The 72089-nt window shown below is 43.8% G+C and overlaps 1 protein-coding gene across 3 annotated transcripts; it reads left to right on the forward strand.

Moving 5' to 3' along the window:
• Positions 1 to 4515: 4515 nt before the first annotated feature.
• On the forward strand, positions 4516 to 58372 carry CD38 (CD38 molecule). 3 transcript variants are annotated; one of them, XM_055589154.1, is made up of 8 exons: positions 4516 to 4829; positions 37127 to 37253; positions 39772 to 39904; positions 47968 to 48053; positions 50462 to 50541; positions 52605 to 52691; positions 53369 to 53455; positions 56920 to 58372. In XM_055589154.1, the coding sequence occupies exons 1-8, from the start codon at positions 4618 to 4620 to the stop codon at positions 56948 to 56950; spliced, it is 843 nt and encodes a 280-aa protein (XP_055445129.1). In that variant the 5' UTR covers positions 4516 to 4617; the 3' UTR covers positions 56951 to 58372. The 3 variants fall into 3 exon arrangements, with proteins under 3 accessions (XP_055445129.1, XP_055445130.1, XP_055445131.1); XM_055589155.1 differs by having other exon boundaries at positions 37130 to 37253; XM_055589156.1 differs by lacking the exons at positions 47968 to 48053; positions 50462 to 50541; positions 52605 to 52691; positions 53369 to 53455; positions 56920 to 58372 and adding an exon at positions 44955 to 47069.
• The last annotated feature ends 13717 nt before the right edge of the window (positions 58373 to 72089 follow it).

Below are 72089 nucleotides of genomic sequence, written 5' to 3' on the forward strand. Positions count from 1 at the left end.
TTATATCCCGTCAGTTACTTGGTGTCTCCTCTTGCAGTCTAATAGGCATCTCAAACTCAACACCCCTAAAACCAAATTGTTGTTTCATGCCTTTCCCCCCAAACCAAATCTATTTCACCCCCCGTTTTCCTTTTGCTGTACATGGCAATTGTGTCTTTTCTCTGGTCAGTTGCTCAGACCAAAATTCCTGAAGTCATCTTAGACTTCCCTCTTTCTGGAAAACCCTACCTCCAACTCATAAGTAAATTCCCTTGCTTCTGTTTTTAAACTACATCAGGAATGCAACTTCCTTTTTTCTTTGCTGCTTCTGTTGCTACTCTCCTGGTTACAGTCACCATAACTGGTGTTCATCTTTCTGTTTTTACTTTTCTACAATTTATTCTCAATACAGAAGCCAGATGGAGCCTTTAAAGTGTCATATCTGATCAAGTCACTGAGTGACATTCAATAGGTTAAAAATAAAATCCACAGCCCCAAAAGTCCTTTTGTGCTGCAAGGCCATAGGTGACCTGCCTTCCTCCTACCCTCTGAACTTCTCTCCTGGTCTGCCTCCCTCAGCCCTGCATTCCAGTTCCAATGGCCTCCTTGCTACTCCCAGAACAGACCAAGAGCTTTTCCTGTTGTTTAGTCGCTAACTTTTGTCTCACTCTTTGCAACCCTATGGACTGCAGCACACCAGGCTCCTCTGTCCTCCACTATCTTCTGGAGATTTTTTGCCTCAGGGTATTGGCACCTGCTCTCCGCTCTGTATGGGAATTTTTTGCCCCAGGAAGTCACTTTCCTTAAGTCTCTGCTAAAATGTCAGAGATGCTCCTAGTGTAGGACCTTGAGAGAGGCAGTGCAGTGGGTGCTGGGAAAAGCCATTGGATTAGTTGTTGAATCACTACTTTGAGTACTTACTGCATGCCAGACACATGCCGACATGTTCCAAGCAACACCTCATGGGTTCTAGAACTGTATCCTGTCGACAGCCTCAGGGAGTAGGTAGGAATTGCTAACATGTATCATGTTAGTGCTTATCATGTGCCTCGCTTAACACTTGATAAGTGAAGAAGTAAAGTGAAAGTTGCTCAGTCATGTCTTTGCGACCCCATGGACCATATAGCCCACCAGGCTCCTCTTTGGCAGGTTCCCCTGTCCATGAAATTCTCCAAGCAAGAATATTGGAGTAGGTAGCCATTCCCTACTCCCGGGATCCCAACCCAGGGATTGAACCCAGGTTGCCCACATTGCAGGCAGATTCTTTACCATCTGAGCCACCAGGGAAGCCCTTGGTAATTATGAGCTCACTCAATCCTCATAACAACCCCGTAAAGTAAGTATGACTATGGTGCCCACTTTACATCTGAAGCACAGAGAGGTCAAGTAACTTACCCCACATTACCCAGCCAGAACTTACACTGATGCCGCTGGAGAGAAGGCTTAAGCAGAACCTTTACAGGAGGCTGAGCAGGTGTTTCTCAAAGTGCTAAGCAGAGGTGGGCATTGCCCGTACACAGGTAGGGAGGCACACAGTAACTTTGATAATCTCCAGGAAGCAGGTGTGGGTTACGTGTAAAGTGCAGCTTGGGAAAGGGAGCCAACCAAGGTGTATAAAGTTATACTGTCTGTTCTTTGAGTGTCTGCCAAGTAAGGTCAAGGGCTTCCCAGGTGGCTCAGTGGTAAACAATCCACCTGCCAATGCAGAAGATGCCGGTTTGATCCTTGGGTGGATAAGATTCTCCAGAAAAAGGAAATGGCAACCCACTCCAGTATTCTTGCCTGGAAAAATCCATGGACAGCAGAGCCTGGTGGGCTGCAGTCCACGGGATCTCAAAGAGTTGCGACTGAGCGACTGAACAACAAGTAAAAACAAAGTGGTGGCTTCTCCCTAGGGATGAGGAGTCTGGCTCCCTCTGCTCAAGAAGTGGACAGTTCAGTTCAGTCGTGTCCGATTCTTTGAGACCTCATGGACTGCAACAGCCACGCTTCCCTGTCCATCACCAGCTCCCAGAGCTTACTCAAACTCATGTCCACTGAGACAGTGATGCCATCCAACCATCTCATCATCTGTCATCCCCTTCTGCTGCCTTCAATCTTTCCCAGCATCAGGGTCTTTTCAAATGAGTCAGTTCTTTACATCAAGTGGCCAAAGTATTGGCCATTCATTCCTTCCAATGAATATTTAGCACCACAGTTCAAAAGCATCAATTCTTCTGCGCTCAGCTTCCTTTACAGTTCAACTCTCACATCCATACATGACCACTGGAAAAACCATAGCCTTGACTAGACGGACCTTTGTTGGCAAAGTAATGTCTCTGTTTTTTAATATGCTGTCTAGGTTGGTCATGGAGAAGGCGATGGCACCCCCACCATCGCCACCATTTCCATTTTGCCTGGAAAATCCCATGGATGGAGGAGCCTGGTAGGCTGCAGTCCATGGGGTCACAAAGAGTCGGACACGACTGAGCGACTTCACTTTCACTTTTCACTTTCATGCATTGGAGAAGGAAATGGCAACCCATTCCAGTGTTCTTGCCTGGAGAATCCCATGGATGGGGGAGCCGGGTGAGCTGCCATCTATGGGGTCGCACAGAGTCGGACACGACTGAAGTGACTTAGTAGCAGCAGCAGCAGCAGCAGGTTGGTCATAACTTTTTTTTCCAAAGAGCAAGCATCTTGTAATTTCATGGCTGCAATCACCATCTGGATTTTGGAACCCCTCAGAATAAAATCTGTCACTGTTTCCACTGTTTCCCCATCTATCTGCCACGAAGTGATGGGACCAGATGCCATGATCTTAGTTTTCTGAATGTTGAGCTTTAGGCCAACTTTTTCACTCTCCTCTTTCACTTTCATCAAGAGGCTCTTTAGTTCTTCTTCACTTTCTGCCATAGAGTGGTGTCATCTGCATATCTGAGGTTATTGATATTTCTCCTGGCAATCTTGATTCCAGCTTGTGCTTCTTCCAGCCCAGCATTTCTCATGATATACTCTGCATATAAGCTAAATAAGCAGGGTGACAATATACAGCCTTGACACACTCCTCCCGATTTGGAACCTATCTGTTGCACCACGTCCAGTTCTGACTGTTGCTTCTTGACCTGCGTACAGAATTCTCAGGAGTCAGGTCAGGTGGTCTGGTGTTCCCATCTTTCAGAATTTTCCACAGTTTATTGTGATCCACACAGTCAAAGGCTTTGGCATAGTCAATAAAGCAGAAATAGATGTTTTTCTGGAACTCTCTTGTTTTTTCCATGGCCCAGCACATGTTGGCAGTTTGATCTCTGGTTCCTCTGCCTTTTCTAAATCCAGCTTGAACATCTGGAAGTTCACAGTTCAGGTACTTTTGAAGCCTGGCTTGGAGAATTTTGAGCATTACTTTGCTAGTGTGTGAGATGAGTGCAATTGTGCAGCAGTTTGAACATTCTTTGGCATTGCCTTTCTTTGGGATTGGAATGAAAACTGACCTTTTCCAGTCCTGTGGCCACTGCTGAGTTTTCCAAATTTGCTGGCATATTGAGTGCAGCACTTTCACAGCATCATCTTCCAGGATTTGAAATAGCTCAACTGGAATTCCATCACCTCCGCTAGCTTTGTTCATACTGATGCTTCCTTAGGCCCACTTGAATTCACATTCCAGGATGTCTGGCTCTAGGTCAGTGACCACACCATCATGGTTATCTGGGTCATGAAGATCTTTTTTGCATAGTTCTTCTGTGTATTCTTGCCACCTCGTCTTAATATCTTCCGCTTCTGTTAGATCCATACCATTTCTGTCCTTTAATGTGGCCATCTTTGCACGAAATGTTCCCTTGCGATCTCAAATTTTCTTGAAGAGATCTCTAGTCTTTCCCATTCTATTGTTTTCCTCTATTTCTTTGCATTGATCACCGAGGAAGGCTTTCTTATCTCTCCTTGCTATTGTTTGGAACTCTGCATTCCAATGGGTATATCTTTCCTTTTCTCCTTTGCCTTTTACTTCTTTTCACAGGTATGTGTAAGGCCTCCTCAGATAACCATTTTGCCTTTTTACATTTCTTTTTCTTGGGGATGGTCTTGATCACTGCCTCCTGTACAATGTCCTGAACCTCAGTTCATAGTTCTTCAGGCACTCTGCCTATCAGATCTCATCCTTGAATCTATTTGTCACTTTCACTGTATAATTGTAGGGGTCTTGATTTAGGTCATACCTGAATGGTCTAGTGGTTTTCCCTACTTTTTTCAAGTTAAGTCTGAATTTTGAAATAAGGAGTTCATTATATGAGCCACAGTCAGCTCCAGGTCTTGTTTTTGCTGACTGTATAGAGCTTCTCCAGCTTTGGCTGCAAAGAATATAATCCATCAGATCCAGTCCATTTTAGTTCGTTGATTCCTAAAATGTCAATATTCACTCTTGTCATCTAGGAAGTGAACGGCTCTAGGCTTTTTAAGACCTTGAGATCCTTACTGGTCTAGCGATCGCCACTGAGGGACTTCGAAGGAGGGGGGAGGAGTAGAAAAGGAAGCGAGAGAAAAGGCGAGCGAGCGCTAAAGGGGAAGTGCAGTTTGAGAAACCGGCTAGCGCTCTCCTCCCCGGCCGCTCAGACTCCAGCGGCCGCTTCTACAAATTGGTCCGGGAGACCCTCATCGGGCCCCATGGCCGACTGCTGCACCCCGAGAAAGAAGCTTTGCTGCTGCGTTCTTCTGTTCTTCCTGGTGGCGGGGATCACCGGGGGGGCGATCGGAATCTACAAGTGGCACTACTCCGGGCTCAACAGGTGGCACGGGACAGGCAGCACCGCCAATTTTCAGAAACTCATCCAGGAGCGATGCGACACCTACACCCAGCCGATCTGGCAGGGTTCCAGGTGAGTGGGAGTCTTAGGCGCCCTACGGGGCCCCACGCGCGGTGGGGACGGCACTCGGCGGGGCGCGCTGGGCACAGCTGGGCATAGCTGGACGCCGCGCGCCGCACAGCAGCCGTCTGGATTTGCTGGCAACAGGGCACCTACTGTCCTGAGTCAGCTGAGAGCCCGCCGGGCGGTGCCGAGTAAGCAGTGCAGGCGCGCGTTTGCGCGCGCCACTCGCAAGAGGTGCGGGCGGCCAGTGGTTTCAGGGAGCCCGCCGAGAGCGCGCGGCTACTGCGGCGTCCGCTCGGCGGGTGGAAGTTGTCCGAGACGCCCTGGGCTTCTATTTGGGGCCGCAGCTCCCCTGGGCACCCATCGCCCGGCGACTGGTTCGGAAAGTCAACGGGAGGCCGGTGAGTTGCGCGGGGTTTCTGTTCGCCATCTCTTGCCTCCTAAGTCCCCGGAATGTTGCAGATGACACTGGATTAAATGGTTTGCGGAGCCTGCGGTCGGGGGAGGACAGTGTCTGGGGGGCCGGATCACCGACATTCATTTCATTCATTAATATACCAGCCTCGAGATTGTTGTGCGCCCTGAAATACATGTGACCAGAGCTCCCAGTAACGACAGAAAACAAAGTAACAGCAAGGTTAAAAATTAAGATTCTAACAGCCGCAAAAGTGCATCTGCTTTATGAATCTGTAGGGACCCTGGCAACACCCAGTCTATGGAAAATTTTGTGAAGGTTTCTCCGTCCCTATCCCAGCTAGCCACTAATCTCTCCCCAAAGTGAACACATTTCCTGACTTCCATTACCAGGGCTTAGTTTCACCCGGAAAACTCAGTTTTGAAATTGTACATGAAGTAGAACATGATGGGAAGTAAAGAGGTGCTGGCTGGCTGGCTGCCTTTTCCAGGCTGCCAAAGGCAGGCAGGCTAGCCGCGATGTCCACCTGTGTGATTCAGATCAGTTCTACCTCCAAACACACTTGACCCCGGGCTGGGGAGAGAGGAAGTGGGCAGAGAGACCCCCCCCTCTTCCTGCCCCCCAGCCTCCCTGCGGGTGCCCAAAAGTTCAGGTTCTAGCGCAGCAACTGAAGTTTCTTACTTGCAAATTGTTCTAGTCCAAAGATTGCCATGGTCTCAAATGTTTTGCTTACAATTAATTGAGAGAAAATGTAGAAGTTGAGCCATTCCTTTAGATTTCAATTAATGTATCAATTAAATCAAGTGATGTGCTGTGCTTAGTCGCTCATTCATGTCCGACCTTTTGCAACCCCATGGACTGTAGCCCACCAGGCTCCCCTGTCCATGGGGATTCTCCAAATAAGAATACTGGAGTGGGTTGCCATGCCCTCCTTCAGAGGATCTTCCCAACCCAGGGATTGAACCCAGGTCTCCCACGTTGCAGGCAGATTCTTTACCATCTGAGCCATCAGGAAAGCCCATGAATACAGGAGTGGGTAGCCTATCCCTTCTCCGGGGGATCTTTCCCACCCAAGAATCAAACCAGGGTCTCCTGCATTGCAGGCAGATTCTTTACCAGCTAAGCTACTGTGGAAGCTCAAATCAAGTGATATGCAATCTGAAATGGTAATGATAAAAGCGATCATTTTATTTTCACTTAATTTAATAGTCTTTAAATTGCTGTTGTTTGATCATCTTTGGAACGTTCATATCCATATAGCAAGCAAGATGCCATAGAGACCAGGTGGCTTTTTAGTGCTTGTCAGGATGCCTACTCAATGTTAAATACACATTCAGTATTCAAAACACACAATATCAAAAAGATACATCCATTGGCGAATGTATATGTGTGTGTGTATATATATATATTTAAAATATTAATGGGGATATCTCCTGTTACTATTTTTTGAACATCTTTGGAGATATCTCACAATACACATACACACACACTTTGTATAAACAGGTTAATAATTAATCTGGTACTTCCTGTGTGCCAGGCACTTAAAAAATGGCAAACCATTTAGCCCTTTCACAGCAATCTGAGGCATTACTAGTGCTATCTCCATGTTACGTATAAGCAAACTGAACGGGAGAGTTTGAGCAAACTGCCCCAAATTTGGCTCCAGAAACTGAACTCTTAACACTCTGCTACCTATGTAGGTTCTGTAGGTAGAGGGACCATAATGCACTGACTGTGTCTGGAACTTTTTGGAAAGAAAGGGGATACTATTAATAATTATGCTGGGCTTAAACAGAACATACGGTCACTTTATCCTTGGGTAGTTTAAGAGCAGGAACTCTGCACACTGGGTTCAAATCCCAGCTCTGTCACAGCGTAACTCTGGGCAGATTACTTTCTTTGAGCTTCAATGTTCTCAGCTGTGAAATGGAATGCCAGTACTTACCACATGGGGGGAATGATGAGAATAAGGAGGAAAGATCCTGATGTATTCTAAACATTCAACATGCTATTTTTGAGGGAAGTGCAACATTACAGACATCTTTCAGTGATAATAAACATGGACCAAGGCCAACATCAAAACAGGTGTTCCTTTGCCGTAATCAGCCTAATGCTATACTATGCTAAGTCATAAAGGTGACCTCTAAAAACCATTTGCTGTTGGTGCAGGACTAGCAGAGCTCATGGTCAGATCAACCCATACATGAGTTCTCCTGGCCACACTGAGATGATCTTCACTGAAAAAGAACAGATTATTCCTAAATCAGAAGAGGAGGTTGCACAAAAGAAAAAGATATCCCAGAAGAAACTGAAGAAACAAAAACTTATGGCCTGGGAATAAATGCCGCAAAAAAAAAAAAAAAAAAAAAATCCAAATAAAAGTAAAAGCAAAAAACAAAAAAAGCAGGTGCCTAAGATTAGATTTATTTAAATCACAATCCACTAAATCAATCCTCCAATGATGAAAAAACTTTTCTACTGTAATTATCATTATTATTATTTTTTAATTTATAATTGGTCCTGGAGATCTTTCAGTGTCATTCACTACACATAGGTTGTGCAGGTTAAGTCGCTTCAGTCATATCTGACTCTTTTGAGACCCCGTGGACTGTAGCCTGCCTGGCTCCTTCGTTCATGGGATTCTTCAGGCAAGAATACTGGAGTGGATTGCCATGCCCTCCTCTAGGGGCTCTTAAGGACACAGGGATCAAACCCCCATCTCTTATGTCTCCTGCATTGGAAGGCAGGTTCTTTACTACTAGCACCATCTAACAGCTAACAGTATTCTGTAGGGTGGATGTAAATGTTTCCTGTGTGTGTGTGTGTGTGTTAGTCACTCAGTTGTGTCTGATTTTGTGACCCCATGGACTATAGCCTGCCGGCTCCACTGTCCATGGGATTTTTCAGGGAAGAATACTGGAGTGGGTTGCCATTTCCTTCTCCAGGGGATCTTCCCAATCAAGGAATCAAACCTAGGTCTCCTGCATTGCAGGCAGATTCTTTACTCTCTGAGCCACTGGGGAAACCACCATTCTGTAGGATGGATGTGGATATTTCCTACTGATAGAAAATTAGTTTCCAGTGTTCAGTCCCATTCACTCATTCAATAAATATTTGTTGAGCATCTTCTATGTTTCAGAAAGTGATCTAGTTCTGACAATACAGGATTGAAGGATAAAGTGCCCACTTTCATGAAGCTACCATGCTGGTTGGGGAGAAACATGCTGCAATGAATATTTTTGTCAAATACATAATTTTTGTTATATATATATATATATATATATATATAGTTGTTATATGTATATGTAGCTACCCAGGTGTCTCAGTGGTAAAGAATCTATCTGCAATGCAGGAGACACAGGAGACAAAGTTTCGATCCCTGGGTCAGAAAGATCTCTGCGAGGAGAAAATGGCAACCCAATATCTACCTGGAGCATCCCAAGAACAGAGGAGCCTGGGACCCTACAGTCCATAGGGTTGTAAAGAGTTGGACACAACTTAGAGACTAAACAACAACATATATTTGTGTACGTATGGGAGTGTTTCTATAGGATAGATTTCTACTGGGCCAAAGGGAGAATTAGGCATATTTTAAAATTTGATAAATATTTCTGAATTCTCTCCAAAGTAACTGTATACCCCCATCACCATCCATCAGAGGTCATACTTCCCCACAATCTTGTCATTGCTAACTAGAACAACAATAGCAACTAGAAAAACAATGGCAACTAATTGTTCCCTGACTGTTGATGATTCTCAGTATATTGTGTATGGTTATTGGTCGTTTATATTTTTTCCTGTGAGTTTCCTATTCAGATCCTTGTTAATTTCTACTGAGTTGCTTGTTTCTTTCTTTCTATGAGAATTCTTCATATATTGTAGATTATATATGTGATGTTTTCTTTCTCTCTTCCTGTTGTTCTTATAGCTCTTCTACTTTCTGTTCCCCCAGAGACTTTAACTTCAAGGTCATGGTTCTTTGATTAATAACTTCCTCCTTCTATGTTGTCGAAAGTCTAGCAGGCTATTTCCCTTGTAGTCATACCCTCTTTTCCCTGATGAAAGCTGAGACCATTTCTGCGATCCTCCTTTGCATCCATCTCTTGCCTAGACTACTCTCTCCTGCCTTGGTCATTTATAGTGGGCCAAAGCAGCGATTTACGCCAACTGTTCACCTTGGGATTTCTACTCTGATCTAGCTCTTCTTACCCCTGCAGTACTTTATTCAAACTATGTCTAACATACAAAAATGTGATAAGTAATATCATGCAAAACAAAACCATGATAAAAATTATGAGTATAATAATTGCAGCTATGTAAAATTGAGTGTCCAGGAAGAAAGAATGTGGCAGTGCTAGGTAAAGGGACTTGTTAGCCACTGGTAATTATTACTCCACCACCATCAGTAGGTTTATGGTAGGTCTCTTCACTTACTACTCTTCAGTTTCAAATGATCTGTAATTGGTATCTTGCTTATCTATTACCATGTAACAAACCACCCCCAAACTTCGTGTCTTAAAACATAAGCCATTTTACTATTTTGCATGACTCTGAGGATTGATGGGGCTTAGCTAGGTGGTTCTTCTGTTCCTTGTGATGTCGGCTACAGCTGAAGTCACTGGGGGGCTTAGCTAAGCTGGAGCACCCCAAACAGCTCAGACATCACTTCCATAAATGGCACAGCGGTGGGGTCAGCTGAAAGGCTGGTGTCTCCTGGGATGCTGGAAATGCTGAGTTTCTTCTTCTCCATGATGTCTCAGAGCCTTCCAGTCACACCTCTGACGTCTTGACCCTGTGAAGGTGTTTTATTGGCAGCACCCTGCGTGTGATCATTGCCTTGAGGCCATTTCTTGCTTTGAAATTCTTTTACTAGGAAAAACTGGGAATGAAAAGCAGTTTTATTTCAAACCTAACAAATCTTGACTTGGAAATGCTTGCTCTTGTATCTGCTTAGAAATGAACAGTTCTCTTTTGGTTTATTTCTTTCTCCCTGAATCTTTCTCACAGACAGCTAGAAGAAATGAGTTGGAACTTCCAACATTCTGCCTGGAAATCTCCTTAGCCAAAACCCGAAGTTCACTAGGTCTGTTTCTATTAGCTCCATTATGGCAGGTGACAGGTCTTCAGAGCACAGATTTCATTTCCCCAGCCTCCAATAACAATTTCTGTCCTGTCTGTTCAGCCTTCACAAATAGTCTTCTTGAGGCCTTTCTATTAATAACTGTAGCTTGTCACCCAGTGCTAAATGCTAAAGCTATGTTGTAATCAGGAAGAGAGAGAGACAGAGATAGAGAGATAGTGACAGAGGGAGAGAAAGAGAGAGAAAGTGCTCATTTAACCTATTATTGACTGGAGACGTGGCAATGTGCTTTTAAGAGTGATACAATTTACATCACCGTGCAAAGTTGTTAGAGCTAAAAATTGACCCAGGGTTCATCATACACCCTGTGGTTGTTATCATTCACATTTTGCTCCATTAGGCCTTTGTTCCAACCTTATGTATATCATAAGCAAGTGTATTACCATAAAATTTTTAAAAAAGACACATCATGAAATTTTAAGCGAAGAGGCATTTTTTTGGTGAATTTTATGCAGATACTTTCTCTGACTGTCCAAGCAACATAAATACTAGGATCTCAGAAGATGATAGTTCTTCAGAATATACTTCTGATTCAGACGATGTGACTATTAGGCCAACAAAAAGAATAAAATCCCTCGTGATTCAGTATTCACTTACATAACAAATTGCTGGCCATAGGCATTAGTTTCTGCAAAAATCCTCCAGTCAATAATGTTTGAGGAATTGGCTCAAGTGATTTGGTGTCTGACAAGGCAACATCTTCAGGGTGGGCAGGCAGGCTAGAGATCCAGGGAAGAGCTGATGCTGCAGCTCTAATCTGAAGACCTCTGCTGGCAGAATTCCCTTTTCCCTGGGGGAAGTCAGTCTTTTTCTTAAGGCTTTCAGCTCACTGAATGAGGCCCACCTAGACCGTGGATGGTCACCTGCTTTACTCAGAGTGCATCCATTTAAATGCAACATGCATCCAGATGCATCTGACTCAATCTCTGGGTACCATGGGCTAGCCAAGCTGACACAGAACAGGAACCATCGTACACATGTTGGACTACAAGGAGGTCCAACCAGTCCGTCCTAAGGGAAATCAGTCCCGAATATTCATTGGAAGGACTGATGTTGAAGCTGAAACTCCAATACTTTGGCCACCTCATGCGAAGAGCTGACTCATTTGAAAAGATCCTGATGTTGGGAAAGATTGAAGGTTGAAGGGGATGACAGAGGGTGAGGTGGTTAGATGGCATTACTGACTCAATGGACATGGGTTTGGGTGGACTCTGGGAGTTGGTGATGGACAGGGAGGCCTGTAGTGCTGCAGTTCATGGGGTCACAAAGAGTCGGACACGAGTGAGCGACTGAACTGAACTGAACTGAACGTGTGTTCTAGGTTTCCGTTAGGCCATACCTTGCTTCCAGGTGTGCTTTCTGTTTTGGTTATCTTTTGCTGCATCAAAAATTACTCTAACACATACGGGCTTAAAGCCTCAGCCATTTGTTATCTTTCCCAATTGAGTGGCTTGTCTGGGATCAGCTGGATGGCCTGCTTCACACGGTGCCAGCTAGGGCTGTAGTCATGAGCGACTGACTTGGCCAGAACGTCCAAAACGTGGCGCTTACAAGATGACACCATGGCACATGGTGTCAGCTGGGGTGGTGGCCTCGCTTTCTCTCTCTATTCTTCTCAGGGCCCCTCTTCACCTCGTGGTGTTACCATACGATCTTTTTGTGGTGTGGCTGGAGTTCTTCCAAGTTCCCAAACTTTCAGAAGAGCCCTTCCTAAAGCTTTAGACCTGTAACCAGCACAGCATCACTTCTACATTGGTTAAGTTGCCCCTTCAACCCAGATCCGGGAGGCAGAGAAACAATACTGCCCACTCCATGCAAGGAATGACAGAGATATTGTGGGCAGCTTCACCCTTTGTGTATCTTTATGTTAGCTTTTAAATGTTCTTTATCATCTTTTTTGTTCTTCTGTTACATCTCTTTCTACTTGCTTTTTTAAAAAAAAAACTAGATTTTAAAATGTTAAAAGTCTAGCAGATGCTTCATGAAATATACGGTCATTTAGTCTAGAGACGTTCTGTTGAGGGATATATCTCGAGGATCTAAAAGAGTGCCTGGGATATAATAAGCAAAAATATTTAGCTGGATTAAATGAGTGATGTACAAGATATCAGGGGCTACTCAGGTGGCTCAGTGGCGAAAAATCCACCTGGAATGCAGAAGACGAGGGTTGGGTCCTGGTCCGGGAAGATTCCCCTGGGGAAGAAAATAGCAACACTTTCCAGTATTCCGGCCTGGGAAATCCCATGGACAGAGGAGCCTGGTGGGCTACAGTCCATGGGGTTGCAAAAGAGTCAGACATGACTTAGTGACTAAATAACAACAATATACAAGCCAGTATATTACAAATAATAGAAATGAACAAAATTGTAATAAATGACTTTTTTTGTCCCTGTCCCGAGACAAGTTAGGGTCCTGGCTGGAGGCTTGTTTGCGTGCTCATGCTGTCATGTCCAACTTTTTGCAACCCTGTGGACTGTAGCCCACCAGGCTTCTCTGTCCATGGGATTTTTCAGGCAAGAATACTGGAGTGGGTTGCCATTCCCCTTTGATGGAGCTGTTACTGTTATGTCGTTTCAGTCGTGTCCGACTCTGTGCGACCCCATAGATGGCAGCCCACAGGGCTCCCCCGTTCCTGGGATTCTCCAGGCAAGAACACTGGAGTGGGTTGCCATTTCCTTCTCCAATGCATGAAAGTGAAAAGTGAAAGAGAAGTCGCTCAGTCGTGTCCGACTCTTAGCGACCCCATGGACTGCAGCCCACCAGGCTCCTCTGCCCATGGGATTTTCCAGGCAAGGGTACTGGAGTGGGGTGCCATTCCCCTTGGATGGAGAGGGGCTGTTTAATTCATCTCTGCATTCCCTGTGGTCCAGCACCTTTCATCACTTTGTAGAGTCTTAATCCGTGCTTGCTGAATTGAACCTGCTTAAGTCCACAACGTGCTTGTCGATACATAAGCAATGAGAGCCTTAATCAGAGAAGATTCTTCTTTGATCTTTTCCCAACTGCTAATGATCCCTTCTGTGACCGCATCCACTTTCTTTTCTGATGCCTTTATCTCTAGTTCATCATTTGTTTTGGCTTCTCTTTCCTTTTCAAAATTTCCAAAAAGATTTCTCAGGGCCAGCACTTCATTTTTACTTCCCCATGCCTCCCATTTTAATGACTTTAGCATTTCTTTAACTTCCACTTCCCATAAAATGTATGAGCAAAAAATTGTACCCAATAGCAGATTCATACAAACTCTTAGTCAAGGCTTTCGTGTATGTGTGTGTGTAGCTGGGGCGAGACGTGGAGGATTCAAGGAGGAAGAAAACATGGGTCCTGCTCTCTGGATCCTACGAGGCGGGTTTAGGACGACTGGCCTGGAAACAGTAACGCGGGACAGTGCGATGTACAGCAGCTAAGAGGATTGTACCCAGACGAGAGGGGACCTGAGCAGGGAGGGGCCGCTTCTCTGCTATTAGCCATTTGCTGGATTCCCCAGGGCCATGTGGGATGTACTCAGGTACCCATCAAACGAGAAAATATCAGTACATGAATTGCCATGTACCAAGGGTCACAGCAGCACCCCGACATTCAGCAAACTGAACCCACCTGGAGCGGCTGAATCGGGAAGGGCTTGATGAAAGAGGTCATGCATGAAGTCTTCCTTTAGTGGTAGGGTTTCCACAAAAGGCTGTTCCCAAGAGTGTGTATCAACCCTGTTGAACAAAGTCTGGGAGAAAGATAAGATGCTACTGTTGCAGCAGATTGGCCAATCCGTGGACCAAAACTCTGACGGCTGTGGGCCCTCGGGAGGATCTTGCTGGTTAGAGGGTCATGTTGGCCCGTGTACAACCTGAACTTTCTCAGCACACGAGACAGTGAGAGGGTGACCGTCCTTGCACGGGCCAGAATGGCAATGTGGTTTCCCTTTGCGGTGATAGAATGGCCACCTGCTCATCGTCCCTCTTCCCTCTTCAGGTCCAGGTGGACCCTGAACTTCATCAGCGCACCCCAGGGCCTTGGGTTCACCCATGCGCTCTCTGTGATTATCAGGTTTCCTTCAAGCCTGTCTTTCCTTCTGGGCTTCTGAGGCCGGGACCAGTGGCCAGAGAGTCTCAGGTGAACCCTACTGAATGTGGAAAGTGAAACAAGAATCCCAGCTGCTACTATGGTTACGAGGAGGGAAGTCAGACCCTGCAGCGGAGTTCTCTGTGGAAGGAAGGGTGGAGTGGAGTACATATGCAAATAAGCTGAGTGTGGGGCCTGTGGGGCTTGGGGTGCTCCCAGGATATCTGGGGAAAGGTAGCTGGGGGTGGGTAGAATCTTCTAGAAGGAGGGGTTAATTGGATGCTCTGGGAGCCCATTAGACGGCTGAGTGAGAGAGGACAGAAACAGAGGAGAGAGAGAAGGAGAGAGGTCACTTCCAGGCTCTTTGGCCTCAGGCTTTGCTTCTGTTGTTCTTAGAAAGGTTGGTGCTGTTTGCAGCTGCCTGCCGCCCAAGCTCCCGCCCTGGTATTGTTATTAATAACCCAAGGAAGTGGCCTTGAAAAAGGAAACCTTTATAAAATACCACAGTGAGCACTCACAGCCTCTCTGCTTCCTCCTTTCCTCTTTGGAGGGAAAAACCCTTGGAAAACAGCTGCCAAAAGCCTGTTTAGAAATTTAGAGGGGATAAAGGTTGGGAATCCATGTGTGTGGGTTGTCTGCAGTGCACTAGGGGCTTTATCTCGGGGTTTCTTTCTCAACTTATCAGCATCCTGTCGGGGAAGTCTCAGGACACATGTTGTAGGGATGGAGCCGAGACAGTTATTATAAACGATCAAGTGATTTCCGACAGTTAGAGCTTGCAAGGTAACTTGTGGGGTCCTCGTACAAATAAAGATGACTTGCTCGTTGTTCCAAAAGCAGGAGGAAGATTTCCTTTTATTCTGTGGTCTTGAGCTTCCTAGGTGGCACTAGTGGTAAGAACTTCCTGTCGATGCAGGAGACATAAGAGACCTGGATTCCATCCTGGGTGGGGAAGATCCCCTGGAGGAGGGCACGGCGACCCACTCCAGTATTCTTGCCTGGAGAATTCCATGGACAGAGGAGCCTGGCAGGGTGCGGTCCATGGAGTCGCACAGAGTCAGACATGGTGGTTTATCATTATTATTTTATGTGATTTTTCTGGCTGCGCTGGAAAGTGTAGCTTGGTTGCTACACTTGGGCTTTCTCTAGCTGCGGCCAGAGGAGGCTCCTCTCTAGCTGTGGTGCCAGGGCTTCTCGTTGCAGTGGCTTCTCCTGTCAGGGACCATGAGCTCCAGAGTGCTGGCTCAGGAGTTGTGGAAAATGGGTTTAGTTGCCCCCAGCGTGTCGGATCTTCCCAGACCAAGGATGGAAGTCATTTCTTCTGCATTGGCAGGCGGATTCTTAACCACTAGACCACCAGGGAAGCCCTGCCAGGTGGTCTTTGCCTGCTCTTGGAAGTCGGGTTATTACCGAGTCCAAGCTCACCGTGATGAATCCAAGATGAGGCCCTGCAATCAGGACTTTATCTGGGAGGCAGCTGACCGAGAAGATGGCAGGCTAGCGCCTCAAAAGAACCATATTGTGGGGACTGGAAGCCAGGTTCTTTAATGGATCAGAGATGCAGGGAGGTGAGGAAACTAAATAAAAAGACTATTCAGTCCTTACAAATGTCCCCCACAATGGCAAGTCTCAGGCAGGGAGATGTGTTAGTTTCACTTCCTTGCAGACCTTCACAGGTGGGTGGCTCAGCTCATCTCCCTGAGGCCGGCCATTGTGCATGCATATAATAACAAAATGGGCAAGATGCAGGTTCCAGTCACAGAAACAGATCCAGCAGAAATTCAAAATTAACCTTTCCTGGTTGCAGGGTCCCCTTGAGCATAGGGGTTACTGGCAGGGAGAGTTCAGACCCTCACAGGTGCTGGACTTCTTCCCACAACTTGGTACACAGGGAAGGGGTGCCTGACTCCACTGGACCCTCCTGCTGGTGGGCAGAGCGAGGAAGGGTCGTCACAGGCAAGATCCTGCCCCAGGGAGGTGGAGAAGCAGCGGATGGGGAACAATATGTGAGCCAAGGCTTCAAGGCCCTGGCGCCCCTTCCAGTGTTCTATTGGGCTTCTCTTGTAGAAACACAAAAGCAAAGGTAAAGTTTTTAAAAGTTTCCAGACAGTAACTTCAGAGCATTAAACTCTAAGTGAAGTCTTTCTGAGCCCCGGGCTCTCTGTGACTGTATCAGTGCATGAAGACAATCTTAAAGTTAGTCCACGGCAGAGTGGGGACCGAAACTCATCTCTTTCTACCCTTGGAATCATCAGGCCCATTCAAACGAGGAGGAAACAGAGACAGGGAGTGCTTTTCCCATGGTCAGAGCTGGCTAAATGGTAGAACTGGCTTTTGAACTGACTGCGTTCCCATTCAATGGTTTCCAAAAGAGGCTGTTCTAAGCAAGTCTGAGGCCAGAGGCAACCCGTTCCCAGTGTGTTAGCATTTCTGCTGTCTCTAGACTGAGGTGTTCTCCTCCGTCATCTCAAAGGTGAGTCATTAAGCTGCTGGGTGAGGTTACAGGTCTCCATTTAGTGAGGCAAGGTCATAATGTTTGTGCTTTGGAACATACTGCAAATTTCTGCAGGAAAGGCAGCAGAGTGCCATGCCTGCGCTAGTTATCAGCCATAGGCTTTGTGGTTTATTTCACGTCTTGAACCATCACCTCTTGGAACTGGGTCAAGAAGGATGTGGTTCACACCAAACACACTAATCCTGGGTCCCTGGAAGCCACTGCCGACTGATCACAGCACGTTAGGGTGAGTCTGGGTTCAACCTCAGCCTGCCCTATAGATAGATAGCAGTTGGTTAGAATAGTCCTGAGAGATGACATCTATTTGTGATTCTGCAGCAGAATCACATTGCTTATCGGTAGATAAGTATAAAATATTATTTATTTCACCTGGGGATATTCTTCCCCTTCACTTTGCAATATGGACTTTCAGATATGGATGCTTAAGTGCACTAGTGAGTAACAAATGAGAGCCGTCCTGGAGTAGGGGCAGTTGGAGGGGACATAGGATAAAGGGCCTAAAGTTGTGCGGTTAAGACAAATCTGATGGGAGGGACCGTAGGTGACCAGATGTCCTCTACCAGTTGGAAAAGAGTCTTGTTGTGAGTGGACCAGATGTGTGTTGTATAGCTCAGCAAGGCAGAATCAGAGCCTCAAGAGGCAAAAAATATAAGCCAAGAATATCTGCCAAGATGTGCACAGCTCATCACAACCTTTTTGTTGAGCTTTTTTGGTTGTTATTGTTATTGTAGTTGCTGCTACCACATGGCATGAGGGGTCTTAGTTCCCCAAGCAGGAATTGAACCTGTGCCCCCTGTAGTAGAAGCCCACGAGTCTTAACCACCGGACCACCTTGGAAGTCCCACAACTTATTTGAACTGAATAATTTATTTGAATTCATTTGTCAAAGCAGGAGTTTCAAAATGCTTAGAGTATGACTTTTATAATGTACAGAATCAACACATGTCAAAGATTTATTTATTCACTTATAAGGGAATCTGCAAAATGATGAAGTCCACTCAGAGAACATTGGGAAGCACTGGATCACTTATAAGTATTTTAAAGGGAATATTAGAATAGATTGGTAGGTTAGATTTAAAACTGGTCAATGTTCTGCAAGGCAATAAGAAGCCATAACCTTTGGGAATATCTTTTCTATCAGACAGAAGTTATTTGCAACTCTAACAGATGAGATCTATAAGTTACCATCAAACTTCATAAGATTTGAGAGTCAGTAGAAGGGACAAAGACACAACCTGCTAGATAATTAATTCATTCTGGAGTAAACTTGTCAAGAAAGAGGAAAGTGAGAAAGCTGGTTCAAAACTCAACATTTATAAATTAAGATCATGGCATCTGGTCCCATCACTTCATGGCAAATAAAAGGGAAAAAAGTAAAAGCAGTGGCAGATTTTATTTTCTTGGGCTCCAAAATCACTGCAGATGGTGACTGCAGCCATGAAATTAAAAGACGCTTGCTCTTTGGAAGGAAAGCTATGACAAACCTAGACAGCTTATTAAAAAGCAGAGACATTACTTTGCCAACAAAGGTCCGTATAGTCAAAGCTATGGTTTTTCCAGTAGTCATGTATGAATGTGAGATTTGGTCCATTAAGAAGGCTGAGTACTGAAGAACTGATGCTTTCAAATTGTGATGCCAAAGAAGACTCTTCAGAGTCTCTTGGACTGCAAGAGATCAAACCAGTCAATCTTAAAGGATATCAACCCTGAATATTCATTGGAAGGACTGATGCTGAAGCTCCAACACTTTGGCCACCTGATGCAAAAAAGCCAATTCATTGGAAAAGACCCTGATGCTGGGAAGGATTGAGGGCAGGGGGAGAAGGGAGAGGCAGAGGATGAGATGGTCAGATAGCATCACCAACTTAATGAATGTGAATTTGAGCAATCTCTGGGAGATGGTGGAAGACAGATGAGCCTGGCTCCAGAGGGTTGCAAAAAGTTGGACACAACTTAGCAATTGAATAACAACAAGCTTGTTGAACAGTGACCCCAAAGGACAATGAAAGGATGTGTGCCCATCTTTTGGCTTTATTTCCAAATTGTGTCTACTTTTTATAACACAGTTATTCAGTAAGTTTTTATTGAGATTCTGTTATGTCTCATAAACTCTGCTAGATCCTGGGGATATAGCAGTGAACAAAACAGACTACATCCTCGCTCAGATGCAACAGATGTTCTAGTGGGAGGTGGGGCACAGACTAGAAAGCAAAAAATATGTCGTGGGATGGATGGTGACAAGTGCTGGAAGGAATGCTTAGAGTTTTAAGTACGATAATAAAATAAGGAAGGCTTTGGTGAAAGACGACAGGTTGGTAAAGACCTGAAGAAAGAGGGACAGCAAAAACTAGAAATGTCTGCAGAAGAGCATTCTAGGCAAAAGAAAAGACATGTGCAAAGGCACTGAGGCAGCAAGGACACGCATAGGATCAGAACTTTTTGTTACAGAAATCTTTAAACATTTATAAAACTAGAGAAAATAATAATCAACCCCCTTTTGACCATTCAGTTCAGTTCAGTTCAGTCACTCAGTCGTGTCTGACTCTTTGTGGCCCCATGAATTGCAGCACGCCAGGCCTTCCTGTCCATCACCATCTCCTGGAGTTCACTCAAACTCATGTCCATTGAGTCGGTGATGCCATCCAGCCATCTCATCCTCTGTCGTCCCCTTCTCCTCCTGCCCCCAATCCCTCCCAGCATCAGGATCTTTTCCAATGAGTCAACTCTTCGCATGAGGTGGCCAAAGTATTGGAGTTTCAGCTTCAGCATCAGTCCTTCCAATGAACACCCAGGACTGATCTTCTTCAGAATGGACTGGTTGGATCTCCTTGCAGTCCAAGGGACTCTCAAGAGTCTTCTCCAACACCACAGTTCAAAAGCATCAATTCTTCGGTGCTCAGCTTTCTTCACAGTCCAACTTTCACATCCATACATAACCATAGGAAAAACCATAGCCTTGACTAGATGGACCTTTGTTGGCAAAGTAATGTCTCTGCTTTTGAATATGCTATCTAGGTTGGTCATAACTTTCCTTCCAAGGAGTAAGCGTCTTTTAATTTCATGGCTGCAACCACCCATTACTCAACCTCAAAAATTATTAACATCCTGCTATTCTTCTTTAATCTGTCTTCTCACATTTTTTTCCCCCTAAAGCAGAGGTCCTCAACCTCTGGGATCTAATGCCTGATAATCTGAAGTGGAGCTGATGTAATAATAAATAAATAAATAATAAATAAATAAATAAAAGTGCACAATAAATGTAATTCACTCAAATCATCCTGAAACCACCCCACTCCCACCTGTCCATGGAAAAATTGTCATCCATGAAACCCATCCCGAGTGCCAAAAAGTTTGGGGACCGCAGCCCTAAAACACTTTCTTTAAAGCAAATTCCAGACTTCACATTACTTTGTCTGTAAATACTTCAGTCTGAATCTTGAATGAAAAATAACATTAAAAAAATTCAAGCCAATGTAATACCATACTCTCATGTAACAAAATAAAGAGCATTTTTTCAGTGTTATCCAATATCCAATTTGCACTCAGTTTTCTATGATTTTCTTTAAAATCATGTAGTTTATAATTGATTTGTTCAAGTAAAAATTCACTCATTACATTCAGCTATCTGAAGTATCCTCTAAGTATCTTCAAGGATGGATTATTAGTATCCTTTAATTCATAATCATTTTTAAGAGCCTGTTACTCTGTTGAAGAGATTCGGTGATTTGTCTTGTAGAATTTCCTACCTGCTGGATTTGGCTCCTGGTTTCATTTTATGTTTTCCTCTAGTCCCTGTGGGCTTCCCTGGTGGCTCAGATGGTAAAGCATCTGCCTGAAATGCAAGAGACCCTGATTCGATCCCTGGGTCAGGAAGATCCCCTGGAGAAGGAAATGGCACCCACTCCATTATTCTTGCCCGGAAAATTTCATGGACTGAAAAGCCTGGTAGGCTACAGTCCATGAAGTCACAAAGCGTTGGACACGACTGAGCAACTTCACTTTTCACTAGTCCCTGTGGTGAGTGGGCTCAGTCACTCAGCTGTTTTCAGCTCTTTGTGACCCCATGGACTGTAATCAGGCTCCTCCACCCATGGGATTTTCCAGGCAAGAATACTGGAGTGGGTTGCCATGCCCTCCTCTAGGGGATCTTCTGGACTCAGGGATTGAACCCATGCCTCTTACATCTCCTGTCCCTGTATGACCTGCAGACAGAGAGCTAGGTTAGAGTCAGATTAGATTTGGGAGAGGTCAGGAATGCTTCATAGAGGGAGCTGTAGAATTCCTTGGGCATCACCTCAGGAGACACATAATGTCACGTTGTCTCTCATTTAGGGGTGTTAACAAAATTGGCCATTAACCACCTAATTCATTCATTATAAAGTTCCACAACAACTTTTCATTGAATTAGTTTAACAGCATTTGATGAGTGTTGCCAAGATTGATTATTTCCATAGGAGCTATAAAATGGATGTTTCCTTTCTTTTCTGTCAAAATGCTTTTACTTAGATCCATAGAAAATGTCCTATTTACTGTTTATCAATTTCTCAACCTTAAAAAACTTAGCAAGTGCAAACTAAACAGAAGAGTCTACAATGATGAATGTAACTTGAACAACAAAAACTAGAAATGGACAGAAAAGAAGATGAAAATTATAAATTTGAAAATACAATGTAATTTTTTGAAATTAAAAAATCTTAGGCCAGATATTATGTATACAATCACCAAGTAGCATTAAAAAATAAAAACATGTGCATTTAATAGTGATGAGTAAAATGTATATTATCTAATTGTAAAATTTCTTTTGCACTTCTTATTCTGATTCTTACAAACAGAAGGCTATCTTTCACCAACCATTTGGTTGTCCTGAAATAGAGTCCATGAAAGAAAAACAGGATAGATGCTTGTTTCTTTACCTTTTTTAAAAAATCAATTTATGGAATAACAAATTGGTTAATGCTCTATCAACTTCTAGAGGTGACCTATGAGTTTTTTAAAGTATCATTTTGAACTCATGATTTCTTATATGTTTAATGAGTATCATAACAGAAAGTGAAGAAGAACTAAAGAGCCTCATGATGAAAGTGAAAGAGGAGAGTGAAAAAGTTGGCTTAAAGCTCAACATTCAGAAAACTAAGATCGTGGCATCTGGTCCCATCACTTCATGGCAAAGAGATGGGGAAACAGTGGAAACAGTGGCTGACTACTTTTCTGGGCTCCAAAATCACTGCAGATGGTGATTGCAGCCATGAAATTAAAAGATGCTTACTCCTTGGAAGGAAAGTTATGACCAACCTAGACAGCATATTAAAAAGCAGAGACATTACTTTGCCAATAAAGGTCCGTCTAGTCAAGGCTATGGTTTTTCCAGTGGTCGTGTATGGATGTGAGAGTTGGACTGTAAGGAAAGCTGAGTGCCAAAGAATTGATGCTTTTGAACTGTGGTGTTGGAGAAGACTCTTGAGAGTCCCTTGGACTGCAAGGAGATCCAACCAGTCCATCCTAAAGGAGATCAGCCCTGGGTGTTCATTGGAAGGACTGATGTTGAAGCTGAAACTCCCAATACTTTGGCCACCTCCTGCAAAGAGCTGAGTCATTGGAAAAGACCCTGATGCGGGGAAAGATTGAAGGTGGGAGGAGAAGGGGACAACAGAGGATGAGATTGTTGGATGGCATCACCAACTCAATGGACATGGGTTTGGGTGGACTCTGGGAGTTGGTGATGGACAGGGAGGCCTGGTGTGCTGTGGTTCATAGGGTGGCAAAGAGTTGGACACGACTGAGCGACTGAAATGAACTGAATTGAATGAGTATCAGTTCCTTAGATCACTATTCAGACTACATCAGAGTGCTAATTGCCACTGGATAATCATTAACTATTTGGCCTTTTTAGTAGATGATGCTAGAAAATATATCTTTTTCAAGAAAGAGAAGTTAAGAGCTCATACTGATTATTCCAATGTAAAGGATGCAAGGTTTTTAATCTAATATTTTTAAATTTATGTTTGTATCTTTCTTTGATACTAAAAATCTTGGTTCCTAATAGCATTAACATAATCATGTATTTTCTTTCATATGTATATATGAAATAATTAAATAATTATATGTGTATTATTATTGTTATTAGCAAAATGTGTAAATATCTTTATGATTCTTTTGGTCCTTAGGATATAGGATGCATCCCACTAGTGATGAATAGTGATGTATAGAATGATGAATAGTGGTGTACAAGTGTCTGACACAGTACTAAAGGGATCCCTCTGGTTGCTGGGTTGAGAATAAATGGTAGGAAGAGTCATGGAAGCCATGGAGAAGTTCATGTGGTTGTTGAGGTGAGAAGTGATTGCGGATTTGGTCTTCATGAATGGGGGTAAGAAGGGGATATATTCTGAAAACAGATTTCGTGTGATTTGCTATGGACTTGAATATAGGATATTAGAAAAAAAGAATAAAAAAAATAAAACTCTGAGGTTTGTGGGCTGAGTTACCAGAAAAATGCATTTCCCTATATTAACAAGGGAAAGACTCAGGTGAAGCAAGTTGGGCCAGGAACCACCAGTTTGGTTCTGTACGTATTAGCTTTGCATTGTCCGTTGTCACTGAAGTGCAGACATTGAATAGGATGCTGGTTGCTATGAGTGAGGGTACTGGGGAGAGGTCTGGGCTGAAGATATGAATGTGAAAGTCAACTGTGCATAGACGTTCAAGCTGATGTTTCATGTGGAGGAAGTGTCACTGGTCTTCTTCAAGTAATTCTGACTGGCTAAACAAGATGAAAACTGAAAATTGACCAATGGATCAATGACTTGACAAGATGGGTTTTAGAGGAGTGGTCATGGTGAAAGCCTGTCATAGTGGACTGAAGAAGAAGAAGGGAAAAGAGGAACTGGAAATTGTAACTAGACAGCTCTCCCTAGGAGTCTTGCCGGAAAGGAGAGCAGAAATGACATGGTGCTTGGATGGATAAGGGGGGGGAATCCAAGATGGGAGAAATTGGGGCTAGTTTGAGAGACAGCTTCTTTGAAGTGGACTGAGAAATTGTCTAGGTAAAGAATGCATCTAAATTTCTACAGTTTTCTAAGGTCTTTGACAACTGACCTACTGATATCAAACTCAGCAACATTTTTAAAGTGACTCATCTTGGTCATTTTTACCCAAAACTTCAACTTAGTTTTCACAGGAAAAAAGTTTTTCTTTTTTCATGCATCCAATTTATTTGCGAACAATTTAATGAAAGGGTATAATTAAAGCAAAAAGAATAGGCATACACCTACTTAAGAATAGGTAAATAAAGAACCAAATGAGTAAAAATGGAAGCTCTTGGGTATCCTAGGAAGTAGCCTAGTAATTGTGTAGAAGGCAAGCAACTTGTATAGAGGGAGTGAAAAATGGTGGTGGTTAACACAGAGACTCAGTTAAATATGGGTCAGTTAAGAGTTTCTTTTTTCATTTTTGCAATGAATGATTTTAGAAATGGTCAGGCATTGCTTTTTTTTTTTTTTTTTTGCCATTAAAGATCTTTTTCTTGCCTCAGTTCAGAAAACTACCAGGACAAACTTTTCCTTAAATGAATTGTGGTGTTAAGATCTGTCTGCAATACAGGAGACCTGGGTTCGATCCCTGGATCGGGAAGATCCCCTGGAGAAGGCAATGGCAACCCACTCCAGTACTCTTGCCTGGAAAACCCCATGGACAGAGGAGCCTGGCGGGCTACAGTCCACGGGGTCACAAAGAGTCAGACACGACTGAGTGACTGTCACACACACACTCACTGTGTAAAGAACAGATGGAAGATGGTGAGACAGAAACATGAAACTCAGCGCTAGATGAAATCAAGAATTGCTTCCGTGTGTGCGTGGAAAGGAACGAGTGATTGTATTCACACGTTTTTGTAGTTGATCTGAGTGGACAGTAGTGATAGCTTATGGTGAACGATGCTGGATTCGTGATCTCTGAAGAAGAAGATTTAGCTTCGGGACCAGGGACCAGGCTTGATCACTCAAGAGCTTTTGTGTAGCAGATTTTTATTCAAGTTAAGAAAAGGCTCAGAGAAAGCTTCTGACATAGACATCAGAAGGGCGTGGAGAATGCCCCCCTTGCTGCTGTTTGCAAGGGAGTCATATATTTTTAAATTAATTATTACAATAAATCAAAAGAATGTCTCAAGGTTGTAAAAATTTTACTAGACCCACTCCCATAATTTACATTTTAGGATAACAGGATTAGCCAGAAGGTTTTCAGGAAGGAGAAACCGTCCTCAAGCAGGATACATTGTTGTTACATAATCCTTAGGACAGAGTTTAAACTGAGTCCTTTGTTGTGTAATCATCAGTTCCAGGCTTAAAGAAAAAATGTTTTATGTGACTAAGACTAAGGAATGTAGAGGAAACAAAGTTTGTTCTTTCCTCCTCCTTGAGAATTCCAGACTCCTATCTCCTCCTTGGGAACCCTGGACTTCTTATCAACCTGCCTAGGAATTGACTCTCTCAGTAGGAGATCATGGTTTGTTTGTTTGTTTTAATATCACCAGTAAATACCTGCTCTGAAACTGGGAGGGATCATGAGAAGGTTGTTTTTAAAGATAAAAGAGAACATGAAACCTGAGGTCAGAAGCTTGAATAAGTGATGCATGAGAATGACATTCCTTCTCCTTGCAGTGACTTTTCTTCTAATTTTAAAAGTAAAACATGCCCTTTTTAGAACACTTGGAAAAAAATTTTTTTTTAATGTAGAGAAGAATACAAAATCACTTAACCCCCAAGTGAAGTGAAGTGAAGTTGCTCAGTCGTGTTCGACTCTGTGACCCCATGGACTATAGCATGCCAGGCTCCTTCATCCATGGAATTTTCCCAGGCAAGAATACTGGAATGGGTTGCCATTTCCTTCTCCAGGGGATCGTCCCAACCCAGGGATTGAACTCAGGTCTCCTGCATTGTAGGCTTTACCGTCTGAGCCACCAGGGAAGCCCCAAAGTGGAATTCTAAATACTAGTGGGGCATACCACAAAAATTAAGGAGATTCACAAAAGGAAGCTGTATACCTGCTTAAATGGGTGGCTTCAGCTAAGTAGTTTTATAGATAAAATTCAAATTTCCCCAATAACATGACATTGAAAAAATTGCTAATCTACATTCTACCTGAATGCATTTATATAGCAGAAAGCTATCTACCTCTTGAGTCTCTGGATGATTTGAAGCAGTTAGTAAAGCTTGATTTGAAGTGATGTTAACAATTCCGCCCATGCTTTTACTTAGCCATGATCCATATTTGCCTTGCCATGGTTAAGATGTTTCTTTTCTCTTATTGTGACTATCAAACAAACATTATAAAGTTGTTTCTGTCTTTGGCACCCCACAGTTTAAATATTGTAAAATGCATAATAAAATTTCTTCCTTCTAATGAAGGTTTTTCGGAGTAAAAGTCTGTGTATGAATTAGCTTGTCTACAGCAGTAATAAAATCTCCTTGGGGATTCTTTAAGAGTAAAGAAAGATGGAAAACATGCAGTTTTGTATGGAAACTTGGAGAGATTTAAAACTACAGAGGAATGTGTGAGACTGAGATCAAAGGTAACTGTTTGTATTTGGGGGATCTGATTTCATGTTTAAGTACTTCTTGGTAAAAATTTTTAAAGGCTTGCATTTTTTTTTCTTGTCTAGCCTAACTTCTTTGTTCCCACTCATATTTCATTTTGTACAGCTCTTTGGAGCTCCTTTCTGTCTGCTAAATTGGGTGCTTTTCCATTCATGAATTGTTGATCTTTAAAATAAAAAATTATTTTAAAGGTTCGGAAACCAAGATTATGAATATATCCATTTATGCTGAATGTTGTACGTTTTGTATTTGACAGGTCTAGTTTTCTTCATGCTTCTCCTTGTTCAATATTCCTTACTCCTCAGTTCATATATCCTCTCAAGTCTTTTCTTTTAAACACATTAAATCATGACAATGTTAAACACACTGAAATATCTGTGGAACAAATATCCATTTACTCATCATGCAGAATTAACTGACAACAAAACTTTTGTCATACTTCCTTCCCATCTTTCCCCCCTAATTTTCAAAGAAACAACATGTTAGAGATAAAAATCAAAGTACATCTTCCCTCAATTTTCTTCTTTCTCAGATGCAAGCAATACTTGATTCACCTGTATCTTTCTAGAAATATCTTCTGAATATATGAGCGCATATGCATGTATTCTTTTTTCTGCACACAGTCTTTCATCTGTGTCTCACTTTTTTTTTTCACTGAATAGTGTATCTTGATTATCAGTGTAGTTCTGTCTCATTCTATAATAGCGTTCCACTTTATAGATTTACCAGATTTTAGACTTGTATTGATGGACATTTAGATTGTTTTAAAACTTCCCTGGTGGCTCAGACGGTAAAGCGTCTGCCTCCAATATGGAAGACCCTGGGTTCAATCCCTGGGTCAGGAAGATCTCCTGGAGTAAGAAATGGCAACCCACTCCAGTATTTTTGCCTGAAAAATCTCATGGACGGAGGAGCCTGGTAGGCTATAGTCCATGGGGTCGCAAAGAGTTGGACACAACTGAGTGACTTCACTTTAAACTTTTTAAACTTTTGCAATAGATTGCAAACTATGCTGCAATAAAATCCTTGGGTTTGTGAGACAGACTCCTAGAAGTCAAAATATTTACCACTCTACATTTTGAAAACATGGACACACTTCTCTTGATGAAGCAATCCTCTTCATGAGGCAGCGAAGCTTTATTTCCTTGTATGTTAACTACGCAGGATGTTTTAAAAACTTTCTGATTTTTGTCAATCTGATAAGGAAAGATGATATTGCATTTGAAATCTAGTTTGTATTTGTTTTGTGTTTTTGCCCTGTAGAATGAACTTTGCTTTTGTCCCTTACCAATATGTTTTGGTGATTTCAATTACATTATTTTAATGATTTATTCATGTTGCTATATGAACACTAGTTCATTCATTTTAACTGCTGCATAGTAGCCTAGTGAATGACTGTATCCTACATTTATGAATAGATTTCCTTTTTCTAAAGGTATGCATTTAATATATTTATTTTAAAATTTTTTCTTTTTTTTTTAACTATCACAGATTGTAATTGTACAGCATTGAGAAGTGTAGAACAAAATACAGTTATTGGAGGAGAGTTGCTCTACGGTGTTTTGTGTTGGTCTCTGCCCCAGATCAACATGAGTCAGAACAGGTACACACACGCCTTCCTCCTGAGCCTGCCTCGCACCTCTCTTCCCATCCCGCTACTCTAGGTGGTCGCAGAACACTGGGTTGAGCGCTCTGTTTTACACAGCAAATTCTCCCTTATTCTCAGTTTTCACTGACCTAAACCATGCTGAAACACACACATCTACTTGTGCCTGTGTTTTTTCTCAGATGTTTAGCTAGAAACAGTTCCTAAGCCACAGAGTGCCGTTTTCACCCTTCCTGGGTGCATTAGTTTGCTAGAGCCACCCTAACAAACCACCACAAACTGGGTGGCTTGAACAATGGGAATTTCTTGTCCCACAGTTCTGGAGGCCAGAAGTCTGAAGTCAAGGTGTTAGAAGGCTTGGCTCTTTCTGAGGACCATGAGTAAGCCTCTGTTCCGGGCTTCTCTCCAGTGTCTAGATGCCTCAGGCATTCCTTGTCTAGCAGATGGCATTCTCCCTGTGTCTCCACATTTTCTTCCTTCTGTGTGTGTCTGTCTCTAGGTCCAAATTTTCCACCCTTTCTGAGGACCCTGGTCATACTGGGTAAAGGATCACCCTTATTCTCACCTTAACTTGATCATCTGCAAAGATCCTATTTCCAAATAAGGTCACCTTCTGAGGGACTGGCAGTTAGAACTTAAACATCTTTTAGGGAACACAATTTAGCTCATAACAGTGGGTGTATCAGTGAAGATACTTTTGGTGACAAGAAAAAGCATACTCAACTATAAGAGGTCTAAAACAAGAGGTTTTTAATAGACACATATAACAGGACATACAGAAGTGGGGTGGTCCTTGGGTAGGTTCAGCAGCTCATCCATCACTTGGGACCTTCCATTCCTCCATCTCCCTAGGGTGGCTTTCATCCTTGTGCTTCTTGTCACAAGACGGCTGCTGCAGTTCCAGGCATTATGTCCTTATACCATGATGCTCAGGAAAAGAGAGCAGGGGATGGCAAGACTGCCTTCCCTGCAAGTCTCCTTATCAAGAAATAGCATCCTTCCCAGAGGCCTCCTTCAATTGCCTCTGTGCTTCCTCCTTGAACTTCATTAGCCAGAACTGGTGTACATGGCTCCCCAAACTGCAGAGGAGGCTTGCAAAGTGAGTTTTTGATATTTGAAATCTCTATGATAGGAGACACACTTTGTCAGTAGGGAAGAAGAGTGAAGGATATCTATTTGGGTTGGAAAGCAAAGCTGTCTGCTACATCATATATGGCCAAACTGGCCTCCAAATTTGTGGTATCAATTTCCCTTCACAAAAGTAGTGTGAATTTGTTTGTTACCATGCATCCTCACCAGCACTTGGAAATTGTCAAAATGTTTTGCCCATCTTTTGTGGCTCTAATTTTTGTTCCCCTGATTACTAACACAATTGATCACTTTCCAATGTGTTTATCAGTCATTCTGGTTTCTTCTGTGAAATGCCTATTTTTATCTTTTGCCTGTTTTTTATATTGAATTTTTTCCTTCATACTGAATGTATAAAGACTAACACAATTGATCACTTTCCAATGTGTTTATCAGTCATTCTGGTTTCTTCTGTGAAATGCCTATTTTTATCTTTTGCCTGTTTTTTATATTGAATTTTTTCCTTCATATTGAATGTATAAAGATTCTAAACTTTTATCAGTTATGTGGCTTGCAAATAACTTCTCCCTATCTGTGGTTTGACCTGTCTTTATTTATCAGGTCCCTTGTCTTACTGAAGATTTTAATATACTCATATTATCTTTTATGGTTGTGCCTTTCTGCATCTTTAAAAAAATATTTATTTTGTGGGGGGCCACACTGCAGGGCATATGGGCTCTTAATTCCCTGACCAGGAATCAAACCCATGCCCTCTGCATTGGAAGCTTGGAATTTTAACCACTGGACCACCAAGGAAGTCCCTTGTATTTTATTTAAGAACTTGTTTTCTACCAGAGGCCACAGAATGTCACATATAATAAAAAAATTTTAAGACATTTGATTTTCATTAGTGTTTTATACTTTTGGAATGTATTTTTGTGTGTGATATAAGGTAGGAACCGAATTCATTTTTTTCCCTATAGTTGGATAGTCAGTTCTGTGAGTTCCATCTATTAAATGATCTATTATTTATGAAGGGCTTTATAATGCCACTTTGGTTGCATATCAGGTTTATTAGTTCATTTCTGGGCTCTAATATGTTTTATGATCTTTTTATCTCTAAACCACTCCACATTGTTTAAATTACTAATGTCTTGATATTGAGTAGGGTACCTCTACTTTCTGTTAGTTTACTTTTTTTCTTTGAAGTTTATGCAAACAGAGTTACATACTCCATATCTTTGTCTCTGGTGTCCTTCGCGGCTATGGCGTGGTGTTTTTTTAATTCATCCGTGTTGTACTAATAGTTCCTTCCCTGTTATTGCTGCCCTGTAGTCGCTTGTGTGTATATACCACAGTGTGTTTATCCGTTCATCTGTTGATGGGTATTTGACTTGTATTCACTTTTTGGATATTATGAGTAAAATTTCTATGAATATTAGTATACAAGTTACTGTGTAGACATGTGGTTTCATTTTTCTTGGGTAAGTTTCCAGAAATAAAATAGCTGAGCCATTGTGGTTCAGCTGTTTAAGAAACCGCTACACTGTTTCACAAGGTAATGGCATAGCTTTATGTGTTCACTATCAGGGTATGAATATTCCTGCTAACACTGTTATCGTCGGGCTTTTATGTGTTAGCCATTCTAGTGGGCTTGCAGTGGTATTTGAATGGTGGTTTAAATTTGCATTTCCCTCATGACTAGTAACATTGAACATCATCTCATGGACTTATTGAAGTATGTATTCAAGTCTTTGGCCAATTTTTTAAAAATTAGGTTTTTGTTCTTACTGTTGAGTTGTAGGTGCTTTATTTATACTGAATACAAGTCCATTATCAGTTCAGTTCAGTCGATCAGTCGTGTCTGACGGCTTGCAACTCCATGGACTGCAGCACGCCAGGCCTCCCTGTCCATCACCAACTCCCAGAGTTTACTCAAACTCATGTCCACTGAGTCGGTGATGCCATCCAGCCATCTCATGCTCTGTCGTCCCCTTCTCCTCCTGCCTTCAATCTTTCCCAGCATCAGGGTCTTTTCAAATGAGTCCTTTATCAGAAGATGTTTTCTTTCACTTTGTAACTTGCCTTTTCATCTTCTTTAATGGAGTGCTTTAAGGACCAAAATTTTCTTAAAAAAAACCTTTATAAGATCCAATTTGTTCATTTTATTTTATACAACTTGTGCTTTAGGTCTTTAATCAATTTCTAGTTAATTTTGTGTATGGTGTGAAGTGAGAGTCAATTTCTTTTTTTTGCATATGAAAACTTCTTTGCTAAAGTATCATTTGGGCTTCCCGGGTGGCGCTAGTGGTAAAGAATCTGCCTGCCAAGCAGGAGACTCAGGTTCAATCCCGGGGTCAGGAAGATCCCCTGGAGGAGGGCATGGCTACCCCCTCCAGTATTCTTGCTTGGAGAATCTCCATGGACAGAGGAGCCTGGTAGGCTACAGTCCATAGGGATGCAAAGAGTCGGACACAACTGTAGTATCATTTATGGAAAAAACTTTCCCTTGCCTTCTTTGACTCCCTTCCTGAAAGTCAGTTGACCATGTCTTAGTTAATTTCAGAGGCTATAACAGAATAGCATAGACTGGGTGGCTTATGGGTAACAGAAATTTATTTCTCACAGTCCTGGAGGCTGAACATCCAAGACCAAGATGTCAGAAGATTCAGTGTGTGCTGAGAACCCACTTCCTAGTTCAAAGAAGGCCCCTTCTCACTGTGTCCTCACAGGGATTAAGGAGGGAGTTCTCTGGGTCTCTTTTATGAGGATGTTAAATCCATTCAAATGCCCCACTGCCAAATACTATCACCTTGGGAAACAGGTTTAACTTATGAATTTTGGGGGGACACAAACATTCAATCTATAGCATCAAGTATGTATGGGTTTCTTTCTGCCCTCTCTTCTACTTCTTTGATTTATATAAATTCTTTCATGGTTCCTACATTGTCTAGATCACTGAAGCTCTTTAGTAAATCTTGAAATCAAATAATGTAAGTCCTCTAGCTTTTTCCCTTTGATTGGTTTGGCTAGCTTGTATAATAACGTTTAGATTCAAGTTGTCAATATTTTTAACAAAGCATGCTGAATTTGTTACCATCTTAATATTGAGCCTTCCACCCCATAAATATGGTATATGTATTTCCTTGAAATGTTAATCACTCAGTTGTGTCTGACTCTTTGCAACCCCAAGGACTGTAGCCTGCCAGACTCCTCTGTCCATGGGATTCTCCAGGCAAGAATACTGGAGAGGGTAGACATTCCCTTCTCCAGGGAATCGTCCCTACCCAGGAAACCCAGGTCTCCTGCATTGCAGGCAGATTCTTTAATGTCTGAGCCACCAGGGAAGCCCTTAGGCATTTGAAAATTTCTCACAGCAATGTTTTGTTTTCAGAGTACAAGTTGCATATATTTTGTTAAATTTGTTAATATTTCCAATTTTTGCATTCCTATAGTTTAATAAACATGTATATGTTCTACTTTGATATAATATGTAGTATATAGTTTTCATATAGTACATAATGTGTGGTATTTAATATATAGTTTATAGCATAATAGGGGACGACAGGGGATGAGATGGTTGGATGGCATCACCGACTTGATGGACTTGAGTCTGAGCAATCTCCAGGGTTGGTGATGGACAGGGAAGCCTGGCATGCAGCAGTCCATGGGGTCACAAAGAGTCAGACAAGGGTCACCAGTTCAGACTGAGCGACTGAACTGAACTGAACCGATACAATATATTACATATCCTGATCAATACCACCTCGACCCAAAGACTTCTCCATCCTAGTTCATGGCAACTCCATCCTTTCAGCGTCTCAGGCCCCAAACCCTGGAATTATTGACTCCTATTTCTCTAACACTACCTATCCTATCTGTTAGGAACTCTGCAATGAATCAATTTATCACGTCTGCTGCCACCCTGGTGCAAATCACCATTGGCACTTGTCTAGATTACTGGTCTGGGAGCGCAGCTCAACCCAGAAAGTTGCTAACCTCTCTCTGCCTCTTCCGATTTTCAGACTATATTTAACAGAGCAGTCAGAGAAATGCTGTGAAACCTAAGTAACGTCACGCGCCTCCTCCCCTACTCAGCATCCAGTATGTCTCCTCAGTTCGCCATGAGTAGAAGCTTGCTCGGCCCAGTGGGATTGCCTTTCTGACCTCACTTCCATCCACTGTCCACCTTGCTCGTTGCTCCAGCCACACTGGCTTCTCTGTTGTTTCTGGAACAACCAGGCACCAGGGCTATTGTGAACGCTGTCCCTTCTGCCCAGAGCGCGGTGGGTGTCTGTGAGACTAACTTCCTTGCTTCCTTTGATCTTTTGCTCAAATATTACCTGCTGTCCTCCCTGTTTAACACCCAACACAGACACTTCTTCCCCATGACTTCTGACTCTCTTCTCCTGTTCTGTTTTCCCCTTTCCCCCCCCATAGAATTTATAAATTGCTAGGATACTCTGTAATACTCATTATCTTTATTGTCTATTATGGGTCTTGCTCTGGTAGAATGGAATTCACCCCGGACAGAGGGTCTTGTCTATTTTGTTCACTGGTATATTCATAAATGTGCCTGGAACATAGCAGATGCTCAATAAATATCTTCCAGGTGACTGAATGAAGGCTTTCCTTCCGCCTGAAGAGCCTTCTGATTTTGAGATTCTGCTGAGAAAATCCTCACCACCTCAGAGAATGCAGTCAATCTTTCTCCTCCCAGTAGGTGGCGGTCTTCACCTTCAACGCAGGCTTCCAGGAGCCTCAAATTTGAGAATCCACTGACTCCTGCATTGCAGGCAGGTTCTTTACCATCTGAGCCACTGGATCCTAATTTCTGTTAGGACTCAACTTCGTCCTGGGGATAAGTTGTTATTGTTGTTCAGTCACTCAGTCATGTCCGACTCTTTGCAACCCCATGGACTGCAGCACTCCAGGCCTCCCTGTCCATCACCAACTCCCAGAGCTTGCTCAAGCTCATGTCCGTTGAGTCAGTGATGCCATCCAACCATCTCCTCCTCTGTCGTCCCCTTCTCCTCCTGCCCTCGGTCTTTCCCAGCATCAGGGTCTTTTCCAATGAGTTATCTCTCCTTATCAGGTGGCCAAAGTATTGGAGCTTCGGCTTCAGTCCTTCCAATTTCCTTTAGGATTGACTGGGGATAAGTACGGAGAAGGCAATGGCACCCCACTCCAGTACTCTTGCCTGGAAAATCCCATGGATGGAGGAGCCTGGTAGGCTGTAGTCCATGGGGTCGCTAAGAGTCGGACACGACTGAACGACTTCCCTTTCACTTTTCACTTTCATGCATTGGAGAAGGAAATGGCAACCCACCCCAGTGTTCTTGCCTGGAGAATCCCAGGGACGGGGGAGCCTGGTGGGCTTCCTTCTATGGGGTCGCACAGAGTCAGACATGACTGAAGCAACTTAGCAGCAGCAGTAGCAGGGGATAAGTAGGAACATGATTTAAAATTTCCTGAAGTGGGCAGCATTGTTTAGCAGAAAGAGAGAAGTTTGGCGGTAAGGCACCTGTCCTGCCTGCTGACTGTTGTTTGGCTTTGGGCAGGTGGCTAAGCTCTGAGACTGCTGCTGCTAAGTCACTACAGTGCAGTGCAGGAGACGCAGGTTTGACCCTTGGGTTGGGAAGATCTGGTGAAGGGACTGGCTACCCACTCCAGTATTCTTGCCTGGAGAATCCCATGGACAGAGGAGCCTGGTGGGCTACAGTCCATGGGGTTGTAAAGAGTTGGACACAAATTAGTGCCTGAAAAACAACAACAACAAAAAACAGTTCAGATTGCTGGTTACTGTCGATGCCTGCCCACCTACCCCCATCCCCCGAGAACACCCACACAAGAACACCTGTGGTTGAACAAGGTGGGTTTATTGCTCTTTGCAGAGCAACTGGACGCTTACCCTAGGGATGCACAGGGGCAGGAGAGGGCTCCATCTAAGGATGTTGTATGTTAGTTGCTTAGTCGTGTCCGACTCTTTGCAACCCCATAAACCACAGCCCATCAGGCCCCTCCGTCCATGGGATTCATCAGGCAAGAACACTGGAGTGGGTTGCCATTTCCTTCTCCAAAAGGAACTATAGAAAGAAAGAAAGTGAAGTCGCTCAGTCCTGTCCCACTATTTGCGACCCCACGGACTGTAGCCCACTAGGCTTCTCTGTCCATGGAATTTTCCAGGCAAGAGTACTGGAGTGGGTTGCCATTTCCTTCTCCATCTAAGGATGTTAGAAGGGACTTAAAGGATTCAGACTTGTTTTATGAGATTTTGGGCAAGTTTCAAGGAGGCTGGTTTTCCCTGGATGCTGCCAGGAGGCAAAGGGGATGGGGTTAATCCTTCATGTGCTAAGTCTCTTCAGTCGTGTTCCATTCTTGCAACCCCATGGACTGTTGCCCGCCAGGCTCCTCTGTCCATGAGATTTCCCGTGAGGCAAGAATATTGGAGTGGGTTGTCATTTGCTTCGCCAGGGGATCTTCCCAACCCAGGGATCAGACCCACGTCTGTTACATCTCCTGCATTGGCAGGTGGTTTCTTTACCACTGAGCCACCAGGGAAGGCCATAGGGGCTGGGCCTCGCTGATATTCCCCGATTCCTGGGTTTATCAGGAGGAACGAGCCACTTGATTTGGCCAGCCTGAGTCAAGAAGGCAGAAGACACTTGGAATGACTGCTTGGCTAGTGCCCTGCAGGGACAAAGCAGGCTTAGAGGGAATAAGAAACCGGAGGCTCATCCTCACTCCCCTGGGTCCAGCTGTCTGATCTGATATTATACTTGGGATGCCAAGTCCAAAGGCCAGAGTTTGTCCTGATGACGATAGCTTAGCTCTGCCAATGGAAACCCACTCCCTGCCCCACTGAAGGGCTCGGGTTCACTTGCAACACAAACTCACAAGGGAAGGTCCAGTTCGGTCTCCTTCAGCAGCACCCCACCCCCCTCCATTTCTGCTGCCTTGCCTGCCTGCCCGCTCTCCTCCAGGGGCTGTTTGGAGGGTGCCATGGGGTTCGAGTTTCTATTTCAAAGACTTCTCTCCATCTTTGAGGCCGGCACAGATTTTTTTCAAAATGATTTTTCAAAAAAAAAAAAAAGAGTCAGCAGAAGCCACCGCCCTGCTTCCACCTATCCACCATCTTCCCCTAGTAATTAGGTAAGATTCGGAACCATTTCCTTGGTCTAAAAGGCCTGCATGATCTCCTCTCAATTACTTTTCTGACTTGACTTCTCCCCTCTGCTCCCCTTGTTCTTCGCTTACTTCCTCAAAATCAGCAAGTTCTTTTCTGCCTCAGGGCCTTCGCACTTGCAGGGCCCTCTGCCTGGACCACACCCCTTCCCAACATCTAGTCTTAGGGAGCCATCTCCTGACCAGCCTTCCTAAGGTGGTCATTGCACCAAAATTCCCCACTGATTCCCTACGCTCCTATCATCACCTGTACTTATTTTGTTAGCTTATTTGCTTGTGTGTGTCCGATCTGCCTCTCTGACCAGAGAGGAACCTCACGAGGGCAGGGACCTTGTAGGGTGGGGAGGCTGATGCTCATCCCATAAGGATGCTGTACGCATGAGACGCAATGGTGTGGATGAACCACTTGGCACACCGTGACTTTCTCAGTGAAACTTCTTTGGTGTGTGTGTGTGCTCAGTCGTGTCCAACCATTTGTGGTCCCGTGGACTGTATAGCCCACCAGGCTTCTCTGTGCATGGGATTCTCCAGGCAAGAATACTGGAGTGGGTTGCCATGCCCTCCTCCAGGGGACCTTCCCTACCCAGGGATGGAACCCGTGTCTCCTGCATCTCTTGCATTCGCATGCAGATTGATTACCGCTAGCACCACCTGGGAGGCTTTGTGCTCTAAACATATATTTGAAATCGAATTATTCATCTTTTACTTTGCTTCCTGTCTTTATCTCACAAAAGCAGAAACTGCCAAGCGATCAGGCAGGCATTCATGAGTGCCTTCATTTCCAAGGATCCCTGCAAAGCGACAAAGGAAGACTACAAACCACTGATGGACCTGGCACCTCCCACTGTGCCTTGTGGCCAGGTAACTGGGGCCAAGTTATGGATTTAAAAACTGAGCATAAAAGCCAAAAGGAAGAGGTCATGATCAGGGTGAGGGAAGAGGAAAATTGGACATTAGGATGTAGGCTTGATTGGCGGGGAGGGAGCTTGTGGGCCTTTGGGAGACCAGGATGTCACTGGGATTCAGGACACCCCGGGGGACAGGAGATGAGAGAGAGGATTGGGGATGTAGAAAGAGGAAAGGAAAGTTGGCCAAATATCAGGCAAAACAAACCTAGCGTACATCCCAACCCAATCCAAACAAAAGTAATCCACCTGATAAAACTCAAAACTCTCCCTAACCTCTGGTGATAGTGATGATGGTAACATCAATGCCTTTTTGAATTTTCTGAGTGTCCTTTTTGCTTATAAAGGACTCTCTGAGCCTTATCCTGTTAGGTTTTCACTGTGAACCTGTGAAATAGGCAGGTTAGGCACCAGTATCTCCATTTAACCAGAAAGAATACCGAGACTTCATGAGTTGGGGGACCAGTGATGACTGAGTTTGATGGTCTTGAGAGTGCCCAGCTTAAATGTACAGGGTTCAAGATTTAGAGCCAGACAGGCCTGAATTTTAATACAGTAATTATACTGGAAAAGGTCTCTAACGGAGTGCATCGTTTCCTTTTAAAAAACTTTATTTATCTTAATTTTAGGATAATTACTTTACAGTATTGTGGTGGTTTGTGCCATAAATCAATATGAATCAGTCATAGGTATACATGTGTCCCCTCCATCGTAAACCCCCCACACCCATGGAGTGCATCTTTTCTACAATCGGCGTTTAAGGTGAAAATTCAGTGTGCCCCAAATCATCTTCATGTAGCCCTGAAGCCTTAAAGCCACAAATTACAGCGTCTCCTCCCATTGTTAGAGCTGCGGTCACTGGCACTCTGGTTGGCACAACATGCACAAGGCCTTTCACAGAGGAGCTGCTCGTAGATTACCACCCAGGAGACGCTGGCTGAATTAGTGATGGGACCACTGCCAGGGACAAGCACTTAGCCTGTATTGTCTCATTTCGTCTCAGCGTCTGAGAGCTTCCTTGCCATCATTATCGATGGTGGCTAAGAGGTCAAGAATCCACCTGCCAATGCAGGAGAGGTGAGAGACCAGGGTCTCAGTGCAGGAGACGTAAGAGACCAAGGTCTGATCCCTGGGTTGGGAAGACCCCCTGGAGGAAGACATGGCAAGTGTTGGTCACTCAGTCATGTCCAATTCTTTGTGACCCCATGGACTGTAGCCCTCCAGGCTCCTCTGTCCATGGGATTCTTCAGGCAAGAATACAGGAGTGGGTTGCCATTCCCTTCTCCAGGGATCTCCCTTGACCCAGGGATTGAACCCGGATCTCCTGCATCGCAGGTGCACGTGTTACCATCTGAGCCACCAAGGAAGCTCCTAAGGCATGGCTGCCCACTCCAGTGTTCTTGCCTGGAGAATCCCATGGACAGAGGAGGCTGGTGCACTACAGTCCATGGGGTCACAAAAAGTCAGATATGACTGAAGCGACTAAGCGCACACACACCATTTTACCGATGGGGAATGCGAGGCTTAGAGATTCTTTAGTCGCCAGAGGTCAGAGACCTAGTGAGCAGTGATACTGGGTTTTATAAAGGCAGCGAGACTCCAGGGCCTGGCTGCAAAGTGCACCCTCCACTGCCTCCTACTGAGAACAAACAGATCCATGGAACAGAAGAAGGTTCTGACACTGGACTTTACAAGCGTCCCTGACAGAGTTCACTGTGTCCTTTTCCTTTGTTTGTAAGGGGCTAGGAGAGATCTGAGGGGGAAAGCGGGGATTGTAGAGCTCTTTAAGAACCAACGAGCACTTCTCCCAGAAAATGGCATGTAGAAAAAATTGTTTTGCCAAGAACTTTAGGAATTTGGAACTTCTTAATGCCTTCCCCAGATGTGTTTGGAGCTTTAAAAATTCTAAGATTTTTAAAACTTTTTTATTTATTTAACTTTGGCTGAACTTTTAAATTTATTTTTATTTATTTAATTTTGGGTCTTTGTTGCTGAGCTCAGGCTTTTCTCTAGTGCAGTGACTTTTCTTGTTGCAGAGCAGGGAGTCTGGGAGGTGCGGGCTTTAGTAGTCGTGATTCACGGGCTTCATTGTCCCTCGACGTGTGGGATCTTCCCACATCGGGGATCAGACCTGTGTCCCCGGTGTTGGCAGGCAGTTTCTTAACCATTGGACCAGCAGGGAAGTCCTATTATAAGATACCCATTAGTGGCTTTCAGGCTTTTTTCCTGCAGTCCAGAAAAACCACTTCACTTTACATTGTGACCTAGAGAACACACACACATGCACAAGCACACACGCATACATATGCACACTCTCACTCACACACAGAAATTGATGATGCCCGCCGTCCTTATACAGGTGATTTATGTGATGTTTCCTATGTTTCCTTTAATTTAAAAAAGATGCAGATTTGGTGTTTTTATTCAACTTAGTAAGTTGATCTCAATAATAGATTGTGTTTATTTTTTCCTAGCACGTCTTCTGGAGCAAAACGAAGGAGCTGGCTCATCAATACGCGAAAAAGTGGCACCTGATGACCCTGGAGGACACGCTGCTGGGTTACCTTGCGGACAACCTCAGCTGGTGTGGAGAGCCAGGCTCTTCTGGTGAGATCTGGGGCCGCGTGGGGTGGCCCTGGGGAAGTGCAGGGCGCAGGAGCCTGGTGCTCTGTGAGTGCTCCTCGGGCCGATGGAAGATAGCATTCTGTAGGCCAGCTCATGTTTTCTAGAAAAAAAAAAAAAATGACTTCAGGATTTGGGACTGTCCAAGCTTCCTGATTCTCTCCTTCCTGAGGGAAGGTATAGCCTGCTTTGGAATGGTTGGTGGTCTGCTTTCTCTAAGGGCGTCATTCAAGACCAAAGAATTCTCTGGCAGGAGGAGCCTCCAAGAGAACCAGGCAGAAGTCCTTGATTTGCAGAACAGCCCCCAGGGGCCACATGCTGGGCTTCTCTGTCTCAGGCTGTGTGCAGCTCTGCCAGAGGTGAGAGGTTCCTTTATTTCCTAGAAAGACCAAAAACACTTCCTTTTGGGAAGGTATTTCTGCCGAGAAAGTCTGACTGTGCTTTGACTTCTTTTTCTCCTTCTCTTTTTATTTATAATGTGGCCATTTTTACTTTATATCATTTTATTCTTTTACTTTATATATTTTATTCTTAATATGATTTTATTGCTTTTTACTCACAAAAAAAACAAAACAAAAAAAACCTAGTGTGCTGGCTTCTTCAGCCCAGATGTGGGCTGTATTCTTACCACTGCTTCCAAATACAAAAAGGATGCACTCTTTTTTTTAAAAAAAAAAAAAAAAGATTTTTATTTATGTATTTATTTTTGGCCGTGCTGGGTCTTTGTTGCTGTGCGGGCTTTTTCTCTCGTTGGGGCACACGGGGGCTACTCTCTGGTTGCCGTGTGTGGGCCTCTCATTGCCATGCCTTCTGCTGTTGCGGTCACAGGCTCCTGGGCGCATGGGCTTCTGTGGTTTGGGTCCATGGGCTCAGTTGCTCCCTGGCATGTGGGATCTTCTTGGATCGGGCATCGACCCGTGTCTCCTGCATTGGCAGGTGGATTCTTCACCACTGAGCCACCAGGGAAAAAGTCAGCTTAAAGCTCAACATTCAGAAAACATCGTGGCACCTGGTCCCATCACTTCAAGGGAAATAGATGGGAAAAGAGTGGAAACAGTGTCAGACTTTATTTTTTGGGGCTCCAAAATCACTGCAGATGGTGACTGCAGCCATGAAATTAAAAGACACTTACTCCTTGAAAGAAAAGTTATGACCAACCTAGACAGCATATTCAAAAGCAGAGACATTATTTTGCCAACAAAGGTCTGTCTAGTCAAAGCTATGGTTTTTCCAGTAGTCATGTATGGATGTGAGAGTTGGACTATTAAGAAAGCTGAGCACCAAAGAATTGATGGTTTTGAACTGTGGTGTTGGAGAGGACTCTTGAGAGTCCCTTGGACTGCAAGGTGATCCATCCAGTCCATCCTAAAGGAAATCAGTCCTGAATATTCATTGGAAGGACTGATGTTGAAGCTGAAACTCCAATACTTTGGCCACCTGATGCGGAGAACTGACTCATTTGAAAAGACCTTGATCTGGGAATGATTGAAGGCGAGAGGAGAAGGGGAAGACAGAGGATGAGATGGTTGGATGACATCACCAACTCAATGGGCATGAGTTTGAGTAAACTCCAGGAGTTGGTGATGGACAGGGAGGCCTGGCGTGCTGCAGTCCATGGGGTCACAGGGAGTCGGACACCACTGAGCGACTGAACTGAACTGACCTGAGCCACGAGGGAAGCTCCTCCAGTCTTTGAAGTTGAAGTATCATTGATTTACAGTGTTCTGCTGGTTTCTGCTGTACAGCAAAGTGACTCATTTAAACTCACATGTGCATTCGTTTCCATTCTGATTGATCCCGGGAGACTGAGTGTGGCCCCCTGTGCTTTACCGTCCAGGACCTTGTTGTTTGCCTAGCTTTGATTTTGAGGCTCAGCATATTTGTGTATTTAAGGGTAGACATTTCTATTCCTGTTGTTAACTGACAGCTCATATGTAGTAATCCTTTTATTGGGATATTTATTGCTTTCTTAAAGAAGTTTGATATATGTCAACAGTGATTGCTACTATTTATTGGGACTTACAATAGTCCCAGTCATTGCTCTACGTGCTGTATGAATATTTGCTTATTTAATCCTTCAGGACTACTGCGATGATCCCATTGTACAGATGAGAAGTCTGAGGCCCAGGGCTGCAGAGTGAGTTGTCAGCTAGTTGAGTGGTAGAGCTGGAGCAGACCCAGGATTACTGGCTGAAGGATCTGTATTCTTAACCACATGATATCCTGCCTGTTTTCTGTCACATATCTATTTTTCTCAGCTTCTGTTTTTCTTTTAATACTGTTTATATTCTGTGTTTTGTCTACAGAAAGGCAGGGAAGTCTGTCAACCCTGTCCCATCTGGCTACTGGGTTGCCTGTTTTGCTGAGGTTTTCCTCAGGCGAGATTGAAGTCTTCTATATTTTCATCTAGTGTTTTTATTTTGTAATTTTCAATTCATTTTTAATCTAGACTTTCCACCCAGAAATATGACCTATAAATATGTCTCCATTTTTTTTTCTTTTTGGCTAACTTCCAGTTTTTGCCATATTTCTTGCTTTCCTTTTAAAATTTCCTTTATTGTAAGTTGGGCTTCCCAGGAGCACTAGTGGTAAAGAGCCCACCTGCTCCAGCTTTTGATGGTCATTCATTTAATCCTTTTAGCTTTTAAATGTGTTTCCTTGAAAGTTTTTAGCTTTTTTTTTTTTCAATTTACCACTTCAATTCTTTCTTAAAGTTAAAGGTATATAAAGGTATATAAACATCCACTTCTCATCTATTTACCATTTAGAGTTCTTTATTACTGCTTTCTTTTCAATTAAATCCCATATAGGTCATTTTGTTTTGTCAGCTTCCTTCTTCTTTGGCCTCAGTTTTTACTGATTTTAACCTCTTCCCCTTATTTTGTTTGCTGTCTTTCCATTCCTAAATTTATGTTTTATTGTTCTACAGTCTGGCTTAAATGCTTTTTCCTTATTTTTTGCTGCATTAATTTTGCCTTGTTGGTTTGCTTTATTATGAAAAGGCTGCAGTCCATGAGGTCGCTAAGAGTCGGACACGACTGAAGCAACTTAGCAGCAGCAGCAGCAGCAGTTTCCATTGTAACCTTCTAATTCCTTTTTAAAAAAAAACTTCTTATTCTGCTTTTTAGGTACTTGATTTCTCTTTATTGTAAAATTTCTCTCCTTTTCTTTTTCCCTGTGACTTTAAACTTTCATCTAATGAGCAGGTGGCAAGGGGGAGATATCCTTGTGGGCAGGAGGTAGGTGACAGCTCAGAAACTTCTCTCTGGATGTGGTTGTGAAGATAAAAAAGCTTTATGTTCATGAAACCCTATGAACAGGGGCACAGTTGTAGGACCTTACAAAATGTATGTTCACTTCATTATCATCAACATTTCTGCCTCTATTGGAGATTATTTAAATTTATCTTTCGACTCCACAGTATTTATTTACATCTGTACGTGGAAAAGGTTTTGTTCTCATTTATGTTATTTTGTTTTTAATGCATTTAATTATTATGTAAACCCTCAGGATTACTTCCTCATCCCTGGAAGGTTTCTGATCTAGAGCTTTATTTTCTGTCATTGGCGGTCAAGCCCACATCTGTAGTTACGTTGTTTTCCTGAGGCTGCCGTAATGAGGAACCACATTTTTGTTGTTGTTCAGTCACTAAGTCATGTCCAACTCTTTGTGTCCCCATGGACTGAAGCACACCAGGCTCCTCTGTCCTCTACTATCTCCCAGAGCTTGCTCAAATCCATGTTCATTGAGCATGTCCGGTGATGCCATCCAACCGTCTCATCCTCTGCTGCTCCCTTCTCCTCCTGCCTCCAATCTTTCTAGCATCTGGGTCTTTTCTAATGAGTCAGTTCTTCACATCAGGTGGCCAAATTATTTGAGCTTCAGCACCAGTCCTTCCAATGAATATTCAGGACTGATTTTCTTTAGGATTGACTGGTTTGATCTCCCTTCAGTCCAAGGGATTCTCAAGAGTCTTCTCCAGCACCACAGTTCAAAAGCATCAGTTCTTCAGCATTCAGCCTTCTTTATAGCCCAACTCTCACATCCATACATGACTACTGGAAAAAAACCATAGCTTTGACTAAATAGACCTTTGTCAGCAAAGTAATGTCTCTGCTTTTTAATATGCTGTCTAGGTTTGTCATAGTTTTCCTTCCAAGGAGCTAGAGTCTATTAATTTTATCTTTGCATTTGCTCTCTGCAGTGATTTAGGAGCCCAAGAAAATAAAGTCTGTCACTGTTTCCACTTTTCCCCCTTCTATTTGCCATGAAGTGATGGGACCAGATGCCATGATCTTAGTTTTTTGAAAGTTGAGATTCACACCAGCTTTTTCACTCTCCTCTTTCACCCTCATCTAGAGGCTCTTTAGTTCCTCTTCACTTTCTGCCATTAAGAGTGGTATTATCTGCATGTTTGAGGTTGCTGATATTTCTCCTGGCAGGTGCCTCAGTGATAAAGAACCTGCCTGCTAATGTAGGAGATGCAAATTTGATCCTTGGGTCAGGAAGATCCCCTGGAGGAGGGCTTGGAAACCCACTCCAGTATTATTGCTGAGAAAATCCCATGGACAGAGGGGCCTGGCAGGCTGCATTTCACAAGTCACAAAGAGTCTGACACAACTGAGCGACTGAGCACACACACACACACACACACACACACACACACACAATCTCGATTCCAGCTTGATTCATGCAGAGTTTCTTATGATGTACTCTGAATATAAATTAAATAAGTAGGGTGAAAATATACAGTCCTGTCATACTCCTTCCCCAATTTGGAACCAGTCCATTGTTCCATGTCCGGTTCTAACTGCTGCTTCTTGACCTGCATACAGGTTTCTTAGGAGACAGGTAAGGTGGTCTGATATTCCCATCTTTTTGAGAATTTTCCACAGTTCGGCATGTCCACACAGTCAAAGGCTTTAGCCTTTGTCAAGGAAGGAGAAGTAGGTGTTTTTCTGGAACTCCCTTGCTTTCTCTATGATCTAATGAATGTGGCATCAAACAATATAAATTTATTTTCTCACACCTCTAGAGGCTAGAAGTCCTCGATCAAAGTGTCGGCTGGGCCGTGCTCTGTCTGAAGGTTCCAGGGGGAGAGACTCTGATTCTTCCAGCTTCTGGTGTTTGCTGGAAAACCTTGCTCATGGATACATCACTCCACCCTCTGTCTCCATCTGCACTTGGCTGTCTTATTCCTGTGCGTCTCCACAGCGTCTTCTCCCTGTGTTTGCCTCTGTAACCAAACCTCCCTTCTCATAAGGACCTCAGCCTTATGGGACTAGGACCCACCCAACCTAGTGGTCTCATTTTAAAAAATTAATTATTTTAATTGAAGTAGCAGTCTCATTGTGACTTGATTACATCTGCAAACACCCTTCAACACATCTTTTGGGGGGTACACGAGTCAACCTATAATGAGAGGGGAGCAGAAAGATGGGTGTTTTTGTAGGGTCTGCTGTGCACATACCTGCAGAGGAGACAGGCGGCTGCTATGTGCCTGACTTCTGGGGCACGAGAAAGGGTTCTGGGGTCTCTCCACACCCCCAGGGCCTGCTTGCTGGTGCAAAGCTGCAGTGACACCATGCCAGACTGTGGCTTCACTCTCATTCTGCCCTCCACTGCCATGCCCAATCAGTCCCCACCTAGTCATTTACCTGGCATTCATCCTTTCCTTCCTGTGTCTGTTACCACTGCCTGAATCCAGCTCAGTAACATCCTCTCCTTTATTGCTGGACAGACTGCTCACCCCTGACCCCTTTAGGTCAGCCTCCATCTGGCCATCCCAATGGGGTTGCTTCTGTCTCGTACCTAAAACCCAAACAGCTCTCTTTGCCTCTAAGATAAAGTCTGAATTCTGTCTTTCATACACCTGATCATCAGTCCAGCCCCTCCCCATCCCTTCTGCTCTGCCAAGATCATTCTAAACCCCACACCTGTGCACTGCTCTCTCCACATGGAGCCCCTTTCTCTAGCTCATCTGTCTGAAGACTCTTATTCATCCTTCAAAACCAAGTTCAACATCACCTTCCCTCCTGCTGCTGCATACCACCCCCAACCCAAATTGACTTTTCTCTGATTTATTTGATTATAGCAGATCACCGGGGCCTCTGAAGGCAGAACTTTTATCTAATTCATCTCTCTGTCTCCAGGACATAATACTCAATAAATGCTTGTGTAGTCAAATGCGTTGGGTAAAGAAAATGTGATATACACACACAAAATGGGATATTATTCAGCCTTTGAAAAAAGAAAGTCCCATAATTTCTGACAATACGATGAAGCTGGCGGGTATTGTGCTAAGTGAAATAAACCAGACAGGAAAAGACAGATATAGCATGGTATCAGTTATAAGGGGAATCGTTAAAAAAAAAAAAAAGGAATTCATAGAAACAGAGACTACATAAGTGGTTTCCAGGGGTTGGAAAGTGGAGGAAATAGCGAAAGAAGGGTAAAATTTTTCATGTATTAGACAGATAAGATCTGAGAATTTAATGTGTAACATGGCACCCGTAATTGTTAACTCTGTATTATATAATAGAAATTTGATGAGACAGTAGGACTTCAAAGAAAGTGAAAGTTGCTCAGTCATGTCCAACTCTTTGTGACCCCATGGACTATACAGTCTGTGAAATTCTCCAGGCCAGAATACTGGAGTGGGTAGCTGTGCCCTTCTCCAGGAGATCTTCTCAATCCAGGAATCGAACCAGGGTTTCCTGCATTGCAGGCAGATTCTTTACCTGCTGAGCCACCACAGAAGCCATCAGTTCAGTTCAGTCGCTCAGTTGTGTCCAACTCTTTGTGACCTCATGAACCACAGCACACCAGGCCTCCCTGTCCATCACCAACTCCCAGAATCCACCCAAACCCATGTCCATTGAGTCTGTGATACCATCTCATCCTCTGCCGTCCCCTTCTCCTCTTGCTCTCAATCTTTCCCAGCATCAGGGTCTTTTCAAATGAGTCAGCTCTTTGCATCAGGTGGCCAAAGTATTGGAGTTTCAGCTTCAACATCAGTCCTTCCAGTGAATACCCAGGACTGATCTCCTTTAGGATGGACTGGTTGGATCTCCTTGCAGTCCAAGGAACTCTCAAGAGTCTTCTTCAACACCACAGTTCAAAAGCATCAATTCTGCACTCAGCTTCTGCCATAAGGACTTCAAAGTTCTCATCCAAAAAAGAAAAAAAGAATGTGAGGTGATGGATGCACTAATTAACCGGATGGGGGAGAATCTTTCCACAATATGTATGCATATCAAATCATTATATATACCCTTTATATATATATATATATATATATATATATATATATATATATATATAATACCCTTTAGGTAGTTTACAATTTTATTTGTCAATTATTTGTTGTTGCAGCTGTTCAGTTGCTAAGTCGTGTCCAACTCTTTGCGACCCAATACACTGCAGCATACCAGGCTTCCCTGTCTTGCACTGTCTCCCAGAGTTTGCTCAAATTCATGTCCATCGAGTCGGTCATGCTGGCTAACCAGCTCATCCTCTGCTATACCTCAATAAAAAGCAATACAAATAAATGTCTGTGTTAAAGCAGGTATCCTTGGTAGAAGTAGGACAGAAGCTCTGTGTTCCTGCAGTATGTCTGTGGTTCCTCGCTGACAGCTGAGCCTGTCTAGATGTGGTGTGTGTAGGAAGACTCTGAGGGTATCTGAGCCTAAGGGTGTGGGGATGAAAGCGGTGAGGGAGGAAATGATCTCAAATTCTTCCTGGAACTGGAAATTCTACTGGGAGCTTGTCTCTGTCAGATGAGGTTTTGCTGCAGTTTCCCAGAATGATGACTCAAAGCTTGTCACTGTGCTCCTGTCTGGGGTGTGGAGGGTAAGCTGAGGACTTGGAAGGGATTCAGGGGGCCCTTAGTTAAATTGGGTCGAGAGGCGTCCATTCTCCGCCCTCCGTCTTGGCAGTGATGCCGCAGAAAGTGGCTCCACTGGGATCCGACAGCCCACAAAGAGCAGAGATGAATTACGCCTTTTCTCTCCCACTTTAAGTACTTTTCTGCAAACCATATCTTTTAGATTTGAACATTTGGTCTTGTCCAGACTGGAAGAAAGACTGCAGAACCAACTATTTTTCTGTATTCTGGGAAGTGCTGTCCGAAAGGGTAAGAACCGGGGTGGGATGGGGACAGAATGGGAAGGAGTTTCTAGAGGGAGGGGATATATGTATATTTGTGGCTGGTTCATGTTTTTTGGGCTTCCCTGGTAGCTCAGACGGTTAACTGTCTGCCTGCAATGTGGGAGACCTGGGTTCAATCCCTGGGTCGGGAAGATCCCCTGGAGAAGGAAATGGCAACCCATTCCAGTCCTCTTGCCTAGACAATTCCATGGATGGAGGAGCCTGGTGGGCTACAGTCCATGGGATCGCAGAGTCGGACACGACTGAGCGACTTCACTGGTACTGCATGTTGTGCTGTGTGAAACCCACCCAACATTGTAAAGCAGTTATCCTCCAGTTAAAGATATTAAAATAAAATAATCCACTTTATGAAGAAAAACAAACAAAAGGGTAAGTACCACACAGGAAATTCTAAAATTTGGAGACCAGAGAGCTTAGGAGGTCATCCAGTCAGTGGTTGGTTTTAATTCACTTGGAGAAGGCAGCATCCCAAATCCTTTTAGAAACAGAAGTTTAGGGTTCTTTCCTGAGAAAAATGTTCGTAAGCACGTGCCAAAAGATTTTCACATGTACTCTGTGGTCGTTCATGGAAGGTCTCGGGCTGTAGATGAAGATTCCCTGCTTCTGCCTTTTTTTGGAGCTTTGGCTGCCAGGCGCCTCTGGCTTGGTTGAATCCTCTGATCCAGGTATTGGCCCATTTTAGATTCCTGGAACTGTCTTAATAATATACATTTGCAGACCATTCACTGTGTGCTAGGTGTAGTCCTCAGGGTTTTATGTGGATGAAAATCATGCATCCTCGCAAGAACTCTGTGAAGCAGGCATCTCGAGTATCATATCCATTTTACAGATGACAAAATGGAGGTGCAGGTAAATAAGCATTCCACTAAAGAGACGCAGCAAGTGGCAAACGTGGATGTTTTTTCCAAGGTGTCTGACTCCCGAGCCAGAATTCACGCTGGGAAATACCATCTTCCTCTCTGTCTATATATTTCTGGCCTCACTCTAAGCTGCTTTTGTGCTTATTTTTAAAATACTTTTATTGATTGATTTATTTTTGGCCATTCTGGGTCGTCATTGCTGCACCCAGGCTTTCTCTAGTTGCAGTGTGAGGACTTCTCACTGGTGTGGCTTCTTTTGTTGGGGAGCACAGACTCTGGCCTCAGGGGCTTCAGAAGTTGTGGTGCATGGGTTTCATTGCTCTACAGCATGTGGGAGCTTCCCAGACCAGGGATAGAACCTGTGTCCCCTACACTTGTAGGCAGATTATTAACCACTGGACCACCACGGCAGCCCTGTCCTGGCCTTTCTGTGTGCACCTGCCTCAATCCCTACCAGGCGAAATCCTATTCATCCTCTAGCACTTGGTTCTGGTCCTCCTCTGTTGCACCTTTGCTGGTTCCTCGCTGCTCTCCATCACAGGGTGTTTGGGCATCTTGCTCTCCTTCCCTGTTCTCCGTCCATGGACTTTCCTTGGGCGCCCACTCTGGACAGTGCCCTGGCTGCAAGGCTCCAGCGCCGTGGAGGTGGGTGGGATGGCCAGGCTCACAACTCTTAGTCCCAGGGTCTAAACCCACGTTAAACTCATCATCACAATGCCCTAGAGCTGGATAATGTGAGAAGAGGATGCAGAGATAGTCCCAGGGGTCTGGGTGGGCCTCCTGGAAGAAATAGTAGATTGCATAGTATTTTAATTTTGTACTAGCATATAGCCGATTAACAAACAATGTTGTCACAGTTTCAGGTGAACAGTGAAGGGACTCAGCCATGCATATACATGTATCCATTCTCCCCTCCCTAGATCACATACTTTTGTTCATCTTATTTTCTCCAGCATCTAGCGAAGATTCCAGCTGAATCTTTGTTGCATGAAGAACTAAAACCCCATGTTCAAAAATATCCACTCGTTCATTCATTCTCCATTCCTCAGTATGCCCATGCATCCTTCAGGGCCACCGTCTGTCACAGTTTCTTTCTCCTTGGCATTTTCTGTTGTCTTTCTTCCTTTCTTACTGCTGAAGGGTCTGCTTCCACTGAATAAGAGGTATGGGGTCTACAGTGCGTGGTGTTAGGAAAGCAGTGTTACCGTCCTTCTCTGGCAATGATGCTGTTCTTACTCATCTGGACTTCTGCCTTCTGAACTGCCAACTTAGCAGCGATGAAGCTGAACTTCATTGTCCAGACACAGATTGGAACAATGGCTTCCAGAAGTCCAGAGGGAAGCATATGCCCTCCAGTAATTTGGGGTAAATGTTACTTAGACCTCACCTGTCTGAGGTAGAACCCTATGGGCAGCTGCTCTTTCACCAGCTAATGTTAAGAGCTGTTGGGGATGGACCTGCTGGGGACAGGCGTTAAGTCTGCAAGCTGAGGAATGGTGTTTCTGTTTTTAAGTTTGCAGAAAGTGCCTGTAAAAGAAAAACAGCCCGGGTGGTGCTCAATGGATCATTGGAGAACGCCTTTGATAGCATGAGGTACTTGTCTCTTTGCCTCTGGTGGGTTAGGGCTAACACAGTCTCCTACTGGCTCTTTCGCCTTTAGAAGAATATACTTTTCATGTCGACCTTCAGGACTGAAGATGTGGGCTACAAAAGGTAAAATGTTGTGTTCTATGGTGAGATTTTTGTCTTTCTAAGTCAACACTTTTGTCCAGTTTCTCCGTTGTTTAAAATTCTCTAAAGGTCCTCGCATGGGGTCCAATGCTTCCTCTTAGCTTTTTGAGGCCTGCTCGCTCTCCTGTAGAGCTTCCCAGGTGGCTCAGTGGTGAAGAACCTGCCTGCCACTGCAGGAGACACAGGAGACATGGGTTCGATTCCTGGGTTGGGAAGATCCCCTGGAAGAGGAAATGGCCACCCACTCCAGGATTCTTGCCTGGAGAATCCCATGGACAGAGGAGCTGGGCGAGCTACAGTCCATGGGGCCACAAAGGGTTGGACTCGACTGGCTGAGCATGCCCGCTCTCTCTCTCTCCTAACACCCAGTCCTGCCCATTTCCCTTTGGCTCACCCTGTTTCCCCACATGACCTGTCCCCTCCTTCCTTCTGCCTGTCTAAAGTCTTCTTGTCCACAAACATCTGCCCAGGACTCGTGTCTCCTTCCTGGACAGCATGGACCCCAGTGAACCTGCTGCTGAGAGCAGCAGGAGCTCTGCCATGCCTTTGGCCTGCATTCCATCTTTGCAGGTGGTGTCAGCAGTTTATTGTCATGGTTAAAAGCAGGGACTCCAGAGGTCGTGACATCTTACCTGGGTGACCTTAGTAGGGCCCCCCTAGTCTCTGTGTACCTGAGGAGGTGCTGGTGATGTGAAGATGGACTGGGAGGGTGTATGAAAAATGCTGAGCCACATGCCAGACAGAGGAAGTGCTGGTTGAGTACCTCCTTTCGCCCACACCACTGACTCTGGTCTCACCCTTGCTTTCCTTCGCTGACCCTCTTCTGCACGTACAGGTTCTTCCACATTGCTTTCCTTTCCAGTCTTGCTTCTCCAACCTTTCCCTGGATAAGGCTGATTGAGATGAGGGAACATATATTAATGTGCCCCAGGGGCTTCCCAGGTGGCTCAGCAGTAAAGAATCTGCCTGCCAATGCAGGAGATGTGAGTTTGATCCCTGAGTTGGGAAGATCCCCTGGAGAAGGAAATGGCAACCCGCTCCAGTGTATTCCTCTCCATGGGCAGAGGAGCCTGGTCGGCTACAGTCCATTGGATCACAAGAGCTGGAATAACTGAGTGACTAAAGTGCCACCGCCAGGCACTCCAGATGAACTTTCCTTCTTTCCTCTTTTTTTTTTTTTTAATATTTATTTGGCTACGTCCTGTCTTAGTTGCAGTTGCCCGCATGGCATGCGGGATCTTAGTTCCCCAACCAAGGTTTGAACCCACATCTCCTGCACTGCAAGCGGATTCTTAACCACTGGACCACCAGAAAAGCCCCCTCTTGTCCTCTGTTAATGTTTGAGTCCACCAGGGAGCCTTTGGCCTCTTGTCTTCTGACCCCAAACTTTCGGGCTTTTGGGTGCAAGTGTGAACAGTCCAGAATTTTGTAATCTGATATTAGGGGCCCAAGTACTTGTAACAGGAGTGGTGGAGCCTAATGAGGAGAGCTTAGGGCTGGGGTCAGAGCAGGACATAGGGGTCTTTCAACGACACGCTTCTCAAACACACTGTGCGTGGGGATCACCTAAGAATTGTTGGGCTGCTGGATCTGATTCAGCAGGTGGTGGTGGGCAGAGATTCTGCGATTCTAATGAGTTCCTTACCTTGGTCTAAGCGAGTGTAAGAGAATTGTATCTTCTTGGAATAGCAAGTGTGTAAAGAATCAGCATCAGTGCACAGATGAAGACCCTTATTTTGAGAATCTTACTTATTTGGGGTGATCCTGAATAAGTAAAGGTGGCTGATGCTGATGCAAATCGTGGGTCACTTCCAAACGGTAGGTTCTAGCCAGTGACAACGTGCCCGATGACTTTTCACAGGGGCTGTAAGTGTTCCAACAATTCAGTCTGGGGTTAACAATGTTCTGTGTCTCTTCTCTCTTAGCACATTTGGACGAGTGGAAGCCTCTAACTTGAGGCCAGAGGTTGAACTAGAGGCTTGGCTGGTACATGACACTGGAAAACCTCCCAGGTATGTGTTACTACTCTGTACTCCTATATATTCTCAGGCTTATTTCAGGAATCAGCCCATGAAAGAATCCACAGTCACGGGGATGAATGCGCTGAGAAAAGACTGGCTCAGGAAATGAATGGGGCCTTACTCTACCTTTACCCCATCCCAACATAGCTCAGCTGGTAAAGAATCTGCTCAGTAGGAGGCCCAGGTTCAATTCCCGGGTTGGGAAGTTCCGCTGGAGAAGGGATAGGCTACCCATTCCAGTATTCTTGGGCTTCCCTGGTGGCTCAGCTGGTAAAGAATCTGCCTGCAATGTGGGAGACCCTGCGAACGTTGGGTTTGATCCCTGGGTTGGGAAGATCCCCTAGAGAAGGGAAAGGCTACCCACTCCAGTATTCTGGCCTGGAGAATTCCATGGACTAAGTCCATGGGGTGGCAAAGAGTCGGACACGACTGAGCGACTTTCACTCACTCAACAGTCTCTTAATTGTATCTCCGTGGTAGGTCTCTACCTAGTTCACACCTTTGACTCTGCTGCAGACCTGTGAGCTCTCTGAAGCTCCCTCCACTTCATGTCTTCATCCGAGGGCCTTGCCCAGGGCCCACCTCCTGGAAGAAACCAAGCGACTCCAAGGAAATGCTTGTGAGCTCTTGTTATTTTAACACTTTCTTTTTTTTTTTTTTTCCTCCAGGGACTCATGCTCTGGCTCCTCTATAAAGAAACTGAAGTCCATCTTAGATGGAAGAAATGTCAAATTTACATGCACGGATAATCTCAGGTAACTGATGCTTTTCCGCCACGTGCAGACGCTCTTCCCTTGGGCCTTGACGGCGGTCTGCCTGGTGACCTTCAGTGAACTCTGCCCCTCTCCCAGCTTAGCCGAGAAGCCATTTCCAGCCAGTGGCCTTCTGATGTTCCCCTGCCCTGGTCCTCGTCCTTCCCCACGCAGCTCTAGCAGTGATTTGCTTCTAAAGGTGACCCAGGTTTGAGGGCATGTTTCCTGCTTTCCCATGTGAGAGGCGTGATCCAGAGCTCCTTTCAGGGGTGTAGAAGCACATTGTGCCAAAAGCAAAGGATTTATAAAAGCCTTGTGACTTGCCATATCTTGCAGGTGAGGTTTCTTTGGTTGGGGCTCAGTTGTAGATGCCTAACACTTTGTGGCTTACACACAGACACAAACAGCTCAGCTCACACCCAGGTCAGCCCCCTGGGTGCCTAGCTCCTCTAGACACCAACACTCAGATCTGCTCAGGGGGGCTTTAAGCAGACACTCACAACAGACAGGAGGCCTGACTTCAAGCCTCCACATTTATTTTCCTTAAAGCCCACCGCCCTTTCCAGGCTTCAATCCATCATCTATAACACTGGAATGGACTGGGTGATTTCTAAGGCTTCCTAGCTTGGCCTCCCTGACCCCTGATTTAGAGGGTAGAGGGTAGAGCAGCAGCTGCAGCCATAATCTCCAATCATAAAGATCAAGCTTTATGGTTTTCTAATTTAAAAAATGTAGAATCTTAAAACTGTTTACCCGTAATACATATTCATTGGAGAAAAGTTTAAATTACAGATAGACATATATTTTTATTTTTTTTCCTGGTTTTCAAAAATTTTAGTTATTTGTTTATTTTTGACCGTGCTGGTCTTCGTTGCCGTGTGGGCTTGTCTTGAGCTGTGGTGTGCAGGCTTCACACTGCAGTATCTTCTCTTGCTGTGGCTCCCAGGCTCTAGGGTGTGCAGGGTTCAGCAGTTGACAGCATGAGGACTTATTTGCTCCACAGCATGTGGGATCTTCCCAGACCTGGGATCGAACCCATGTCCCCTGCATTGGCAAGTGGATTCTTATCCACTGTACCACCAGGGAAGCCCCAAGTGTATGTTTTTTAAAATCACCTGCGACTCTGTTATCATAACTGAGACCCCTCACTATTTTTAAGATGGGTGGTCAATATTTAACTCCAGGCAGAGATCTATGCCAAAGCATCTTTGGAAATTTTCCTGTATATGACAGATAGATACAGGACAGACAGTTCCCATAGAATAGATGCAGAGAGAAACATTTTCTCAAAGAATGTCGAAGCTAAAATGCTTCCCATCACTTCCCTGTCACCACCCTTTCCCACAAACCATGTCAGAAAGACAAGGGGGACAGATTCAAGGAACATTCGCTGAAGCCTTTGTCTCTCCAATGACCTGAATTCCCCATCAGTCAGCTGGCTTCTCTCTGGAAACTGCCAGAAAATAACACAAGCTTTCTATAGTGGTTAGGTGGGAAAACAGAACAAAGGAACAACCATAGAAGAGACATGGCAGACATCTGACCAGTCTGAGTTACTCAAAGATCTTTTGCATTGAGAGAATGGAATATGAAAACCCAAGACAAGATTAGGGAATGTAAGTGAGTCATTCACAAAACACTTTTAATCTCTTTTCTTGCATTAACCATTCACCTTTTTTTTTTTTTTTTTTCATGAAGGGCCCAAACTGTAGGTTCTGGGTAAGCTCACTCATCCTTCACCTTGCAAAAATAATTAAGTATACCTTCCCACCTGGACTTGTGGACTGGCCTGCATAGGAGGCCAGCATCTGTCACTCAAGCATCAGTTCATGCGACCTTAAACTTGGGGACCATATTTGAAATCACTGCTGGTTTGCTCCAACCATGAGGTCATGATATATTCAGCATAACCAGACCCTCAGGGTCCCCTGTTGTATCTAACAGTTTCCTATTGTATCAAACTGTTGTATCTAACAATTTGATGACTTTGCAAGAAACTTGCTTGTCTCTGCTGCTGCTGCTGCTAAGTCGCTTCAGTCGTGTCCGACTCTGTGCGACCCCATAGACGGCAGCCCACCAGGCTCCTCTGTCCCTGGGATTCTCCAAGCAAGAATACTGGAGTAGGTTGCCATTTCTTTCTCCAACGTGTGAAAGTGAAAAGTGAAAGTGAAGTTGCTCAGTCACGTCAGACTCTTAGCAACCCCATGGACTGCAGCCTACCAAGCTCCTCCGTCCATGGGATTTTCCAGGCAAGAGTACTGGAGTGGGGTGCCATTGCTTGTCTCTAGGGGAGCTCAAAGTGAATGTCATGAATATAGATGTTGACTGTAGACTCCTTCCATAGCATTATTTCCTTGAGGCTGAGGATACTTTTCCCACCTAGAATGTATGCATGTGGGTTTTCTGGGTGGTGCTAGTGATAAAGAACCCACCTACCAGTGCAAGAGACATAAGAGATGAGGGTCCAACTGCTGGGTCAGGAAGATCCCCTGGAGTAGGAAATGGCAACCCACTCCAGTATTCTTGCCTGGAATATTCCAGACAAGAATAGACAGAGGAGTCTGGCAGTCTATAAGACACGGGGTCTCAAAGAGTCAGACACGACTGAATGTGCACACACACACACACACACACGTATTCACGTGGGGGATCCCAGATCACAGTGTTGATGAGGATGGATGACTCTACTTAGAGCCAATGTGCCCAGCTGGTCACGACAGAGGGCTAGAGATGAGCCTGAGATGGTCCATCCTAGAAGCCCGGGGATGCTGCTAGCTACCTCTAAGGCTCTCTCTCTTTCTTGACTCACATTTAACAAAATCATATTTGACTGCAATTTAAGGAGCCACTTTACCCCCACTAGACAACCCCCTCCACTATGTGCCAGCCACTCCCATTGAACTCCGTTGCTTTGTGATTTGATTTTTATGAAAACGAGAGTCATTCACCTGCTGATACTATAGGAGGTATTCTGTGCAAAAAATCGGGGTCCCCTTGCTGATGGCAACCAGCCCTCTTCTAGAGTCTTTGACCTCTTGCTGCCTGATGCTTTGACCCAACACTTCCTCAAGAAGTTTTTGAAGAAGAGAAAACCAATCCTCAATGGAAAATATGGGGTCTCTCCTTGGTTGCTGCTTCTGCTGTTTCTTGACCATCAGCTGAGGTTCACAGCAGCTATCTATGACATGTGTGAGCCAGACATTTGTTCCTGTCTCCACATATTATCATCAAACATCAGTTATCTATTTCTACGGCTTTGCACATGAAATGAAGCTACATTGGGCCGTAGTTTCAGTCATTCACTCTGGGACTTAACCTTTCTCGGCATTGTCACTGCCGCAGAAGGAACTTGTGTGGGTGCTAAGTGGTCCGTGCATACTTTTGCTGTTAATGAATGGCCTTCTTTCATTGGCGAGTTGACCAAGGGGTGTATCATACTGCCTCTTGACCTTTTTTCTTTTTCATAGCCGTGACCAGTTTCTTTCTCGAAGATTCTGAGGATTCATCTTGCAGATGAGTCAGTCAGCATGGTTGAGCCCTGGCAGTGCAGATCAACACACACGATTCAGGAGACATGCTGGTGGAAAGTTGGGACTTTGGGGGGAATCTTGCGTCATAAAATTAACACCAGAGATGGAAACCTTTTCCTCCAGGATCTTAAAATAACTTATGCTATTGACACAGTTTTTATCTTGATCTAATATTCAAGAAAAATTCAGTTCAGTTCAGTCGCTCAGTCATGTCCGACTCTTTGCGACCCCATGACTCACAGCACACCAATTATTGTATAAAGTTAGAGTAGAAATTTTATATAGTTTTTTATTTTATTTTTCATACAATTCTTTTATATTGCTAATATGTTGGTAACATCCTCTCTGTTGAAGAATGACCTCTCCAAACCTGTTGGCCGGTCAGGAAAAATAAATGCCCAGACTTTTCAGCAAAGCTCACATATCAAAATGAATGACGTTTTTCCAGGATATATTTTTGTATCTTTCCTACAGATAAACTACAGATGCCGTGGTTATGGGTCATGTTACATTCTGTAGGGTGTAAGTTACTCCTGTGCTTGGTGTTTTATCTCTAATCCTTCCAACAGCCCTGTGAGGTTGATATTACTATCCTCCATTTGTTAAATGAGAAGAATAAGTTCAGAAAGTTTATATAATTTCCTAAAAGTCATACATTTAGGTCAAGGTAGAGAATGAATTTGAACTCAACTTGATTTCAAAAATTCATGTGCTTGCCCTTTCTAGGCAGATAATACTAGATTGATAGTCCTTATGTTCTTTTCTAATGAATGTACATGGGATTAAATTGAATACAATAGAATCTGAAACATGATTTTTCTGGATGGCTTCAAAACAGGTACAATTTTTCATCCTCTCTCTTGCTTCTCCTCATCTCCGTGTCTTATGCAGGAGTCGGTTAAAATGTATTTATTTGTTCTTGATGCTGACAGTTTGTTTTTAACTGGAATTTTACTTGATTAGTCTTGCTTGGGAATGATCATTTTTACTACTCTTAAAGAACCAACATTTAACTTTGTTGATTTTCTCATTCTACTTATTTAGGTTTTACTTTTCTCTGTATTATTAGAGATAGAGAGATTCTAATTTCTTTGCTTTTCCTTATTCAGCTTCTTAAGATGGAAGTTGAGATCACTGAGTTTGCAGTACTCAAACGCTGTGCATTTTAATACTATAATTTTTCTTCTGAGTGCTGCTTTAGCTGCCTGCTGCTCTTAAAATTTTTGATATGTCTCTTTTCCTCATAATTTAAAAATATTTTCTGATTTAATTGTTATTTCAAAACATGTTACTTAAGTTTTAAACATCTGGATATTTTCTAGTTCTTTGTTGTTCTTGTCAAAACATAAGATGCATTGAGTGGAGAATGAATAAACTCACTTGGAAACCCTTCTGGGAGCCCAGTAGGTTTGTTGAAAACAGCATACATTTTGGAGTCAGACGTTTCTGGGTCCATATTTTGGCATCACTCTGTGCTTTAGAATGAAATACCTGATCTCTCTGAACTTCAGCTTCTTTGTCACTTAAATAAGGATTATAAATGTACCCTCATCAAAGTGTGGTGAAAACTAAAGAAGATGACAGAAAACGACAGTCTGACACAGTGAGTCATATGTAAGAAATCACCAGAACATAGTAGCCTCCCCTCTGCCTGCCCTTCGATTGACAATCTAGTTCCCGTCGGGAGTCCTCATAGCTATAGCCAATGCCATCAGAGCAGGGATTCTTCACCAGCCCATTCTCCACCTTCTCGTGGGATGTGGTCTTGGCTGGACATGAAAATAGATGCAAGGGACCAGTTCTGGTTAAGGTTCAATCTTGCCTCCTGCCTACCTGCAGAATGTCTTCAGAAATAGGTCCCTGCTAATCCACTGGGTAACCCAGCTGTTTTTCTTCTCAAGACTCTGCCTTATTGTTGGGCTAGCTTGCTGAGTTCCGGATCCTTTAATGTACCTTCCTTGTTTACCAGGATACCCCATGAAGTGGCTCCCTGTGTCAGGAAAATTTTGTCCTTAACATCTCCTTTCAGTGATGAAATGGATAGCGTAAAAATCAATTTGTGAGAATCTTCCCCTCAAGAAGACTCATTTGAGTGCTTAAGGTCAAAGCTGGTGGAGACCAAAGAGGAGGCTGGTCCCCAGGTTGTCACACCTGCTGCGGAGTGCCCTGAGGACCCTGGAGGTGGCTGGGGGCTGAGGTGCTATCTGCTCCTTACACCACCTTTGAGTCTCTGTTACCATGATGTTTCATCGGTGACTCCGCTCTCTCTGTAATTCTGATTTTGCATCTTTGCCATTGACCATGCATCATGGGCCTTCCCTGGTGGCTCAGCTGGCAAAGAATCCACGTGCAATGCAGGAGACGCTGGTTTGATCCCTGGCTTGGGACGATCCCCTGGAGGAGGAAATGGCAATGCACTCCTGTATTCTTCCCTGGAAAATCCCATGGACAGAGAAGCCTGGAGGGCTACAATCCACAGGGTCGAAAGAGTCAGATATGACTCAGGTACTAAATCATGTGTCTCTAGCCCTAAGGACTTTTTCTGTAAGTAGATCCTCTATATCCCTCTTTTTATAAGTGACATCTCTACCAAATTACTGATTGCTCAGCAAACCTCATATTTTACTCGTAAACCTGCTATGCTTTGTCTCCTCACTTCATTCCTGTGTGCTCTAGAAAAATCCTGTTACTATCCCAAATTTTACACACCACCATATTCACCCAAAGGCTCTGGGAATGAACTGTAACCTCATTTCCCTTTTCCAGCTTCTCAAGGATCACTGTTTTCCTTCTGTAATGGTTTATGACCTGATAACATTTGAGGCATACAGTTCTGATAGTTGAAAGGATACATGTATGCACATGTGCCTGTATATGTATATATGTGTACACACGCTTTTCTCAGTCCATAGGGATGCTGCATTTAGTAGGTCTTTCTTAGTCCCATTTGTGTTGACCTGTTTCGCACCACATCTGTGTCTCTTATATACTTGGCAGAGAAAGCCAAGTATATATCAAATATTTTGGCAAAATACATTCCTTCGGCTCGACAACTTTCTGTGCCTTTTAACTCTCGTTGGAAACAAACTCACCCAAGCCTGCACACTCCCTGCTGGAAGAGATGCCTTAGGAGCTGTGCTGACTGACTTCCTGGCATGCAGTTTCTCCTGAGGACCACTCCCAAGACTGAGACTTGGGCATCTCAGGTAGAATTCACATGGTGCAGAACAACTCTGTGTTTTCGTGGCTTTTTAAAGGGCAAGTGGTTATGTATAAGGATACAAGTTTTGTATGGCAAATTAAAATTGTATGAAGCAAAATGTTAGAATAAACCTACAGCATAACTTTAAAAGGCATTTGTATTTGTTTATTTAATTGGAGGATAATTGCTGTATGATGTTGTGTTGATTTCTGCCGTAGGATAGCTTGAATTGGTCATAACTATGTCTCTTCCCTCCTGAGCCTGCCTCCCAACCCCCACTCCCATCCCATCCCCCTAGCTTGCCACAGAGCACCAGGCTGGGTTCCCTGCGTTATATAGCAGCTTCCCATAAATAAAAATAAGATATTAAAAAAGAGGGAATATGTGTATATGTATGGCTGATTCACTTTGCTCTACAACAGAAATGAATACAACATGTATAGCAACTGTACACCAATAAAAATTAATCAAAAAATAGAAAGGTATTAGAAAAAGACAGCATTTTATAAATGCAATGTTAGCCTAACATTTTCCCACAGTTTTTAAATAATGAAGCAACTAATTTCTTTTTGCTACATTAACCATCATTTTTTAAACTTTTTATTTCCTATTGGAGCATAGCCGATTAACAACGTTGTGAGTTTCAGGTGAACCGTGAAGGGACTCAGCCATGCATATACGTGTATCCCTTTTCCCCACACTGCCTTCCCACCCAGGCTGGACATACATCAAGCAGAGTTCCCTGTGCTATACACAGGAAGACTTTGTTGGTTATCCATTTTAAATATAGAGGTAGTCTTCCCAAGAGGCTCAGTGGTAAAGGATCTGTCTGCAATGCAGGAGTCATGGATTCAGTCCATGGGACAGGAAGATTCCCCGGAGAAGGGAATGGCAACCCACTCCAGTGTTCTTGTCTGGAAAATCCCATGGACAGAGGATCTGGGCAGGCCACTGTCCATGGGGTCCAAAAAGAGTCGGACATGACTGAGTGAATAAACAACAGGTCAACCCCAAACTCCCTAACTATCCCTCCCCCTACCTGTCCCCAATAACATATGATACACTCTTTCTCATCTGACTTACTTCACACAGTATGACAAATTTCTAGGTCCATCCATGTTGCTGCAAATGGCATTACTTCAAATTCTTTTTAATGACTGAGTGATATTCCCTTGTATAGACATACCACATCGTTTTCATCCATGTCTCTGCTGATGGACATTTAGGTTGCTTCTTTGTATTGGCTATTGTAAACAGTGCTAGCCATCATTTGAATATATGTTTTTTATATCAATCCATCAGGGGCTCAGTTTCTGGGTGCTACCCCAAGAGGCAGTGGTTAGCTGGCCCTCAGATCACACTCACAAAGCACATTGATCCCTAACACAGCATTTATCCTTTAACTTAATTCAAATTGGCTCATCATGCTTTTTTAAAAAATCATTTAAGCAAAGTGCAAACAGCACAAGGTAGTGAAAACAGTGGGATTAAGAGACAAGTGACCCAGTGAGAAAGTCCATTGACGTCTGCGACTCTCCAATTTGGAATATATTTACAACACATATCAATGAATTATACAAATCATGAATAATAAAGGACTCTGTGGAGTTATTCTTTTAAAAACAATTGTGTCTGGAAAAACTGCTTGCCCCCACTTATGTGTGGAATCTAAGAAAGTCAAACTCACAGCAACAGCAAGTGGAAAGGTGGCTATCAGAGCTGGAGGGGTGGGGAACAGGGCAGTGCTGGTCAAAGGGTGTTGTAAACTTCTGGTTATAAGATGAGAACGTTCTGGAGACGTAGTGACTAGGGAAGCTGAAACTCCAATATTTTGGCCACCTGATGCGAAGAGCCGACTCATTGGAAAAGACGCTGATGATGGGAGAGATTGAAGGTGGGAGGAGAAGGGGATGGCAGAGGATGAGATGGTTGGATGGCATCACCAACTCAATGGACATGAGTTTGGGCAAGCTCCAGGAGATGGTGAAGAACAGGGAAGCCTGGTGTGCTGCAGTCCACAGGGTCGCAAAGAGTCAGACATGACTGAGAGTCTGAACAACAACAACAAAATAAATATCAAATTTTCTCACCACACACACACACACACAGAGGTAACTATGTGAGATGATGAATGTGTTGATTAGCTTAATTGTGATCATCATTGAGCAATGTGTATGTATACCAAAACGTCACATTGCACACCTTAAATATATATCAATATTTATTCGTCAATCATACCTCAATAAAGCTGGGGAAAAACTTGCCACAATTGTCTATGGGGTTGGAGGAAGAATCAAACAAGCTGGAGATGCTCTTCCAAAGACAGCATGGCCTCGCCAACCCCATCCCAAGGTTAAGTGAGTCGGGCAGCCAGAGAGAGGATGGACGTTCATTGTGGATGTCTTGGGGATGGGGGAGGTGGGAATAGATGCTCAGAGGGGTCCACATAGTCTGTTGAAGACCTGATAAGCCCTTACCATTCCTCTATGCCATCAGAGACATCAAAGAACGAATAGTGCTGTTTGCTTTCCAGCAAGAATCTCAGCTTGGAAGTTTGGAGAATCATGGATGACACACCTTTGTCCTGTTAAGAAACCTCACTTGAGACCTCCCAGGAGTCGATGTGATGAGATAGTGAAATGTGTGACTATTAATAAGGAACATAACTGTGAAACAATGTTTGGAATCTTGAACCACTGCAGACCTGCAGAGAAGAGAAACCAAAGAAGGTTCATCAAACCTAGTCCTGTGTATCAACGCTGACCTTAGCTGCAACAACTGAATACAGCTCTGGCCAGAAATACATTTTCTAGGGAAGCTCAGAGGCTGGCAGGTTTTCCAGGAGGGTAGGAGAACAGTTTGGAAGCCACTTAGTCAAGAGCAACCTTCCAGGACTTCCCCGGTGGTCAAGTGGTCAAAAATCCACCTTGCAATGTAGGAGATGTGGATTCAATCCCTGGTCTAGGAACTAAGATCCCAAATGCCACGGAGCAACTAAGCCCACACGCCACAGCTACTAAGACCTTGAGCCCAAGTAGAGAATCCGTGCACTGCAACAAAAACAATCCCACGTGCCAAACCAAGACCTGCCACAGCCAAATAAATAAATAATATTTTTCAAAAGGGCAACATTGCAAATGACTCCATAGACAGGTCAGGTCGAGGAGTCATCCTTGCCCCAAGGACACTCAGCTGCCACTTTGTCACTGTCAGATGTGGCCACTGTTGCTTCTGGGACTAGAAATAACTGAAGTGTGTGGTGCATGGTGAAACACATGGAGCATGGCCCTTGCCTCCCACGCTAGCCTCACGTTCACGGTCACCCAGGTCCATCTGACGTCTGGATCCTGAGGTGTATAAAATGCTTAGAACAGAGCTCAGTTTTTCTACCTGTAAAATGGGGTGATAGTGGTGCCCAACTCTTTGGGTTGTTTGAGCTTTAAGCGAGAGAACAGATGCACAGTTCTCAGACTAGCTCTTGAGGTGGTGGTCCAGTGGTTAGGACTTGGCACTTTCACTGCCATGGCCTGGGTCCAATCCCCTGTCAGGAAGCTAAGAGCCTGTAAGCTGCATGGCCTAAGTGTGTGTATATGTAAACAGTGCTTGGGCTGGGAGGTGGGAGGGAGATTCAAGAGGGAGGCTAGGAACATATACCACATATACCTATGGCTGATTCATGTTGATATGCTGAAGAATAAATAAAATACATTTTTTTTTTTAAAAAAACAGTGCTTGACACATAGAGTACCATCAAGTTTAGTTTTTTTAATTAAAAAAATACTGTTGGAACCTGTTTTTATTCAGAGTAAATTGCTTGACAAGCCTACTTGGTTTGGAAGCTGAGACCCAGAGACCTCATGGACAGTGGAGGAGAGGGTAGGGAATGGCTCTCTTGACAACCAGCTGGGTCAGCCACACTCATCTTAGGTGGCTTTGAATCATGCTAGGTGGGTACTACTTGCCCACCTGAAAGGACTGGCCAGAAATCCTCCTAAGACCTTTCACTAAAAGCTGGCTTCCACTCTTGGAAAATCTTTCTGACCCAGAGACCAAAATTGTGTCTCCTGCATTGGCAGGCAGGTTCTTTACCACTGAGTCACACACCAAATGATAAATTAATTCATTCAGCAAGCTTTATTAAGCCCCCATTATCTACCAGTCAGCTACAAGAGGGCTTCCCTTGTAGCTCAGCTGGTGAAGAATCTGCCTGCAAGCAGGAGACCCAGATTCTATTCCTGGGTCAGGAAGATTCCCTGGAGGAAGGCATGGCAACCCTCTCCAGTATTCTTGCCTGGAGAATCCCATGGGCAGAGGAACCAGGCAGGCTACAGTCCTTGGGGTCACAGAGTCGAACACAACAATGACCAAGCACAGCACATCTACCAGTCAAACCACTACAACCCTTCAGCCTTCCTCCCTACCTCCAGGACATGGTTTATAATAATGGACTGGCCTTCCTTGATAGCGCTAGTGGCGAAGAACCTGCATGCCAGTGCAGGAGATGTAAGACGCATGGATTTGATCCCTGGGTCAGGAAGATCCCCTGGAGGAGGAAATGGCAACCCACTCCAGTCTTCTTGCCTGGAAAATCCCATGGACAGAGGAGCCTGGTGGGCTACAGTCTGTGGGATGGCAAAGAGTCAGACGCACCGAAGCGACTTAGCATGCATGCTGTTTACCTGTGCGTTTCCTCTACCATCTCCACCTCTAAAGTTTGAGAGATGGACAACGCTTTTCCATCACTTTAATTCCATGAGCCTAGTCCTTACGGGTTGAAACAAGTATAGCATATTAAAAACCAAAATTATATCATAAAGGATGAAATAAAGCAGATCTTAAAATCAATACAAACCAGCAACAAGCTGACCCTAGTCGCGTCTTACTGGTAAATCAGCTACCCAGGCGCAAGAAATTAACTCAAGTCTTGTTCGAACACAATGTACTGACCGTGCGCTATTATTGAAATGTATTCTAAGGATGAAAATAACCACAAATCAATCTTTAACTCAGATCAATAGTTTGTTTTGACATGTATCCTGTTTTGCAGGTTAGACCAAATGACTACAAAGAATGAATATATAAACAGAGAAGATGAATGACGTGTTAAGTTTGAGTTGATCACTGTGAACTTATACATATTTGCAGATGCAATAATTGTTTAGCTACATTGCTATTTTGTCATATTTTAATTTCTCTGAGGTCCTAATTCTACAACACATGTTGAATGCTTGCTATAATCCAGACCCCGTACTCCGCAGTTTACATGAAATATTTCATTTACTTTTCACCATTGCACTTTGTGATTTCTACAACTGTTATGAAAAGGTGACAAATTTGCCCACAATAATGGAAGAGTTAGGTGTGATCTGACCCCACATTGTGCTTATACTCACAGAGATGAGTAAGACAAGTCATAATCTACTCCATTTTAAAGAACATCATTCATTTTAACACTAAACTTGATCTGATAACTGAAATGATTGTCTTACAGGAAAAGCTTTGGAATCACCTAATTTGTCAATAAAAGTATTTGTGCTCATTTGGCATACAGCATATTTTAAGGGGTTTGGGAAGCAAGAACTGGGTTTTAGACCCAGTTCTGAAAAATCCCAGCTCCATGACCTTCTGCAAGTACACCAGACCTTTCTGGTCTCTGTTTTTGCTTTTCTAATTGAAGGAGCTGGAAGACATATGGAGTCACAGAAACGTCTGCAGATGTCGACGGGGAACATAAATTAGTAAAATGCCCTCAGGACCTGTATCCTGTCTATGCTGGTGGTGACCTCTCGGCTGCAGCCCCAACGTTGCCAGGCAAGAGAGCAGGCCTGCTTAAAGTCCTCTGAACTTCCAATTCCTCAAGAGAAACCAGCAGTCCAGGCTCATGTGACACTTTCCGAATCTTAAACTAATAACTAAAAAAACAAAACAAACAAACAAAAAACCTTGTGTCAGAAAAACAAAAAACCAACCCATGTTGGCTCTCAGATCAACACCTTATACATTTGTGGATCAGATAAACTCTGAAGTCCCTTCAGGGTGAGTCTTTGTAGAAAATGAAATGGTCACTCCAGTCATGGAGATGTTCCATGCCTTAAATTGTGAAACTTGAAGTGGATTACCTGGTTGATCTCAGAACTTTGAGGTAGTGGACAAATCCTAGCACCTTTTTGGGCCACCATCTTCCTATGGTGCAATGAAGAGCCTGAGTGTCTCTGGGGATGCAGGGATAAACCTAATACCCATTGAGCCCTTGGTATATGGCAGGGGCCTTCATGAATCATACCATTTGTATTAGCTGGAGTTGTGTTGAGAAACAGAACCATGAGTAGATAGATAGATAGAGGAGGAGGTTGTTAGTCGCTCAGTTGTGTCCGACTCTTTGTGACCCCATGGACTGTAGCCTGGAAGGTTCCTCTGTCTATGGGATTTCCTAGGCAAGAATTCTGGAATGGATTGCCATTCCCTTCTCCAGGGGATTTTCCCAACTCAGGGATCAAACCTGGGTCTCCTGCATTGCAGACAGATTATTTACCATCTGAGCCACATGGGAGATGATTAAATTGATGGATAGCTAGATAGGAGATGGATAGATGATAGATTAGATAAATGGATAATGATAGATGATTAGATAGATGAGTAGATAAATGATAGATGATAAATAGATCACTAACAGGTAATAGATGGATAGACAGGTAATAGATAGATAGAGGATAGATAGATAGAGATGGACTTTAGAAGGTTGGTTTGTGTGATTATGAAGGCTAGCAAGTCCAAAATCTGCAGGGAGGGCATCAAGCTGAGACCCAGAAGAGATAATGGTGTAGTTCTAGTCTGAAGGTCACCTGCTGGCAGAATCCCCTCTTGTTCAGCAGAGGCCAGTCTTTGTTCTACTCCTCAGGCTTTCAACTTTTCAGATGAGGCTCACCCACATTATAAAGGGTAATCTTCTTTACTTAAAGCCCACAGATTTCAATGTTAATCTCATCTGAAAGAAAAAAAAAAAAAACAGCCTCTCAGAGACATCAAGATAATGTTTGACCAAAAGGCTGGACAAAGTGACCTGCTCAGTTCAGTTCAGCCACTTAGTTGTGTCCAACTCCTTGCGACCCCATGGACTGCAGCACGCCAGGCTTCCCTGTCCATCACCAACTCCCGGAACTTGCTCAAACTCATGTCCATCGAGTCGGTGATGCCATCCAACCATCTCATCCTCAGTCGTCCCCTTCTCCTCCTGCCTTCAATCTTTCCCAGCATCAGAGTCTTTTCCAATGAGTCAGTTCTTCACATCAGGTGGCCAAAGTATTGGCACTTCAACTTCAGCATCAGTCTTTCCAATGAATATTCAGGTTTGATTTCCTATAGGATTGACTGGTTTGATCTCCTTGCAGCCCAAGGAACTCTCAAGAGTCTTCTCCAACACCACAGTTCAAAAGCATCAATTCTTTGGTACTCAGCTTTCTTTATAATCCAATTCTCACATCCATACATGACCACTGGAAAAACCATAGCTTTGACTATACAAAACTTTGTTGCTAAAGTAATGTCTCTGCTTTTTAATATGCTGTCTCAGTTTGTCATATCTTTTTTTCCAAGGAGTAAGCGTGTTTTAATTTCATGGCTGCAGTCACCATCTGCAGTAATTTTGGAGCCCAAGAAAATAAAGTTTGTCACTGTTTCCATTGTTTCCCCATCTATTTGCCATGAAGTGATGCGACTGGATGTAATGATCTTTGTTTTTTGAATGCTGAGTTTTAAGGTAGCTTTTTCACTCTCCTCTTTCACCTTCATCAAGAGGCTCTTTAGTTCCTCTTTACTTGCTGCCATCAGGGTGGTGTCATCTGAGTATCTGAGGTTATCGATAATTCTTCCAGAAAACTTAATTCCGGTTTGTCCTTCATCCAGCCAGGCATTTCTCATGATGTACTCTACACATAAGTTAAATAAGCAGGGTGATAATATACAGCCTTGATGCATTCCTTTCCCAATTTGGAATCAATCCGTTGTTCCATGTCTGGTTCTAACTGTTGCTTCTTGACCTGCATACAGATTTCTCAGGAGGCAGGTAAGGTGGTCTGGTATTCCCATCTCTTTCAGAATTTCCCACAGTTTGTTATAATCCACTCAGCTAAAGGATTTGGCATAGTCAATGAAGTAGATGTTTTTCTGGAATTCTCTTGCTTTTTTCTGATCCAATGTATGTTGACAGTTTGATCTCTGGTTCCTATGCCTTTTCTAAATCCAGCTTGAACATCTGGAAGTTCACAGTTCACATACTGTTAAAACCTGGCTTGGAGAATTTAGAGCATTACTTTGCTAGCGTGTGAGATGAGTGCAATTGTGCAGCAGCTTGGGCATTCTTTGACATTGCTTTTCTTTGGGATTGGAATGAAAACTGACCTTTTCCAGTCCTGTGGGCACTGCTGAGTTTTCCAAATTTGCTGGCATATTGATTGCAGCACTTTCACAGCATTATCCTTTAGGATTTGAACTAGCTCAGCTGGAATTCCATCACCTGCACTAGCTTTGCCTGTAGTGATGCTCCCTGAGGCCCACTCGACTTCCTACTCAAGGATGTCTGGCTCTCGGTGAGTGATCACAGCATTGTGGTTAGCTGGGTCATGAACATCTTTTTTGTATAATTCTTCTGTGTATTCTTGCCACTTCTCCTTAATATCTTCTGCTTCTGTTAGGTGACCTGCTAAGCTGACACATGAAGTTAACATACCATTTACCATGATCCATGAAGTAGATTACTATCCCCATTTTACAGATGAGGAAACCAAAGCTCTGAGAAGTTTAATGACTTATAAGCAATCAGGGGCAGAGCTGGCCTTCAAACCTGTATGTCTGACTTCAAAATTCATTTCTTCACCCAGTTCTGTCATGATTCTAGATACTTTTTAGTATTTTGTTGATTTTTGACTGTGCTGGTCTTCATTGCTGCACAGGCTTCCTGCAATTGCGGGGAGTAGGGGCTGCTCTCCTAGTTGCTGTGTGCGGCCTTCTCACTGCAGTGGCTTCTCTTGCTGTGAAGCGTGGCTCTAGGCTCACGGGCTTAAGTAGCTGTGGCACATGTACTTACTTGCCTCATTGCATGTGGAATCTTAGTTCCCGGTCCAGGGATCGAACTCATGTTCCCTGCACTCTGGGGCCCTGACCTTACCTTGGATTTTGTATCCTTGGAGGCTAGCATCCTGTGTGCATATAGTGTAGGTGCTTAATAAATGCTCACTGAATGTCTCCATGGATAGAGGGGTAAATAGAAATGATCTATTTACATATTTGTGCTTCTACCACACAGTTATCTCCTTAAGTGAGTGAAAGTCGCTCAGTCGTGTCCGACTGTTTGCAACCCCATGGACTATACAGTCCATGGAATTCTCCAGCCCAGAATACTGGAATGGGTAACCTTTCCCTTCTCCAGGGGATCTTCCCAACCCAGGAATCAAATGAGAATCTCCTGCATTGCAGGCGGACTCTTTACCAACTGGGCCATCAGGGGAAGTCCAAGAATACTGGAGTGGGTAGCCTGTCTCTTCTCCAGCGGATCTTCCTGACTCAGGAATCTAACTGGGGTCTCCTGAATTGCAGGCAGATTCTTTACCAGCTGAGCTACCAGGAAAGCCCTATCTCTTTAAGGACGGTAGCTAAAAATATGGGCTCAGGACTTGGACCATCTGACTTTAATGTCCAGCCACCCTCTTATTGACCCAGGCTCAATGTCTTTGATTGTGAACTATTGCTAAAAATAACTCTGCTAAAAAAAACTCTGTGCGAACCCATCGACTGCAGCACGCTAGGCTTCCCTGTTCTTCACTATTTCCCAGAGTTTTCGCAAACTCTGCTGCTGCTGCTGCTAAGTCACTTCAGTCGTGTCCAACTCTGTGCAACCCCATAGACGGCAGCCCACCAGGCTCCCCCGTCCCTGGGATTCTCCAGGCAAGAACACTGGAGTGGGTTGCCATTTCCTCCTCCAATGCATGAAAGTGAAAAGTGAAAGTGAAGTCGCTCAGTCGGGTCCGATTCTTAGCGACCCCATGGACTGCAGCCCACCAGGCTCCTCCGTCCATGGGATTTTCCAGGCAAGAGTTCTGGAGTGGGCTGCCATTGCCTTCGCAAACTCTTGAGTAGGTGATAAATGATGAATGACTCATTTTATCCTGGGCCACTAGGGGGCGGAGGGGCAGACAAATCCTATCTTTTCTTCTCTGGGTTTTTTCATCTCAGCTCACAGGCATGTTCCCTTTAAATGCCCTGCCAGCCCTTGAAACTTTGGGCACCAGGGCAGTAGAATGTGAGGGTTTGGTGCTGTGAGAATGCAGACCCAGAGAATTTCAGTGACCCTTTTCCTCATGAATTTTCACCTAAATTATTTACACCTAAAATGAGTTGAGAGCGAATGAGGACTTCGCATTCTTCACAGCTATGCAATTCACGCTTCCTAGTAATAGTTGTTATTGTTGTTGTTCAGCTGCTAAGTCACGCCTGACCCTTTGTGACCCCATGGACTGCAGATGTCAGGCTTTCCTGTCCTTCACTATCTTCCTGAGTTTGCTCAAACCCATGTCCATTGAATTGGTGATGCTATCTAACCATCTCATCCTCTGGGATCCCCGTCTCCCTTTGCCTTCAATCTTTCCAGCATCAGAGTCTTTTCCAATGAGTCGGCTCTTCACATCAGGTGGCCAAACTATTGGAGCTTCAGCTTCATCAGTCCTTCCAATAAATATTCAGGGTTGATTTCCTTTAGGATTGACTGGTTTGATCTCTTTGTAAAAGGGACTCTCGAGAATCTTCTCCAGCACCATAATTCGAAAACATCAATTCTTCGGCACTCAGCCTTCTTCATGGTCCAACTTTTACCTCTGCACATGACTACTGGAAAAACCATAGCTTTGAATATAAGGACCTTTGTCAGCAAAGTGATGTTTCTGCTTTTTAATATGCTACCTAGGTTTGTCAAAGCTTTTCTCCCAAGGAAAACTATGAACACTCTTGTTTTCCCTAAAGTCCTTGCTACACTCTTGTTTGTTCCAAGACCAGAGAAAATTGGAAACACTGTTAAAGGGATCTCCACTTTATCTCTGTGGAGAGATCTGCACTTCCATCTCTGAAGTTACCACACGTTAGAGCAGTTCAGATGTGCCTTGGCGTGGAATCACCATAATGGCCAGACTCATAATTTTAGAAAGTGTCACCTTATCTTTACCTCTTGCCCTTTATTCTGGCTTGGCAGAAACTTATAAACTACTGGAAAAGATTATGTAGCAATATGTCCATATTTCAATTACCCATTAGGTACTCTTGTTTGAATTCAATCAAAAAAATTTTTTGCCTGAAAGACATAAATAAAATACACTTATTTGAGTCATGCACACACACAAAAAACAACCAAAACAAATGGATTTTGGAGACTTAATAGTATATTCTATATTATTAATAATAGAATATATTTTAAATTAATAATAACATAGAATAATATTGACATTGGGTTGACCAGAAAGTTTGTTCTGACCAACTCAATAATAATATATGCTGTACTGGAAGGACTATACAATATCACAATATAATATTATTGATATGATAATTATTAATAACATATATCTAAAAATTGTGCCTACATTTTGTCCTTTTAGTCTTAGAGTGAGGATATATTGAATTTTCTCTCTGAACTGAAGACCAAATATTCTCAGTTAAGAATATGTTCTAAATAGACATGTGGCCAAGAAAAACTAGAGGATACAATTTTTGAATGACAAATTAAAGATTTGATTGATAAAGAATATCAGGGCATCTAGGGTGTGGTCCCAAACTCTCAAGTCCAGGCTTTGCCTTTCTTCATGCCCGTGGTGTCTTTCTCAAGACTTAATGCTGGGAAAATTTTATGTTCCTTTTATCATGTAAT

The sequence above is a fragment of the Bubalus kerabau genome, chromosome 7 (genome assembly GCF_029407905.1).
Source record: "Bubalus kerabau isolate K-KA32 ecotype Philippines breed swamp buffalo chromosome 7, PCC_UOA_SB_1v2, whole genome shotgun sequence".
In the NCBI taxonomy this organism is placed as follows: domain Eukaryota; kingdom Metazoa; phylum Chordata; class Mammalia; order Artiodactyla; family Bovidae; genus Bubalus; species Bubalus kerabau.

What these genes read in the sequence shown, in the direction of transcription:
- CD38 (XM_055589154.1), top strand. Translation starts at nt 4,618, where the DNA reads ATGGCCGACTGCTGCACCCCGAGAAAGAAGCTTTGCTGCTGCGTTCTT. An exon ending in CCACTGTGCCTTGTGGCCAG is followed by an intron (nt 37,254 to 39,771) that starts GTAACTGGGGCC and finishes ATTTTTTCCTAG; the next exon opens with CACGTCTTCTGGAGCAAAAC. An exon ending in GACACTGGAAAACCTCCCAG is followed by an intron (nt 52,692 to 53,368) that starts GTATGTGTTACT and finishes TTTTTCCTCCAG; the next exon opens with GGACTCATGCTCTGGCTCCT.